Source organism: Perca fluviatilis, chromosome 17 (genome assembly GCF_010015445.1).
Source record: "Perca fluviatilis chromosome 17, GENO_Pfluv_1.0, whole genome shotgun sequence".
Taxonomy (NCBI): domain Eukaryota; kingdom Metazoa; phylum Chordata; class Actinopteri; order Perciformes; family Percidae; genus Perca; species Perca fluviatilis.
Window position 1 is genome coordinate 28,066,751 of NC_053128.1, and position 65,439 is coordinate 28,132,189.

Here is a 65,439-nt window from a genome sequence, read left to right on the forward strand (position 1 = left end):
CCTGGGTCGAACATTGGGAGCGTTAGCGTAGCGTAGCGTTATCAGCTGAATTGCTTAGCGCAGAGGCTAATGGATCCGAAGTGTCTCTTAACATTACCCAACTAATAATGCCCGAAATGATACCAAACGTCTACACTAGTACAAATAGGTTATGCACTCATAAAACGATGGATTGTAAAGTTTGTAAGTACACCAGAAGTTTATGAACACTTGCCTGCTCTCTTCTGCTCTCTGCTGCTGCTGTTACTACCGGGCAGTAAGAGTGCTTAGGGACATCTATAAATTACTACACCGAAAAGAGATGCAACAAAAATATTTATTAATTTAATGATTAAATAAGGTAATGTCTCCAAACTTACCTCAATTATTACTTGTCTCCTGCTAGTTATACTACAGCACTTACTTTAAAAAATAAGTTAAACTAAAAAATATTTTTGTTGCATCTCTTTGGTACGTATAATTTATAGACGCTCCCTAACGCACTCGTCTCACAACAGCAACAACAGAGAGCAGAAGCCAGCAGGCAAGTGTTATTTACATAAACTTCTGGTGTACTTACAAACTTTCCAATCCATCGTTTTATGAGTACATAACCTATATATACTAGTGTAGACCTTTGGTATCATTTTGGGCATTATTAGTGGGGTAATGTTAAGAGACACTTCGGATCCATTAGCCCCTGCGCTAAGCTATTCAGCGGCTAACGCTACTCTACGTTAACACTCCCAATGTTAGACCCAGGTGAAAAAAGCTTCTGGGGGGGTGTTTGGCTCGAGGTCATGGTGCAAAGGACCCTAGGGTGAAACTACTCCGAACCATCACTTTAAGCATGGCTTTTAATTTCACTTTATCATGTGGTTCAAATCCTCCAAAAACACCAAACAAAAAAAAAAGATAAAAGATAATTTTCTACATATGAGATGGCCACTACATCTTAAAAAAGGTTTGTCTGGACACACACACTCATACACAGACATACATACAGCAGTATCAAGAGATGGGAGACCATAAAAAGCAGGACAGAGCAGCAAAGGCTTCCAAGGTTTGGAAGGAGCGACAGACTCAATGGAGAGAGAGAGAGAGAGGCACGACATTTGAGAAAGGCCTTTGAGTTTTGGAGGGAGCAGCAGCAAGGCAGGAGGAGATAAACAGCAAAGGGGACAAGACTGGATGGGAGACACTATGAGGAAACCAAGACGGTGAGACAAAAAACCAAACAAGGAGAGGAGCAGATTATAACAGCAGATTATAAATTCTTCTTGACAAAATGGGCGTGCAACGGAGAGCAAAGCCCTTCGTAGTGAGCTCGGCGCCACGAGACGAACACGACACAGACACGAGAGAGGAAGAGAGGAAGCATTCAGACAAAAAAAGTTTCCAGTCTCAAAAGTCTCTTACTGTAAAAAGCAGAAAATGTAAACTTCTTTTCACGTTAGAAATGTAGCTGCTGAAGTTGCCGGTTTTGACTAAAACTACTATATCGTTATTGATTTTCTTTTTTACTTATGGCCTTGTCATTCTTGCAAATTGCAGCAAAAGGCTTGAACGTCGCCAACCATTAGTGAAATACTGATGACAGGTTTTAGAAACAGAGTAGGTCAAAAAGCACCTTCGATTTCTGGCCCTCAAATGTAAAAAGCACACCGGCGGAGCAATAAATAACGTACATAAATACATATGACATAAATACATATAGCATAGTCACATAAATGACCATCACAAAATGATTTGTACTTCAAGGAATAGTTTGACATTTTGTTAAACTTTACACACTTATTAGCTTTCTTGCTGAGAGTTGGATGAGAAGAGTTATACCACTCTCATGTCTGTACTGTATGTACCAGTTAGCATAGCATAGCATACAGACTGGAAGCAGAGGTAAAATAAGCTAGCCTGGCTCTGCACCAGACCAGGAAATAGTCGGGCTCCAAGGCCCCTCTAAAACCACATCTTGTTGTTTTTACATTTCTTTTTTTCTTTGTAAAGGCTTAAACTAACAATAGGAGCTTTAGAGGTGCTTGTAGGCAGTTTTGGACAGAGCCAGGCTAGCTGTTTGCTCCTGCGTTCAGTCTTTAAAGTTACAATCTCAAAGATCTCTGTGTCGTTCTCTTTGGTGGCAAAGGTTAATTGAGAGAGCGGGGGAAAAAAAACAGTACACCGCTTCACACACAAGTGAGTTGAAGAGCGAGTCTGTTGAGTTAGCTCCGCCTACCTTCTCTGGTAGACCAACCACCGCTAGGTGATAAAAATCAGTTACTAACTGTGCGCCGCTTGTGATTTTTCTCGGGAATGTTGCCACAGACATTGTATTAGCTCATTCGGCAAGAGATAGTGACTTAACATACTTTTATGTCGTCTTCCCGTCGACCATGCAACTTCTGAGTTAAAATTTATAATGAAAACTTTTTTTTCAACTTTTTCCACACTCTTGTCGCTTTCCCCGATGTTTTTGAAGCTTTTGCCAATGTTTTTGTCACTTTTTTCAACATTTTTGTCACTTTTTTCCAACATTTTTGAAGCTTTTTTCAACGCTCTTTTATCTTTTGTTTCTTTAAATGCTATAAAATTGAATAAAATACCCAAAAGTAGTGAACTGATAATTTATTTTATTTGTGAAGAGCGTTGTGTATGGAACCATCCACGTTATTTTTTGGCAGTTTTGGAAAACAAAAACAACTTTTTGATATAGAAACTTTTTGAAAATGGGTCAGATTTGACCCAAGAACAACAGGAGGGTAAAATTAAAATCGTTGAGGTTATTACTTTAAGCTAAGCAGCTGCTGGTGTTAGCTTTGAGTAAGCGTTGTTCCCAAAATGTCAAACTATTCCTTTAATCTGAGCCAGATTGAGCAGGATACATAAGGGGAAGGTTGTCGGGAGTCCAGGCCTTTTGCAGCTTTGACACGAGTATTTGTGGATCGCATGTGTGAAACAGCCAATGAGCTGCTGATATACAGAGTTTCATCTCCACTTGTTTCTGAACAGTAGCCTTTGAATTTCTGAAAGAATGCCCAGGGCTTTGGCAACCAGCCACTGACACTTGGTAAAAGTCTAACCTTTGCCTCTTTATATCTACAGCTCATTGTTAAGTCAAACTGCATTTCATTAGGCTTTGTTATTTACCAGGTATTCTACTCAGACATTACAGAATAACAATCACGTGCCTTTTACATGTTTGAGAACACAGTCAACATTATTCATCTAATAATAAATACAAGAAGGATGACAGCAATGCTCGGTTCAGTGTTAATCAAATAAATCCTGGTCCGTAAATGAATGGGTTATTTAGTAAACTGAGTGAAGACCTGGTAAACAGCACATTGTTCCGTGTCGAGGTTTACATGAGGACATTGGCCCGTGTGTCTGGCAGTCGGAGCCCCACCAGCCCGCCGCCAACCAACACAGTCGATGCCATCAGGATGGGGATGGCCTTGGTGATGCCAACCAGCGAGCCAAAGATCAGGTTGCCCAGCACCGCTGCCAGCTTACACATGGCGTTACAGAAGCCAAAGCCGGTGCCCCTGAAAACAAGGAGACAAGGAAGACACAGAGGAGAGAGTCAGGACCTGAACAAGTTACTATGCTGCAGTGTTGTGGTTGGGACCACCTAAACCGAGGCCAAGTCATCCCCAAGACCAGAGTGTATCGACACCGAGACTTTCAGGGTTTGAGACCAAGTCAAGACCAAGACCAGATTTGTGTTAGACAGCCAGTAGTCTATACCCACCACGGTCCACTTCCAGGATTTCTCCGGTGCCGCATGTCTTTTCGCCGATGTCCGTTGCCTTTCGCTTTCTTTGTGTTGGAATTTTAAACTCCAGTGAATTTATGAGGACTCTGCAGGGTAAATCCAGACAGCTAGCTAGACTATCTGTCCAATCTGAGTTTTCTCTTGCATGACTGAAAAACTTTTGAACGTACACGTTCCACCAAAACAAGTTCCTTCCCGAGGCTGTTTTGCAGTGGCTCCGTGCAGAGCTTGGAGCCACCCAAGACGATTGTGATTGGTTTAAAGAAATGGCAATAAACCAGAGCACGTTTTTCTCCCATCCTGGAATGCTATGTGGACTAGCCAAACCCTCCTCTGCAGCGCTGTGGAGGAAGGTCTGGCAAAGCGAGACTAGACAGCCAGGGCTTCTTCTCCTGTCTCCCTGCATTCATTGTCTCGGGAGTGTGTGTAAAGGAGGCAGGGAGAGGGAGGTTTACGGTAACACATTTAATTCCCTGCTTAGTTGTATTAATGATATTAAGTTGTGGCTTTCACAAAACTTTCTTAACTTGAACAAAGCTAAAACTGAGGGTATCATCTTTAGTACTTCATGCACGCCAAACGGTCCAGCTTTGAGTTTGGGATCTGGGAAGTGCTATATATCTACGTCTCACCTCCTGTCTGTTGGGTACAGCTCAGCGGTGACCACATCCAGCGAGTTCCAGGCGGAGATACTGAGGCCGTTGTACAGACAGAGCATGAAAATCATCATCGACTCGCTGGTGCCAAACCAGAGGAAGAAGCAGCTGATGCCTGACAGCACCATGGAGCCTCCTGCGGGACAAAACGAGACACATCTTTTACATCTCAGGTACAAAATAACCTAAGTGACTTCAGATACACTGGCCAACATCAGAAGCCATTTTACAGGAGAAAAGGCTGTTATTTGTAAAGAATCTTAGGTCATACCTAACATGCTAAGACGTCCTATTTTGTCCATGAGGAGGGCAGAGACGATGTTTCCTGGCAGCACAGCCAGCGTTCCCAGGAAGTTGACAAAATAGACCCAGTAGGCGCTGTAATCATCGTCAAATGTCATCTGACAGCCTGTCTTGTTGTGGTGGAAGGAGCTGTTGATCACTCTGGAATTTGTTAGTTTGGCGTCATCAATATCTGTAAATGTGAGAGACAAGCGTCCTGTTTTCACAATGTGTTTAAATAATGCATTAGGGTTTTTATCCGCCTGCCACCTCCTGCAGTCAGCGATTTAAAATGAGAAAACCAAAACTGGTCTCTCTGTGTGTGTTAAAATCATCGCTGGAGAAACTAAACTGCTCTGTCTTCTGCAGCCATTTTAAAATCTGGATGTGTTTATCTCATTTATAATTTTCTATTGGTGTTCAGTTTGGTTTTTTCATTCATTCATTCATTCATTCATTCATTCATTCATTCATTCATTCTATTGATGGTATTAGACTGCTGTTAGGTTATCTTTAGTCTCACTTTGCCAGACTCTCCTACACAGCGCTGCGGAGGAGGGTCTGGCTAGTCCACACAGCATTCCGGGATGGGAGAAAAACGTGCTCTGGTTTATTGGCATTTCTTTAAACCAATCACAATAATCATGGGCGCCGGACCATGATGGCTATTTTGCCTCTGCAAAATAGCCTCAGGAAGGAACTTGTTTTGGTGGAACATGTGTACGTTCAAAAGTTGTTTTAGACGTGCAACAGAAAACTCAGATTGGGCAGATAGTCTAGCTAGCTGTCTGGATTTACCCTGCAGAGATCTGAGGAGCAGTTACTGTAACCATAGTCCTCATAAATCCACCGGAGTTTAGAATTCCAACACAAAGAAAGAGGAAGGTAACGGACATCCGGCTGAAAAGAGTGAAATCCGGCGTAATTTCCGGCCTCAACAGACCAATCCCGGAAGGGGAACGTCGTGGATATAGACTAGGTTATCTTTGACGTGCAAAGCTGGATAACCAACTGCCCCGGGGGCCACTGAGTCCCAGAGGGCCCAAATGTCCCAGGTTTACTGCATGTCAAATGATTTTGGTAAACACTAAAGCCCAATATCAACAAAGCTAATTTCTGAATTATTAGTTGATCTTTTTGCCATGTTTTTCGGTGTCTAATATTTTGGCTTATGTTGTGCTCACACGGTGCACCACAAATTAATTGACACGCAGAAAACCTTCCGCCTAGTCAGAATTCCAGTTTTCCAGAAACACTACCGTCTAGGTGTCTATCGTCCCAAGCGTATTTTCACAAAATGTCAAACTGTTCCTTTAATCTCAATGAGGCATTCTAGGTATTTATAGCTTAAATAAAACCTTGCACTAGTATATTTGCATTTTTTTTTTATTTAATTAATAAACATAACCCTTCCCAACTGTATGCATAGGATATAATGTCTGTGGGCTTCTATCTCTAAATATAAAAGGTGTATTAATAAACTTCAGCAGCTGCAGCGAAGAGAAAACATTTCCTGCTCTGCCCTCTGCTCTCATGATGCACTCCTCCCTCCCTTCCTCATTCTGTCTCTCCTCGTTTCTCTTTATCCGCTGCTCTCTAGAGACACATTGCTGGGGGCAAAGAGACTTCATTTCCCATGGGGCATTACCAGCAACCTGACTCGCCCTCACTGTTTCCATATTCAGCGCTTTTCCTGAGTGCTTGAGGGAACTATTTTTCCACCCTGTGCTCCCACATGGTCTGATTCAGCTCCATGTTCTCTCATAACATTTGAAATGTCTGCCTTGCCTTTTTCCTTTTCTTCCTGCTTATGTTTTTGCCCGCCCGAAAATGATTGGATAACACTTTCAGAACACAGCCTGAATTTATTTAAGGTACAATTTGATGTTTTAAATGCCTTTTCTATTCTATTCTTTTTTCTGTTTTCTATTCACTTTAAAATAAAGTGAATAGAAAAAGCTCACATTTGGATTTTAAAATTCAGCTGCAGAGAGAATAATGTTGTGAGTTCCTTACTGTTTGAATTTTTGCAAGCATCTAAAGGATAAAATAGAAAGTATCCCTCCAGGAGTGTTTGTGTGGTTAGAAATTGCCATTTTCAGCGCTCTGCAGCCGAGCCCGGCTCAGTGTCTTTGTTAGCTACAGTCGCCGGAGTTCAGAAAGGCAATCTGTGCAGGGGCCGAGGGGTTAAGCAGTCATTTAGTGGCATAAAGCAAAGCCATTCATGCTCAAACCTATTCTTTCTTCCCCAGAAGCTTGGACATTAGACCCAAAATGAACAAAATGTCAGAAAGACACAGAGAGACTGAGTGAGACTTACAGTACAGGCCAAAAGTTTAGACACACCTTCTCATTCAATGTGTTTATTTATTTTCATAACTATTTACATTGTAGATTCTCACTGAAGGCATCAAAACTATGAATGAACACATATGGAATTATGTACTTAACAAAAAAGTGTGAAATAACTGAAAACATGTCTTATATTTTAGATTCTTCAAAGTAGCCACCCTTTGCTTTTTTTGATAACTCTGCAAACCCTTGGTGTTCTCTCAATGAGCTTCATGAGGTAGTCACCTGAAATGGTTTTCCCTTCACAGGTGTGCTTTGTCAGGGTTAATTAGTGGAATTATTTCCCTTATTAATAAAAAAGCAAAGGGTGGCTACTTTGAAGAATCTAAAATATAAGACATGTTTTCAGTTATTTCACAGTACATAATTCCATATGTGTTCATTCATAGTTTTGATGCCTTCAGTGAGAATCTACAATGTAAATAGTCATGAAAATAAAAAGGAAACGCATTGAATGAGAAGGTGTGTCCAAACTTTTGGCCTGTACTGTATGTGTGAGCCACCTACAGTATAATAGGATTTTTCTGGGCTGGAAGGAAATACCTCATTACAGAGAACTGTGAATGGGAGAAAGTTCTGAGACTCACCCGTGTTGTAAAAGAAGGAGTCTACAAAGGTACAGTTTTTGAAGAAGGATCCTACGGAGGAGACATCCTCAAAATAGCAGTTGATGAAAGATGAGTCGATGAATGTGACCGCCTTGAACTTCATACTGATGAACCTGGGAGGAGAAGGAGTGAAGAGATGGAAATTAAAACCATTAAAGCAGGATTAACAGGGATTGGAAACACAGCAAAAGTGTTGATATGGAATTGTTTCCCTTATTATTAAATGCTAAATGGACAGTTCAACACAAAAAAAGCTAAAAATCGATACAGCAGAAGCAGCAAAACTGTGGTTTTTAAATTTTGCAGCAGTTTGTCTTCAAAGCTGCACCGCTGCAGGACTCCAACATGGGGCGAACGTTCTAGAGGCTAGAGGCCGCCCCAACACTGTGTTTTTATCCATGCCTTCTTCGTCCTCGTCAAAACCTGGCGACAAATTTTCCCACAAAGCAACTCAACAGCCAACAGTTAGATCAAAGATTTGGTGTGTAATGCTAGCAGCGGCTAATGTAGCCTCCAGCTGCTAGCCTGCAGCAGAGATGAGCAGCAGGCTACAAAGGTCTGGTAAGCTCACTTTCGCCTAACTCCACAGACAAATTTATGTAATTTTCAAACTTGCAGTCTTGAGTCATAACAACGTTGCCTCAAGTGACATCACTTGAGGTTATGTACAAAAATGTAAAAACCATTCCCCAGTCTAGAATGGTATTTCATGTTTTTCTCCCCAACCATCTGGCGACCCCAAGAAATGATCTTGCGACCCCCTTGGTGGTCCCGACATGCTGAAACCACTGCTTCAGCATGTCCATCCTTTAGCATGTCGATAGCAATAGGGCTTACCAGTGTGTAATTGATCTATGTGATCAGCTGCATGCTGCTGTACACAGTATGGAGGTATCGGTCTTGATTTAATCTCTTAATAAACCGTTTCCACTGAGAATTGAAAAGGACAAAAACAGCATATCGATGTGTCTTCTCTCTGGCTTAACCAGGAGGAAAGATGGGAGTGTGTGTGTGTGGGTGAGAGAGAGAGAGAGCGAGAGAGAGAGAGCGAGAGAGAGAGAGAGAGAGCGAGAGAGAGAGAGAGAGAGATAAGGCTTTTTATTTCCTGGTGTCGGAGGAGATAAAGGAGGCAGGATTAATATTACTGGCAGCGGTGTGTTGTTCGTGGAATGACTAATAGCCCTGCTATCCCAGGACGGGACAAGAGGCTTTTAACCACAACACTGTGGTCAGGGAGGCTCACAGGTTGGGATCACAATTTGTTACATTGCAGCTGGTTTTAAACTGGTCTTAATCCTTAATACATGTGTCTGAGGAAGCTGGGGTCACTGGAAAACATTGACCCTTGTGTTGTCTTACCGTCGACCAGGGGTGATTCTAGGATCAGACATTTAGGGGGGCTCAGCCCTTAATGAGAATGTGACACAGATACAGTGCCTTGCAAAGTGTTAACACCCGTTATCAGAAATCAGTTATTTCACTGGATAACAATGAATATATTTATAACTATAACATAGGGTAAATGCAAGATATTGAACATGTGAAAAAACTAGGAAAGTCCCTTTATGGACTACCAGAATCAAAAGAAATTGTAAACAATAAATACATTTAGAAAAAAAAAAATTCCCTGACTGGGTTACAGGTGCATAGCGATAATTGGTTTTTATTCTTATAATTTTTAGGGGGGCTGAGATGAAATTTAGGGGGCCTATCGCCACTGCCTGTCGACCATGAACTTGTCCTTCCAGGTCAAAATTGAAAATGAACTTTTTCTTTGGCGCTTTTTTCGACGTTTTTGTCGCTTTTTTTCTATGGCATTATACCTAATTTTTTTTAATCACAGACTTACAAAGTTTAGTCAGGATAGTGTTTTAAAACCATTTAAACAAATGTTATGAAATTGAATAAAACAACCAAAATGCAATGGAAGTAATCATTCATTTGTACATGGCGAAGAACACTGTATGGGTTACTACAACATACATCCATGCATCAAAGTTATTTTGGGGCAATTTGGTTGAAAGAAACGGACATAAGAAAACTTTGAAAACGGGTCAGAATTTCCACGAGGACAACACAAGGGTTAGAATCCTAACAGAAGTGTCCACAAAAGGGCGCCCGGATAGCTCAGTTGGTAGAACGAGTGCCCATATATATATATATATATATAGAGGCGGGCCCTGGTTTGACTCTGCCCTGCGGCCCTTTGCTGCATGTCATTCCCCCTCTCTCTCTCCCCTTTCATTTCTTCAGCTGTCCTTTACATAAAGGCCTAAAAATGGCCAAAAACCAAGTGTCCACAAAAAGCCTTTTTAGTTTGTTTACCTGTCATTTAGAAAGACTCCGTTTCTGTGGATCTGGTTCTCCAGAGTGAAGTTGAAGGTGAAGTCTTCAATGTGTTCGCTGTTGTGGAGCTTGACTCTGGAGGCGTACTCGTCGGCCTGAAGGTGTTTGATGACGTCCGGGAACCACACAGAGAGCCCGTAGTACCTGGACACAGACAGAGCTTCCGTAGTAGTAGTAGTAGTAGTGTAGAGTGTGAGCACTGACATACAGTAAAGGCCACTCTAGATCAGCTGATCCTGGTACTATTCACCAGTGGTAGAAGAAGTATTCAGATCCTTCACTTATTAAAAGTACTGATTACCACACTGTAAAAATACTACAGTAAAAGTTCTGCATTGAAAATGTTACTTAAGTAAAAGTGTGTAAGTATTATCAGTAAAATGCACTTAAAGTATTAAAAGTAAAAGTACTCGATGCAGAAAAATCCTCCCATTTTAGAAACTGGAAACGATCCAAACAGTTGTGTCAATCAACTAAGTGTTTAATGGTCTAATCATTTCAGCTGGACTTGTAGGCCGTTATATTGCTGGGTAGTTTGATATATAATAAAACATTGTATTTTATCACCTACTGTAAATGTGTTTTCTGTGCAAAAATCTTAATTTGTAAAGTAACTAGTAACTAAAGCTGTCAGATGAATGTAGTGGAGTAAAAAGTACTATATTTCTCTCTGAAATGTAGCGGAGTAGAAGTAGAAGGTGGCAAGAAAAGACTCAAGTAAAGTACCTCAAATTTGTACTGAAGTACAGTACTGGAGTAAATGTACTTACTTACATTCCACCACTGCTATTCACTTTAAATTCTCTTTGATTTCTCGTGTGACGTGTTTCAATTTGTTGCTTTTTGATAAATTCAAGACATGATTTCTCCGTTTTCAAACCAAATATATATTTAAGATGTGCACATGTGTTTTGCTGGGACCAGACTGTGTGTTTTACACACACATGAAAATGTTGTTTACTCCGGATCATTACAACATAAAGTTTGTGGTGGAAAAAAAAGTCTCCAAAGGTCTGAAATTCTGTGGTGTTTCCTCCTCTGCATTCAACTCTTCATGGTTACAGTATCTGACATGCCTGAGGTGGTTTTGAGCAACATATTTATAAAAATAATAATAATTCATTTGAAAAGGTTGAAGTTTTTTTTTTATTGCAGCACCAACAAGCGACTTGGTGACTGTACTTTGCATCATTTTAATTAACTCTGGTAACAACGCAGCTAAATGTGTGTGTGTGTGTGTGTGTGCGTGCGTGCGTGCGTGCGTGCGTGCGTGCGTGCGTGGCTAGGCAAGGGGGTGTCACAGGTGCAACTAGTTTATTGGTAGTTGGGAGGTCAAATTAAAAAAAGAAAAGTAAAGAATTGACACCAAATTAAACCAGAATAGAACATAATACATTATTTTGCTTTTAGTATAACAGCTTACTTGTCTCTTTTTAGTTTTAAAAGCCTGTCGTTAGGGCTAAAACCTTCCGACATGTACGTACTGTATAGTTCATTACTGCAGCCAGCAGGAAAAAAAACCGAGTGACACCATCTCTCAAATGGCTTCTCTCTTTCCAGTCTAACCTGTCAACATTCATCAAGAGGAGATACGTGAGCGAACATCTGCCTCAGTGCTAAGTACTTCACTGAAACTCACTTGGCTGGAAAGGGCTCTAAGTATCACTGAGGGCAACGAATAGCTCATTAAACATGACGGAAGCTGCAATCATAAGAAGTGTAGAAGAAGTAGTGCTGGAGGTGTTAAAAATAAAAATAGCCGTGCGCATGAAATCTCTTACCCAAACGACAGGGTAAACCAGACGACAGCCAGCTTTATAGTGTTGTCTCTCACTGGGTAGTTAAAGCATTTCATAAATGTCAACCAGATCTGTTAGAAAAGGGAACATATTGGTATTTAACTTGAATCCAAACAACCATAAAAGATCCGTATGAAAAACAAACCGGGACAAAACGAAGAAAAAAGGATCCTACTCCTCTGAGCTCAGTCTTGATCTTGAAGAGGACCTTGAGTACGGGGTTGGCTGACTCATTCTGCATCTCCACCAGCTCGTCCAGCTGTTTGGGGATTTTGATCCGGTTCACCTGCAGGGGGAGACACTGGTCTGTCACCTGCTGACACGGCACTGCTGCAGCAGCAGGGAGCAGGATGCAAAGTGTGGAGGCCGGTGTGTGTACTCACAGTGAAGACTCTCTCGGGCTCTCCGCGGGCACGCATGTTGGTGTCGTGGATGTGTTTGAGCACCATCCAGGCCTCGTCGTGTTTACCTACCTAAGGGAAGATTGAGTAATGTTACGTCGTGTATGCATACGCATCAGGAGCTCCCCTTTTCATGCTGAAGTTGCTGGAGCCAGTTAACCATACTGGCTTTTATCCCGGGGGAGTCTCTTGGACTTTGACTTCTGTTGCTTCTATATTTCTAAGCAAATTAATGTTAACTCATTTATGTGCGATTTCTGAAGAAAGCAGAAGGGGGGGAATGTTCTTTGATCATGCACAACAAAACAAAACATTCACAAATTAAATCTTCTTCTTCTTCTTTAGATTTATTGGCGGGCTACAAACCAACGTTTAAGGTGCATGCCGCCACCTATTGTGGAGTGTGTAAAATCATGCCTTTAAACAGACATCAATAAATAAAAAAATATATTATACCCGTTTCATGAATTAAATCCCCCTTCCAATGCAATGGATTTAGTGCCACTCGGCCGCCCATGCCAAAACACTTATGCACTTCAATATCCAATGGAAAATAATCTCAAAACAAAATAGCACAACGTGGTGTCATCAACATAAAACAAAGCGCTTTAAAGCCGGAGAGCGGAGATCACTTCGCGGCAAAAACTAAATACTTTCACCCAGGGAACGCTCGTTCATTCCTCGGGAGTGTTTTAATCCAAACTACCATCTTTTTACTAAACTTAACTACTTGTTTTGGTGCCTAAAATTAACTGTCATTGCCGCATGACGCTCACTTTTTCTGGCTAAACTCAACTACCGTGGTCCCTGAAAGGAGCGGCATCTGGCGGTGCCTGCAGCCGGCTCACAGTCACCTATTGGCGGCTAATCAACTGCCGCAGGTGCCTCCATAGCCACTGTAGCTTTAACAGCTGAGCGTGTTGGTGGGTGGGTCTAATCAGCAGCCAAATTACAATCACTAACTTTCTCCACAGGCACCTTACCTCCCCTTAAACTCTCCCCCCATTCCTCACAGTTACAAAAATAAACACTCTGCATTGACGCAAAGATGCAACGTGTGATACAGAAACATTCATTTATTTTACTACATTTATTTTCTTACATAAAGACATTTTTTAAAAAGTCCTCTGGCATCAAAATGCTACTCCACAAAAGGTTTCTGATATTCTCCGATATCCATTTGAATGATTATCATTGTCATTAAGAGTAATAACGGTGCTGGCAGCATCACAACACATAGCGAGTTTCCTTCTCTCTTACCTCCAGGAAGAAGCGGGGGCTCTCAGGCATAAACGTGAGAGCCACTACTGCAGAGACACACGGCAGCGCACACACCACCACAAACACTCTCCAGCTGTGGAACTGGTAGGCTGAACCCATGCTGAAACTCCAGCCTGCACAAGGAAGCAGTCACACAGAAACAATAACACATTCAATTATAATTCATTTAAAAAAAGGAGAATCGCACAAAATATGGAAGTTCAGAAACATGTAAACATAAATGCATAAATATATATTATAAATGAAACTAAAAGCTTTTTTAAGTACTGTATAAGGGATAGTTAAAGCAAATACATCTGAAAACCAAAAGCTCTTTCCTTGGAGGTTTGATGTACTAGATTTTATGTGTCACTCATGTACAAACAGACGTGGTGTTTCTCTTCCACAAGCTAATGAAATGAATTAACCTGCAGGTCAACTACTTCCCCAGTGCCATGCACACTCTTTGGCATCTGCTGATGCATAGTCTTTTATCTCTCTCCTATTGTCTCTTTTAATTCAGCCCTGTCCCGTTCTCACCTGAAAAACCTTTTATTAATTTCATCAGAGATTAGAAAATTCCACATTTCTTCCAGCAAGTCAAGTACGCTTGGACCAGGTTATTACTGAGGTGTTGTTATATATTTGGGACAGCATATCACAGTTGCCAAGGTTTTGTTACTGTAAGTGAACACTAAAAAGGCTCCTAGGCTGTTGATAGATACTTTTTGTTTGTTTGTTTGGTGTCACCAGGTTGCTGCTAGGTGGTTGTTCTGTTATTTCTGGTTCCTGAGGGGATCAGTGAAGTTTGAATGTTTCACCACCTTGTGTTGTCCTCAGGTCAAATTTGACCCGTTCTCAAAACTTCTATATCAGAAATATGGGTTTCTTTTTTAACCAAATTACCCAAAACGTTAAGTACAATTCCAAGTACTTCATCACTACTTTCATTGAATTTTTGGGTATTCAATTTTATAGCATTTGAAAAAATTTAAATGGATTTAAAAGCTGACTAAACTTTGAGATACACATCTGTGATTATCCATCAACATAGGTTCCTCTAATATTAGTCAAAATAATTCATCATTTCAAAGTTAGGTATAATTTCCTTTAAAAGGAAATATATTGACCATGTATTCCACAAATAAGTGTAAAACTAGTGGTAATAAGTTGGTGTTAGTGAAAAATAGCATTGAAAATGTCGAAAAAAGTGACAAAAACATTGAAAAAAAGTGCTTTAAAGGGACAAAAACGTCAGAAAATGTGTTAAAAATATTTGTTTTTAAAAGTTTGAATTTTGACCCAGAAAGACAACAAGTGCATAGTCAACCGGAAGACAACACAAGGGTTAAGAGAGATAATACCCAAAAGATCTTGGGTTGGAACTTTTCAGCACCATGGAGAGAGACACACAGAGCAGGGCCACGTTCAGCCCACGACAAAACGTAGCAACACATGTTTTAAACTGAAACGATAGGGTTGCGTTGAACACATCGTTGTGTGCGCAAGCACGGAGGCTTTTTGTTGCCCGTTGCACACCATTTCACGCCGTTCCGAGGAAACGTGTCGTTCAACCAGGAAACCGTAGCAAAACAGTACACAACGCTTGGAGATTGAACCTGTCCCAGGTGTTGTTTTCAGGGTTTAGAGCCGGAGAAGTCGGCATAACAAAATGTTTCTAACGTAATAGAGCTGACATTGTTATGAGCTCTTGGGAGGCAAAAATCACAATTACAGTTTTGTAAAGACGCAAGCATCGAGTAACAACATGTGACGAAGCGCTTCAAGTGTGTTCGGAGGACACCCGGTCTAAATTTCAGACAAGACTGTATTAGAAAATCTGCATCAGGAATGTATAGTAGTAGGGACCCTGAACTGTGTGTGTGTGTGTGTGTGTGTGTGTGTGTGTGTGTGTGTGTGTGTGTGTGTGTGTGTGTGTGTGTGTGTGTGTTTGTACCAGTACAAACCTCATTAAGGGGGGGATTATAGCTTTAATGTACTGGAGGGGATGGCTGACTGATTCAGCTACTCAGCAAGATTTATGTTCCTATTCTACAGTAAGTGAGCGCGGCTAAGACACACATACAGACACGTACACACTGTCCTTGGCCATCATTTAATGCTGTGACACACATTTTGAAGCACACTGTAGATGTGTCAATGAAAAGAAAGGTCCACGGACAAATCCACCTTATATCTCACACTGCGACACACACACACACACACACACACACACACACACACACACATAAAACACAGGCTGCAAGATTATCTTTTTACCAGTTCTTTTAGTGTATCACATTCTTAACACCTTAAAAAGAAAATGACACACACACACACACATACACACACAGGCGTTTGTCCACCAATCAATGCAAAGAGCACTGCGGCGGAACCTATTGCCCACACACTGCTGCATCTTGGAGAAAAAAAGCGTGTTGAAAACACTGGCGTCTAATCAATTGGCCTCAATTATAAGCCTCAGCCGGCACTCTCACTCACATAAAAAAAGAAAAATACAGTTTGTGACAACAGACAGAGCTCTTTACAAGAGTAATTAAAATGCTGAGAAATTACAAATGCTTCATGTGTACAAACCCCATGCATTTCCTCAGCAATAACCTTTCAATGTATTTCCGTTCTATGGTTACCTCTCTATTAGGTCATTTTTATTGTTAGTGGCAGAGTCCACCATTCCTGTGCTGACTTCAAAGTGCCTTCAATGAATGGAGGCAGGATGGGATGTAGTGTTTCTGTTTGTAATTGTATGTCATTGATATCAGCCTCACCGTTTACTGCTTACTCTCCTGAACCACTCTGTTAGAGCTGTGTTAGGTTACTGTTAATGCAAACTGTTTCCTATTGTTGCTAGTTTACATTAACGATGTTCAACCGTCGAAACACTGCATGGCTTTTTATTGTGAAGTAATCAAAGTAAACGCTGCTTTTTGCCCTAGCCATTTAATGTTTTAATGTCTTTGTTCATCATCTGTGATATGTATAGGGCTGGGTTGAATTAATCGATTCTTCAATTAAAATCAATTTTTGTTTGAGTGATCCAATATCGATTAAAAAGAAAATCCATAAATCGATGTTTTAATATATGCCTTTTCACCATGGATGTATAAGTAAAAAGTACTTTAAACTAATTTTTTGGGGGGAGGGTCAATTCTTAATGTAAACATTAACCTGGTGCATTATAAAAAAAATACTTGAGAGTTGCTTCTTGCTTTTACAATTTACAGCACTAGTGCAGTGCCCGTTGAAAATGTGCCTGTTTGGAACGGGCGATTGCTTGACCTGTGGTATTGCTGCTTATAGAATTCTTCAAAACCAAATTGTACCCCAAAATGACTTACAGAAGGACCCCAAACCACTTAATATGCAACCCCACTGTATAGCCTACTACTGACTTACGCTACCCATCTGGCCCGTTATGAGAGCTAATCAGCACCTATCTGTGTTAATCAACCACCAGAAACGGACCGTGTGTGTGTGTGCGCTCACGTAGAGAAAGAGAGAGAGAGAGAGAGAGCGAGAGAGAGAGAGAGAGAGAGAGAGAGAGATACGTAGCGTGTCGTATGATCGTTAACTAATTTAACATTTCAGCAGAGGTGTTCATTTCCATACAGGTTTAGTGGCTTGATGGTTAACGGTGAAGTAGGGGATTTGTTTTGCGGGGGTATTTTGGCGACGGTAATGTTATTACTGTTGTAAGTTAGCAGTAGACTTAATTAACCAGAACCCAGGGCCAGTCTGATGAAAACTGATGTGTCTGCCCGGTTCAACTCTGAGATTTTCTCGCATTGCACAGCGCTGTGAAGGAATAATCTCCGAGATTACGTTATGTTCTGCCAGCTCACAGCAATTTAATACAATAGCAGGAAAAGAGTCGTCCCCCCCCCCCACCCCCCGCTGTTGTAAAGCGTTCTGCATGTGGCGTCTGCGTGAGATGTGCAGGTTACCTTCCCCCCAAACACGGACACACATGGGTTTCTGAAACGTCCTTAAATTCGGGAATTGTCGTTTGTCAAAGACAGTCCAAAGTAGTGCAACTTTGCACAATTTTGTGGGTCTGAGGTGTATGTCACATTTTAGCTGCCAAAGCTGCGCTGCTCTCTGTCTCTGGTCCTCAGTGTGAGAGGGGCAGTGGCCAGGGGCTAGAGCGGCAAAAGCCAATGTGTGCTTCTTTTACCTATATATTCAACGCTATCTTTTGCATTTCTAATCCATACAACGTCAAAACTGGCACTGTACTTACTCGTGCCCGTAGCAAGACACCTGTCAAGTTTGAAATCAGTCGGACTAACGGTTCGAGAGATAGGCATATAACACCCACACACCCACACACACACACACACACACACACACACACACACACACACACACACACACACACACACACACACACACACACACACACACACACACACACACACAGAAAGACGTTCCTGCAATTTATAGATATACGTTTTCTGAGAATCGCTTTTAATACTAGCTAAATTGGTATTGTAACAACAATTTCCCTAACTCATTAACTCATTGATATCAAATCGAAAAATTGTATCGAATCGGGACCTTGTGAATCGGAATCAAATCGATTCGGGAAATCATTGCCCATACCCAGCCCTAGATGTGAAGACAACATTTTTCAACACAGTCAAGGAAATCAGTGTAGTTCAGTTATAAAAATCCTAGAGCACCGCAGGCTGCTTACAGCGCTGTCAGCTGAAGAGTCATCACTCACACTGGACAGCAGCAGGTTGCACCAGCGTCCGTTTCAAAATGAGTTTTGATGACTTTGCTCACATTCGCCTCGGTAGCAGACAGCGTCAGGGCAGCGAACACAAAGAAATCATGCTGTCGTCTGTTTCCATCACAGTTTGTCTAAAAGTCTACAGCCTACCATGCTCTTATTCTGCACTGCTCTGTGTGCAATGACACAGCAAAAAAAAAAAAATATATATATATTTGCCAGTTGATTTGGGGCTTCAAGATTCACATTTTTGAAGTTAAGGGGGCAATCCTAGTTACAGTTACTGCTCATGGCAACATGATGGAAATGGACTCATTATTTACCGACATCTTTATGAAAAAAACGCAAGTTTGTTTGGCTGCACTGTATGAATGTAAGCTGTCCAAGGAGTGTTTGCTGCCAACAGAATTCTGGGACGTGTAGTATTTATCCACACGTTTCTGTCACCATGGGTGTCACCAACACAAGCAGGACAGAAATCTTAAAGGTCCCATAGCATGAAAAGTTTACTTAATGAGGTTTTTTAACATTAATATGAGTTCCCCCAGCCTGCCTATGATCCCCCAGTGGCTAGAAATTGTGATAGGTGTAAAGCATTGACATATATATAATGGACCAACAGAGCCCTTGCTCTGGACGGAGACCAGTGAAGGCTATTAGAAGCACTTTTCCGGTGATGGCCAGCTTTACTGCGCAGCCTCCAACTGAGAGAGACAGCGTAGATGTGACGTGAGCAACGTGTCTGTAAGTCTTCTGGTAGCTGTGCCAAGAGAAATCTCAATCATTCCCAACTTACAGAGACGGAGAGTGTAGGTATATGTAAGGAGATAACATAAACACAGGCTAATTATTGCTAACTAACATGCTAATTAACATTAGTAATTAAACCTAAACGGCTAATGTAAGTCGAAACTGCCTGCGAGCTTCTCTTGTACTATAAGGTAATTCCTCTACTGTGCGACAGTAAGTCACTTGGTTATGACACAATCGTTAGCCTATTTTTACAAAAACGTCTGCTACGGAGCCATAACGTGAGATACAAGGTAATGGAGCGTTTTATACGTTGTCGTGTTTCTTTAGAACTAAACAATGGACAAATCGAGTCTTTAAACGCTTCAGATGTAAAGTTATTCTCAGTCAAGTGACATAAAAAATAAATGGCGGTCAGCGGAATGCTAACAGGAGGTGATGGCCAGTTAGCAACAAAATGGCGCCATGATGGCTCGAGTTCTGAAGCGAAGCTTACCCCCTTGGTGTAAAACCCTGGGTATCCTGCTCTGCCTTTGAGAAAATGAAAGCTCAGATGGGCCAATCAGGAATCTTCTCCTTATGAGGTCATAAGGAGCAAGGTTAACTCCCCTTTCTCTGCTTTGCCCGCCCAGGGAATTTGGCCCACCCATGAGAGAGAGACATCATGGCTTTCAAACGAGCAAAGTGGCAGTTGGTCAAGGCCACACCCCCACCCTCCACCTTGCCCCCCCTCTCTCCTCCTCAATAGCTACAGACACAGAAATGGCACATCCTAAGGAAAGCTAATTGTGGGACTGGCTCCAGAGGCTGCACCAAGGCTGAATTTCGGGAAAGAGACTTCAGATACAGTAGTAGGGGACCACTAAGGTCTATATAAAAGAGACTTCAGATACAGTATTATGGGACCACTAAGGTCTATATAAAAGAGACTTCAGATACAGTATTAGGGGACCACTACGGTCTATATAAAAAGAGACTTCAGATACAGTATTATGGGACCACTAAGGTCTATAGAAAAGAGACTTCAGATACAGTATTAGGGGACCACTAAGGTCTATATAAAAGAGACTTCAGATACAGTATTAGGGGACCACTAAGGTCTATATAAAAGAGACTTCAGATACAGTATTAGGGGACCACTAAGGTCTATATAAAAGAGACTTCAGATACAGTAGTAGGGGACCACTAAGGTCTATATAAAAGAGACTTCAGATACAGTATTAGGGGACCACTAAGGTCTATATAAAAGAGACTTCTGATACAGTATTAGGGGACCACTAAGGTCTATATAAAAGCATCCAAAGAGCACCATGTCATGGGACCTTTAAGGATTATATTTTTAAAAAGATGGAGTTGGACTCAGACTTGGCCATTGGACTCGTCAAATATATTCCCGTTGGTCTTGACCGAGTCCAGCACTGCATGCTTTATTTACTAAAGTAACTTCCTCCCTCAAAACTGAATCATTGATGAAGCACACTTGTTCAGATAACAGGTATTGGTTTAATTCAAAATCCATCTAGAACTGGCCTGGTATGTGCTCTTGAAGAGGATTCTTTTTTTTTCGGTCTTAACTGTCTCTCATTTGGACTTGGCCTTGACTCAAATCTATTTGGACTCGGTCTTGACTTGGTCTTGACTAGTCCTGGTCTTGGACTTGACAAAGGTGGACTTGACTACAGCCCTGAGTGTCTGATGGCCAGGGTCTAAGCGCAAACTTCCTCATCTTTGATCAACACGGCCCTGAAAATGGCCCTGAAAATAGCCCTATCGGAGAAACGTTTCCTCCTCCTTCATCCTTTCCTTTGATACTTTGTCACTCAGTCCGCTTTGTTTTCTCTCGCCGCCTCCCTCTAGCCCTCTGCTGTATCCCTTCACCTTTCGATTATCTCTGACACAGGCCGCATAAATCAAGCACGCTCTCCACCTCTCCTCCGCGCTTGTCCTAATCTCTTTCTCTGCTCCTCTTTCGTCGCCCGTGCCCCTCCCTACACACCAGATTGATTTCATTTTGCTCGTTTTGTTCTTATCCTCTGACACACACCTTGTCCCTTCTCTGATATCCTCCAGCTCTCCCGCGCTATATTTTATGAGATTTTTTACATCAGCTAACCTTTCTATTCTTTCCTCCTCGTACATTTAGTTTTACCTCCAACACTGTCACATAAAATTCACAGAAATAAACACAAAAAAAAACACAACAAAGTTGTGGCTGAATCTTTCTTTGCAGTGTTAGCTGACAGCTTGCCTGCCACACCCCTGTTTGTCTTAGTACACCGGTACTGAGAGGAGATTTTAAAAGCCTTCATGCGGATATTTACTGTGTAGGCTGAAATATGCTGTGTCACTTTTTCTGCTGCTGCGATTGTCAGAGCCTCCACCTACACTGCCACCTGCTTTGTGTTTGTGCATACACCCCGGAGGGCCTTTCTAAATTAAGCCCCATGATTCTGGAAGTATTTGCAATGCAACCTGCATGTTATCCATTGTGTTGCGGTGTACTGTACGCGTCACTCCGGCAGGGAGCATCATCAACAGAGGAAACATAGCGTCGACTCAAACTTTATTGCCGTCTCTGTATTTGCGGTAATGTTTAAACTAGTGATGCGAGTGATGGCTGACAGTGGGAAACCTCTGCAGTGTGGAGCCTGGGTCGCGTGAGCTCAAAGTAGATGTACATTGAGTCATTTTGCCTTGTCACAAAGGCTGTATTCAGACGGACAACATTCTCAACCTTTTTCCGCAGCGAGGCACTGCCGTGGCCAACCAAATACATGCAGGAGCACTTTCCTGGAAGATGAGCTTGTAACGTTAACACCGCATTCCGTGTGTTTTGTGTGTATTATACATTGTGGTGCAGAGTTTTGGCATTTGTTAAAGGCAACTACGAGGACAATTTCATTTTGTGTTGATTTTGACAGTGCCTATGGACAAAAGCATTAAGTTTTTTTTTTTTTTTTATTATTCTTTTCTTTTTCTCTTTGCTGATCCTGCCCCAGTATCCTGCCCCATCCATCCACCTTTTTTTCAACGTTTTTGTCGTTTTTTTCAGTGATGGCTATGGAACTTTTTTGCCGACTTTCTGGGGGCTTTATGAGGCCCAAACTGTTGGTAAGAAGGCTATATGAGATGTGCAATAATTCAGTCAAAATATTTGAGTTTTTCTCTTAAATAAAAGCATGTCAATAAACTATACATGTCTGGCCCTTGATGTGAATCTCATTTTCCAGTCTGGCTCTTTGTTTGACACCCCTGCTTTAAACGCATTCATGTGTTGCTCCAGTTGGACCTCCTGGAGCAGATTTCATGTCTCATGTCGGTACCTGAAACAACACAGCCCTGCATTGTTTTTAACTCTGAACTTCGGTTCCTCAGTATGGTCTTTTAGATACAAACTCAGAACTCATTTTTGAAATAATAATGCCATACACTCTGTTGTTAGAATACACATTACACACAGGTCTGAAATAAACACACATGCTCAGTACCTAAGCTGTCAGAGTGAGGGGGCTGCAGCTGTTGATGGACAGGCATCACGAGCAGATGGGTTTTGGTGTCTTACTCAAGGCAGTGGCCAGGAAGTGAACTGGCACCTCTCCAGCTACCAGTCCACCACCATACTTTGGTCCGTATGGGGACTTGAACCAGCAATTTTCTGTTTCCCAAACCAACTCCCTACAGGCTGAGCTACCACCAACCCAACCCATTCAAATCTTCAACCGATTGTAATTGCTTCAACTTTCTAATTTTAGCGGTTACAATTTGAAATTTATTTACTTTTTGAAATGTTTTTTTTTATTATTATTATTATTATTCTGTTACTGTTTCATCCTTGTTTAAAGATAGGAAAGGTATGTCTGAGTGACAGAAATTTGTCTTTGACAGGGCAGGCTCAAACGACATAAATGTACATATAAGAACATAAAGATATGTATAGAAACTGTGTAAAAACACTGACCGTACAAACATGGGCAAAATGCAAAAACAGTGCAAGAACAAGTCTGAATGGAGCGGTTTGATGCTGTCTATGTATGACTGTTAAGTGTGGTGATGGCAGTGGGGATGAAGGTTTTTTTTATGTTTTTCCTTCAAAATGTGACTCTGTACTGTCGACCTGATGGCAGTAACTGAAAGGATTGGTGGAGAGGGTGTGGATCCTGCAATTATTGTTGCTTTCCTGAGGACTGACCGAGTGTTGAGTTACTGTAAAGACTGTTTTTTTTTTAAAAGTGATACATAAATAAAGATATTATTATTGACAGCATTATCTCCAAGCCTCCAAACGTTAGGAGCATCTAATTAGATAAGAAGAATATCACAGTAATAAAAAAAAGGTGCTGTTTGGCACTCACATCAGCGTGGCGTTATGTTGTGTTTTGATGCTTGCATGGCTTGTTATACTGAATGGGGATACTGTTGATGTGTAACTGTGCTAATGTCTTGCTGCTTCCTGTAGCTCTGCATGGCTTACTGAGAAAGCTTATTTGTTGCTCTAGCTGTCTGTATGGTGTCTTGTTGACTTCTGTCTGTATAGTTTAACCTGTACTAATGTCTTGCTGTTTCCTGTTGCTCTGGTCTAAAATCATCTGGCCAAGGACTACAGTTGAACATTTGCCAGCTGGCTAACACTGGCACATTTACAGAAATGTTAATTAATGTGTGTTGTCTTTAATAAAATAAAGAATAAGAATACGAAATTATGACCGTTGCATTAGGTCGGAGGGGTCACTCACCATAGTGTGGGATGATGGCCCAGGCCATGGCTGAGGCGTAAATTCCTCCGATCATCCAGAACATGCACAGCCAGCTCAGATGCTCGCCTCTCTTCTCCCGAGCCAACACCTCCGCAAAGTACGAGAATACGATGGGTACTGCTCCACCAATCCTGCAAATACGGTGCGCTGTAATTAGTTATGTGTGCTTCAGGCGCCAACCGTTATTGTAATTATATTACAGTAATGTGTGTGATGGCAAACATTTATGAACATGAAAAACAGATGTATGATTACAGAAAATCATTTGAATTCGCTGTTCTTCATTTGTCACTTTGGAAAAATGAGCACATGAACTGTGAAAGTGAAAACTAATTCACACAACTCACCAGCCCATTTGACCAAGTACCATACATAACGAAGGCAGACAACGTATGACTATGAAATTAGCCTTTCAACATCTTAGATTTCAACTCTTTTTGATAATCAAGGGTGCCAGCGTGTCTCTGCATTGAACTTTATTTTATATTTGTTAGAATGTTGAAAATGAGAATGGCACAGACAGCAGGCGGTCATGTGTAAACTCGAAATGATTCCTAAATGAATCACATTATTTTGGTTTATTTTTGAAATCATTTCATCAGGTAGCAGCTACAGTGTTCACTTCAGCTTGAAGGCATTGTTCTGATGTTTTAAAGTGTGGTTGTATGTAGGCCTGTAACAGTAATTACATAATTGTCTAATCACAATTTCTTTACATAATGGCCATAATGGTTTCTTTGTTTAACCGCAATCATTAGTTGTTGTTTTTTTTAAACCTTTATTTATACAGGTAAGTCGATTGACAACACATTCTCATTTACAACGACGACCTGTCACATTCACACAGTTACACATTCATACCTGGAAGCTGCCCAGTACAACCACAGTCTGATCTGCTGGCCACTTAGCAGCTCCACTGGAGCGATTGGGGGCCTTGCTCATGGGCACCTCAGTGGTGGTGATGAGGGAGGGAGGGACAGGCACTGCTCTTTTACTCTCCCCACCCAGATTTTATCCTGTCGGTCTGGGGATTGAACCGGCGACCTCCCGGTCACAAGCTCGCTTCTTTAACCATTAGGCAACCACTGCCCGGTTAAGGTCCTATGTTTTATTATAATAAAGAGGCGTGGTTTACTTCATAGGCTGTGTACCTGTGTTACTACATTATCTGGGATTCATTTAAAACTTTATTTGTTTCCAATAGACTGTCGATGATCTGTAACAGATTTAAATGTTTCAACATGAAGAAACCTTCTAACCAGACAAATATTAATCAGAAAAATGAAATGTTTAAATGAAACGTCAATTGTCTCAAAATGTTCAATATGTTTGTATTTCTCAAAATATGAAACTTTTGCAATTATTGCTAACGTTAGCCAAGATCCTAAGAGGTACGTTGATTGTAATTGTCAATGTTATGTTCATTTAAGAAAAAAATACGATGTTTTAATGATAATAAAGAGGCGTGTTTTACTTGTGTTTTACATTGTCTGGGTCGCATGGCAGTGATATAACCAAAAGATATTCATAGGATTCATTCAAAACTTGAATTTTTTTTGCAAAAGTAGATAGAAGTAAAATATCTTTAAATTTGACTGAAAGAGACGATTATATTGTTAATCGCAATATTTTCTGAGACAATTAATTGTACGGTAAAATCTGGGATTGTTACAGCTCTAGTTGTATGAGCTACTTCTCCATAGTCAGTGTCTTAGCTACAGAAGATGGCGGTCGGCACGCCCCCAATGCCGGATCATATTTTTCCCAGACTGAGGTTGTAAAAAAAGACAATATGCCTCTGCATACAGATTGAGAATTAAGTGATGAAATAAAAGCTAAAGCTGCTAATTAAAAACTCAACGCAAAGCCATTTAGATAGACGCTGTTTTTTTTTTTGACTCTGATAGATAGCCGGCGTAATGGTAAATAAACACGAGTGAGCCGAGTGCAAATCAGGTAACTCTCCCTGTGTATGCTGGCAACAGACTGGGCCTGTGCGTTGTGATGGAAGAGATGGAGATATTTATATCTCCATTATATCACACACTCAAATAGATTTTAGGATTCTCTGGAAGGCAGTCTGAAAATAATATGTTCTTATTACATCTTGTTTTTGAAACAATCATAAGCATGGACGTATTATTATAACGATGGGCACAGACATGTATAAGAGCCCCCACCCTGTCTCCATAGGAACAAAACACAGAAAAAAAGAGTCTGGTTGTGGTCACTTTGCGTCTTTTTGTGGTGGTTTTGCATCTATTTTTTGTTGTTCTGCATGAATGCTTCGAAGCTTTGATCGTTGCCATGGTAATCACGTCCTTGCAGCCATTTCGCATTTGTTTTTAGTAGTTTTACTTTTTCTATGTTGTAATTTTTGCGTTTACTTGAAGTCATTTTGCTTTTCTATGTGGTCGTTTTGTGGCTCTGTAGTCATTTTGGGTCGTTGTAGTTTGTTTTAGGTAATTTTTTGTCGGCTCAGGGTGAGGGCCCCTAACCCTACAGGCTCATTATTGACCTACCAGATCATCACCATTGGTCCAACTAAAATGTAATGGCACAAACTGTGTCCCATAATTACGCTTGTTTCATATTATTTGGCTTGCTCAGTAGCTTGACATTTGATATGGAGGTGACCTTTATAAGTCATATATGACCGGCGACGTCAGATCACTGTGATGGGAAGGTGTGTCGTTTATCAGAGCAGACCACCGCAACACTGAAACGCACAGATGTTCATTTACTGTGCTCGGCTCATTTCTGCAAACGTTTTAGTTTTGCTTTGTTCCACACACACACACACACACACACACACACAGGGGATGAAGATGGGCCAGTGCCAGGCTGCTAGAACAACCTCTTGTCGTGTGCTTTGACTTTGGAGGAACAGAGAGATCAGGCAGGAGAGGGAGAAGCCCTCAGAGAGGCTTCAGTCTCTCGCACACACATTGAGGACGACTGGTCGTAAAAGTGGGAAAAATATTCAAGGGAAGAGAAGAGTGAACTCACCCAAAGCCAGACACCATGCGGCAGACGAGGAACATGCTGTAGCCCTGGACAAAGGAGGAGAGGAAGGCGAAGAAGCCATTGACAGACATGGATATCAGCAGGCACTGTTTACGGCCCAGCTTGTCTGACAGGCCGCCCCAGAAGAAGGCCCCAAACATCATCCCCAGATACACAATGCTACCTGGAATCAGGGAGAGACAGAGTGGAACTGTTAAGTGAATAAAACACTTATTACACGTTAGAAAAGGGGAGACAGTTTGCACACATGCATTCCCCTGACACACATCGTGTAGCATTCAAATTAAAACAAATGTCAAACAAACAAATCCTTTTTTTTTTTTGCGGCAAGTACATATAACAATATTTTACATTAGCGGGACATTTGACAGTTTGCAGTGCTCTCTGGTGGACAAATTATCTAATCATGCCACTGTTTCTAAAAATGTTATGACCAATATGATTTATCTTTGATTAGCTACAATCGATGTGCGAGGCCGATATATTGGTCTGGATCTACCGTATATACTGTATGTAGCCTACTTACTTAGTGTAAGTAAAACAAGTAGTTGAAAGAAAAGACGCTAAAACGCTGCGAAGAGATGAAGGGAACTGCAGAGTTGGGCGACAATAATCCGTGGGTTCGTCACCACAAGCTACGGTAAGTTTTAGCTTTACCTTTCATTTCATCATCATTCTATTGTTTCGATGCTGATGCTGAGGATCGTTTTCAAAGTGCCAGTTTCCGCCAAACGTCTACATTTCTATAGCCTGGCTCCGCCCTCCTACGTACTTCTGCTCAATTTTCATTTTCCTTCAGTACACCGTCCGGGTTTGCGGTATATTCTTGGGTTTTCTCCAGCCAAATCTTTGGCGGTCCAATCAGGGAACAGAGGGAGTGGCTGAGAACGATGAAAAATGTGAGTAAAGCCATTCGTTCCGTTGTGGCAACGCTGCAGAATATCAAGTGCAAGTTAAAGCCCGAGCAAGAACAATCTTTTCTGAGTTTTGTTGTGGCCCTCCTCCCCACAGGGTTCAGGAAAAGTTAGATTTTCCAGCTCGCTCCATTAGTGGTGAAGGAGTCGAATGCTAGGGATGCTAAGCCGACGTCGCGACCAAACGTTGGCTCTGGGCAGATCCAATAGTTTTAAACTTCAACAGAGTACCCGCCTTCAAGGAAGTTAACACTTGTCAATGGAGAGTGGCCAGACTCTCTGTACAAATGAAATGTACCAGAGTCTGGTAGGACCAGGCTAACATTTCTACACAATAAAGCTTATGTAGCATAGCTGTAGCAATTTAAGCAGGGGTATAAAACACTACATGTCCATTACACCTTAATGCAAGGCATGCTAAATTGGTCTGACACCTGGTGACATTAGTGGTCTAGGATTGCTTTATTCTTGGACACACACACGCATGCATGTGCACACACACACACACACACACACACACACACACACACACACACAAGCATATAGAGTGGCACACAAATACACACACAGCTGCTAAACATCAGCTGAAGCATTAAGGGCATCAGTACCAGAGATCACACGGAAATTGGTTCTGTTATTTCCCAGCCATCGACAATACACAGAGGTCACATGAAGCTGGGATCGATCTGTTGATCTCAACAACACTGTAGATCAAGGCCGCCCAATTTGGGGCCCGCGGGCCAAGTTTGGCTCGTGCTCTCTTTGTTTTGGCCCACCTTGGATTTGACATGCTCATGCTTATTCTCCTCTTATTTTAAAAATAATGACTACAAAACGTACTATTTGTGCAGTTAAAAACTACGTAATCTGAGTTTAACGGCAATGTAAAGCACAGTGCTGGTAAACTTCCCATTTAAATTACATACGTGCATTTTATCTACGGAGAATGGCAAGAATTACGGTATTCTTCAACATCGACATTTATTTTTGGCCCGTGGCCTTCCATCCAGATACATTTTGGCCCTTCATATGAAAGAATTTGGGCACCTCTGCTGTAGATCAACTCTATACTCCGTGTTTTGACAGGCCTGAAGGTAAAGTTTTCCATTTTCTAACAGCAAGCATTGCGAAACCACATTTTATGATCAAACCACAGTGTAAGAGGATTAAGTTATAACAGCTGCTCAATGTGCACGGGCAATAACAGGATTCATTTTGCATGGGAGGTGTGTTTGCATTTCATTTGTCTATTGACTAGTATCTCATATGGAAATTCAATATGTTTTTAGTAACCGCTGTCTGTAAAACAAGCACTGCTCGCATTATAATGAAGATTTGACTCCCTGAAAGTGACTGTGGGGGAAACAGAGCAGTAGTTGACCTCGAAGCCGCTGCTTTTTTTCCGCAGGAAGTCGGGGTTGTTTCTCTTCCTGTTCCCGGTAAAATGCAACATAAAGGACGGGGCTGGTGGAGAAGGGTAGGGGTTGTCAGGCCAGTAAATAATCCACTTTACTCTCTACGTGCTAATAAAAATGCTAATGTGTTTGGAGGAGGAGATGGGATTGTTTGACGAGGCAGCACCAAAAAGAACGCAGACAGAGGCTTCCTTTCCTTTCTTTTTCTTCCTGCGTGTTTGTGGTGATGGGACAGATACGCTGAAAGTAGGTCTTATCAAGCTGCGCAGACATGATGCTGAGAGCTAGTGATTCATTACAGGTGACAGCCACTGGGTCTATCTATGCACAGCTGCTGCAGAGAAGGCTCTCCTACAGGCGGCGGGATATAAAGAGCAAGCTACACTAGCGCTAGCTTAGAAATATCAAAGTGAATATCAAAACGGCTGCATTCTGCACAAGCTGGTGACATCTTTTGACTGGTGTAGAGACTCGCAAACAATGCATCTGAACGCATGTACTGGAGAAGATGTTATCTGCTAAAACCTGCTCATTTGTTTTATGGCTCCCCTAACCCTGGGTTTGTATGTGTAATAAAGGGGGAGGGTGATGGGGCATCTGAGACGCATTGTGAATCTTTCTGTGATTGGATTTGTGATTTTCCACCGGGTTCAAACTCAGGTCAGACCTTAAAGCCTCCACAGGCCTCTAGATTGCAGGTCTTTTATGTAAATGAGAGAGGGTCCGTTAAAAGCAGTGGAGCACAGGGACAATTGCTGTGTTTAACTGTCTGACCCTGTGCAGGTTACACACTAACAACTGAATATCTTATGTCCCATCACTAGAACTAAAAACACAGGGTTTGATCCTGAAAGAAGACACTTGCATCTTTATTTAAAAAGCTCCAACAGAGGGACGTCCCTCACACCATGTCTCCATCAGTGTCTACACAGGATGCGTTCAGCCACAGTACTTTGTTGTCACCCACATTTTAAAAGCTCTCAGAGCCCAACACACAATCACTGCATTTATGTGTGTAAGACAAAATAAAATAGACTTTATTAAGCCTAAAAGAGTCTTGGCAATGTACGTGCGGTAAAGCGCAAGTGGAAAGTGAGTCAGGAAAAGTAGGGGAACCAACAAAGTTACAAGAATATATCCTCTGGGAGCCATGAATATCATGCATAATAATGTTGTGCCAATCCATCTGGTATTTGTTGAGATATTTCACAGGATAAGTGAAAACTTTGACCTGCTCGGGGCATTAGAATAGATGACTCAGAGGGTCAAAGTCAGTAGGATAAATCTTCTGGAGACCATGAATGTCTGCACAAAATGTCTGCATTGTACTTGTTGATTTATTTCAATCTGGAGTGGAGACACTGTCATCCCTGATTAAAAGAAAAACACATTCCCACTTAGCCCTGGTGGTATCTGGCATGCTGAATGTTAAATTTGGTTAGGTTTTAGGATCTCTGCTGCAGACTATTTTTTTCAGTAAAAAGTAGTTCAAAAGAAAGCTGTTATATGTCCAGAGTGACGAGCACACTGTTTCTGCAAAGACACACCATAAGGGGCTGTACTCCACATAACAAACATTAATATAGCGACAAACTACGACAATATTTTCTATGTAAAGAGTGGAGTAATGGCGTCCTGAGCTGAGAATGAAGTCACACTCCTTCTGTGTGTGTTGAACTCAAGCTTCTCTGTTCTTTGTTTAGATAGCCCGCGCTACGTTGGTGCATGTGGCTGTGAAAAAAACATGGTATTTCACGTATTGGGGAATGGTTGGGAGAGCCATACAAGTACAGCCCCAGTTAAATGCTTGCGAGCATTACAAATTAAATTCCTTTCACAGTCATTGTATTGCAATTGCTGCAGAAATCTCTGGGCAAATAATACCACAACCATCTCTATATACTGTACATCTCGAGGTTAGTATGAAAATAAGAAAGTTTTTAGCAAAAACACTGTGGTTTGATGCGAGGACATACGTAAGAACTCAGTAAAGTTGAAGTAAACCGCAGTGCTAATCTTTTTCTTTTGAAGCAAGAGCTTGCAGCAGACGGTGTCTATGCTCTTTTTAACGGTACACTGTGCAGCTTCTCACTGCATCCACAAGGATTACTTCAGCTAACTCTCAAGTTGTCTCCAGCTCTCTCCACACATGCAACTGTAGTAATTAGCTCTTATGTGCAAGGGTAATTCTCTCTTGACACCTCTCGGCTCTGTTTTTTTCTTCTTCTTTTTCTCCACACCGCCGTGCAGTGTCCAGGCATGGATGAGAGGAGACAGACAGTAGTCGGGAGAATCAAGCGCTCATTTCCTCAGTGGGGTACGTTTAGGACATTATGTAAAGAGCTTCGAGATTTCAACAGACGAGGGGATTCCCAGAGGGCCGAGTGTGAGTGACAGGTTGGTTACAGCGGGGAATGAGAGCAGAAAAGGGGGAGGCAGTGGGGGTGGGAGAGTAGACCCCCGAGGGCACAGCACATTCCTTGGGTTTTAATTACACACAACACCTGCTGATTTGTTTTCGTAAAGGTGGACTTCACTCAAAATACTTCTGTCTCATTTAAGTTCATCTACTACTGTATGTGTTTACAGTATGCATATAACATCTGCACCTGATCCACAGTCACACACATTTGGACCACACAGAGCTCCAGCCAGGCTAAATGCACTATCCACTATCATAGAGGCAAAATGGTTCATTGTTCATGCCAATCAGTGGCTCAGGATGGGTTCAGGATCAGTTAGGAAATGTGTGTTCAGCCGCAGAATGAAGACTGGTGGAGATTATTTTTAGCATTTTATTTTTGTTGTAAATGTCAAATCAATAGTGGCTGACAAAGCCTAAATTATTTAAACTCTTTGAAGTGGGAGGGATTTTTAAAAGGTCCTATGACATGCTGCTTTGGTCCCCTAATACTGTATCTGAAGTATCTTTTATATAGGCCTTAGTGGTCCCCTAATACTGTATCTGAAGTCTCTTTTATATAGACCTTAGTGGTCCCCTAATACTGTATCTGAAGTCTCTTTTATATAGACCTTAGTGGTCCCCTAATACTGTATCTGAAGTCTCTTTTATATAGACCTTAGGGGTCCCCTAATACTGTATCTGAAGTCTCTTTTATATAGGCCTTAGTGGTCCCCTTATACTGTATCTGAAGTCTCTTTTATATAGGCCTTAGTGGTCCCCTAATACTGTATCTTAAGTCTCTTTTATATAGGCCTTAGTGGTCCCCTAATACTGTATCTGAAGTCTCTTTTATATAGACCTTAGTGGTCCCCTAATACTGTATCTGAAGTCTCTTTTATATAGACCTTAGTGGTCCCCTAATACTGTATCTGAAGTCTCTTTTATATAGACCTTAGTGGTCCCCTAATACTGTATCTGAAGTCTCTTTTATATAGACCTTAGTGGTCCCCTAATACTGTATCTGAAGTCTCTTTTATATAGGCCTTAGTGGTCCCCTAATACTGTATCTGAAGTCTCTTTTATATAGACCTTAGTGGTCCCCTAATACTGTATCTGAAGTCTTTCCCGAAATTCAGCCTTGGTGCAGGATTACAGCCACTAGAGCCAGTCCCACAATGAGCTTTACTTAGGATGTGCCATTTCTGTGTCCGTAGCTTTAAATGTGTATGATGTAATGCACACGTGTCAAACTCAAGGGCCACAGGCCAAATTCGGCCCCTCGCAGATTTTGATCCGGCCGGCATATCAATTTTGGTTTACAATACATTTTGGCCCACCTAGTTTTTGTCGCTTCATTTTTGTCACTTTTTGGGCACTTTCTTCTTTGATGGCGAAGAACATTTGTGCTGACTTTTTTAAGACTTCATGTCGACCAAACTGTGAGTGAGAACACTATATGAGACATGCAATAATACAGTCAAAGATATTTAACTTTTGGATTAAAAAAAGCATGTCAATAAACCCTACATGTCTGGCCCTTAATGTGATTCTCATTTTCCAGTGTGGCCCTTAGTGAAATTGACCACTAATGTAATGTTTTAGAGTGGCTCTCTTGTTTCAATTGAGCAACCTGAGTCTGCCATGCCCTGTTTAAAACATTTGTTAGAAAAAAGTAATCAAAAAGTAATCATTATCAAAATGTACAGTGATAAGTTCCATTACTTTGATGAAGTAATTCAAATAGTTACATTACTTATAGCCTTTTCAACGGGGTAGCTAATCTATAACATATTAGATTTTAAAAGTAACCTTTCAAACACTGTCAGCATACTGACTGAGCCGTTGCAGGATTCATTCTGCTCCTTTGTTAAAGTCGCATGCAGACACTATTCGCTACTCCACACTACAAGAAACACACAACAACTCAATCACGTTGTACGGTAACTCCATAGTGAATTGTTCCTTTGCCCGGTGGACACTGAATGAATAGATCCTCTGGTGCTGCTTTGTTGTGAAGAGAGAAAGAGGTCAGGGACTGAAAATTAGTTGACCTCAGACTCCAGCAGTCTATTTATTACAACTTCCCCTGGCAATGGTGTTTTGTGATTGCACATGTAAAGTGACTGAAACACACACACACAGCAAAAAAAAGATTGCTATCAATTACACAAAGCTCCTAAAAAGTAGCCCATCATGCAGATTTACTCCTCAAAGTCTTCACTCGGTGCTACACCTGCAGCACGGCTTCATCCTTTCAAACGCTAACTGTGGTGCAGGAAAACGCCAGCAGACAATTGAAAAGCTACATGTGGTGGAAGGTAGAAGAGATGGGCATTGATAGGAAGTGTACGAAAGCAGCGCTCTCCCTCTCTTTCTCTGGGGAGGTACGTGAGCCAGTCTACCATGGCTAAACTGCAGCGAAGCACAATGCTGCAGAGATTAACTCCAGCCCATATCTTCAGATCGCCGGCACGGCTATGAGACGGAGAGCGTGTAAGAGAGGGATTACAGCAGGAGGGTGACAGAGAGGACAGACGAGAGCAGGGAGAGAGAAAAACCTGGAACATCCCACATCTGGATAGCATCTCCCCTTTTGTATTATATCAAAAGGGAACGCCATTTTCAACAAAAGGCACCGTATTTGGAGTAGATTATAGGAAGAAATGTTACCGATACATGCTAATGAAGGAATGAATGAGTTATTTAGGGGAGGGGGGGGGGACATGGAGAAAAATGATGTACAGTAAAATATAAAGGTATCATATTGCAGCATTTTAGTTCCTTGCTTAAAAGGTTGAGTAGGGAACTCTGGAGGATATGTCCTTTTTATTTTGTTTTATTTGTGACACTTTATGTTAAAGCAATCCTAAATTAAGCATTGAATCATGTGTGGTAGTAATAGGTATAGAGAATATGCTGCTTAAAAAAAGGTGATTAGTTACCCCCAAATAAATAACACTAGATTTTGATAGTTCAATCTTAGTAATATGGTCATAAAAAACATAAAATCTACAAAGTCTAATACTGGTGATTATGAGAGATGTTCAGGATGGCATTTGGAATATTAGATTAATCTAGACAAAACTGTTTGCTGTGCTTATTATTATTTATATTTCCCATTTGCATTTATTTTTGGAAATGATGTTTGTTGTTGATGCATTATAAAATATCCTCTTATGTTTGTCGAAAATAATTTCAGATTTAAGAGGTCAGTATGTGTCAAACAACTCCCCGGCTGTCGTCCTGACGTAACACTGGTTCACCGGCACACTGCTGGAAAAACAACTTTGTGCCAAATCGATATCCATTTTTGTGTAAGTTGTTGATGCAACACACAGAATATGACCCAGCCAAAATAAACCTCATCAACCATCAGTGTGCTACTGCAGCTGGTTGGGTTCCTATGCACATATACTGCACTTTGATTATTTGCAATAAGGAACCATTTAATGTGAATGAATTATAAATGTAATGGAAGCTTAATGCTCAAGCATTAGATCATGCCGTGTAATTTGAGCTAAAGATTGTGCTGTAACCAGATTTGCCTGTGCTGGATGATATGTGTATAATTTTCTCTATTTTATTATTTCTCCCATGATTCTTTTACCAGCCAGAGAGAAACTGTGCTAAAAACACCAATCAATTATATGTTGTAAGGTTTATTCATCACAAGTGAGCATATACACACACATCTTTTATTTATGTGGTGGGTGGGTGGGTGTGTGTGTGTGTGTGTGTGTGTGTGTGTGTGTGTGTGTGTGTGTGTGTGTGTGTGTGTGTGTGTGTGTGTGTGTGTGTGTGTGTGTGTGTAAAATGACTCATTCTTTCTCTCCTCTCCACCCTGTCTCCCACTGAGAGATGAGTCACAATAGGGGTGAAATCTGGGTGAATAATAAACCATTCTTCTCCAAAAAAAAACAACAACAAGGTAGGCATTCTCTTTTGGGTTACAAAACCATACAATCATACTGTGAAAAGACAAAAACAAATATCTTTTCTTTTTATCTTTATATAGGAAAGATAAGTGACTTGAAAATGCTTTGATTTAACACGAAGCCCGGACACAAAAATATATAAAGAAAGCTGGCCGGTGCTGTGCAGACACATTTCTGATATTAGTGAGACAAATAATGTAGCCAAATCGCATACAGACACATTAGTGGCACACAAACACAACTTTTCCCGAGTGTGGGAGCTCTACAGTAGCATTACACACCTCCTACTCATACCACAAATACCTGGTGCCATGACAACCTGCTGGCAAGCTCCTAAAGCAACGAGATTAGAGTTGCAAGTGTCACCCACTGCTACTCTCCATGCACAGCCCTGCAGGTCATAAACAGCACACATCATTAGCAGGTTGCTAACAGGAAAACTGATTTCATCAACGCCCAAATATTCCTACCGATCCGGAACTTCATGTCATTTACTTTCATCCGACTGCATCACAATCCATCACCATGCCTGCAAAGTTGACTTTCAGCTGGCTTCTGGCAGAGCCAGATGAACTTCAGATGGCTCACTATACATCAAATTTAGGATTTCTTTCTGTCACTCACCAATAACATCAACAGTCAGGATGTTGACTATGTCTAACAGTCACACTGTTATTGGCACCGAATCTAAATCTCACACAGTTCATTTACAGATTTAGCTTTAAGCTTTCACTCAGTAAATATCAATATACATACTGACCAGCTTCCTTTTTCCATCAATGTTTCCATTCATTCAATCACTGATTTCGATCACGTTGTGTTTTGGTTGCCACTTTAAAGCAACACTAAAGCACTTTTCCCACTTTGGTCCGCCTACAGGTTGGAAGCAGAATTGTCATTATGTTATTATATTATATTACATTATGCAAGTTTGCCAGATCGGGTAGCGGATCTGTAGTTCGAATGAGACATAATGAGACATTACGACAACGGCAATGTACAATTCCGCTTCCAACCTGTAGGGGGACCGAAGCAGGAAAAGTGCTTTAGTGTTGCTTTAAGTATTCTGTTATCCATTTAAGAGGCATCTTTCACTGTGAATTTGAGGCTTTCAGGTCAGATGCCCCTGAAAACTTGATTTAAAGGTATTTCTCAACAACATTAAATATGTATGACTAAATAAGTAACAATCAAAGATTCTTAAGACTTTTTTTTTTTATTCTGCTGATCTTCTTTATCAGACTGGAAAGGTGTGGTTTGATCAGATTTTATTGACACGGCTGACAATAAGCAAACAGCCCCACAGCTGTCATCTAGTTAGCTTCATCTGCTCTTTGTTATGTGTTAACTAGCTAATGTTAGCATGCTAACATGCTAAATTAAGGTTGTGAACCCTAACCTGCTTAACATCATAATGTTGTTATTGTGAACATTTTAGCATGCAGATTTAGCTTAAAGTAGGCTCTTCATCTTGTTAATTCAAATGATGGTCAAACTGTGATTGGTGCAGGGAAATATGACACCACCTTTTTTCAACTGAGCCTCTCCCCCCTCAAACCAGTGAGAAAAGCAAGGACAAAAGCACAATCAGAAATTTATCATGTGGAATAACCAAAAAAGTTTTCTCGGACCACGGCACCCACATTAACAAGCTGTTTGAGCTTTTAAAGAGTAAAAAGATTGAGAAGAAAGTTGGTTGATTACTCCCAGCATCACTGATGGGTGTGGTCACAAGTGGGGTGGTCTATATCCTCGACGTTTCACTTCCGGGATTGCCCCGTTGCTGCCGGAAATTCCACCCGATGTCCCTCATTCGGCCGGATTTCCGTCACCTTCCGCTTTCTTTGTGTTGTCGTTCTAAACTCCGGTGGATTTCTGAGGACTATGGTTAACTGCTCCTCAGATCTCTGCAGGGTAAATCCAGACAGCTAGCTAGACTATCTGTCCAATCTGAGTATTCTGTTGCACGACTAAAACAACTTTTAAACTAACACGTGTTCCACCAAAACAAGTTTCTTCCCGAGGCTATTTTGCAGAGGCACCGTTGCTCCATCTGCCGCTAGCACCGCCCAATACGATTGTGATTGGTTTAAAGAAATACCAATAAACCAGAGCATGTTTTTCTCCCATCCCGGGAATGCTGTGTGGACTAGCCAGACCCTTCTTCGCAGTGCTGTGGAGGAAGGTCAGGCAATGCGAGACAAGTGGTGACACCTTAAACCCCACCCAACAGTGATGTCAAGGTGCACTGGCACACCCTGGAGTACACTTCTACATCACTGCAGCCTTGATAGAGGTTAGCAAATCAAGATTTTCAAAAGGTGTTAAGTTTCTCTTTAGGCTGTAATTCCCTGTCTGATGGTTGAGCGGGTACCTACCAACAGGTGAGACGTGTAATGTATCTGTGTACGAATGTAAACAACTCAGAAAAGTGTGGAATGCAAATGCTTACCAAGCCACCCGGCACCAGAGTTGGGGACACACATGTCTGTCTCGGCACTGGGTAGGACGAAGCCCACTACGAACACCTCCACGCCGTCTGACATGAGCGCCAGCCCGAGTACGAAGAACAGCTGCCACTGGAATCTCCCGTGGCCACACTCCTGCATGATCAGCTCGTACTGCTGGGCGAGCTCCTCCTCGTCGGCCTGTCTCTCGTTTTCCAGCTCCTTGCGGCTCTTTAGGCTGTCAGAAACCGGCTGGCCCAGAGCCACCTGCCCGTCCCGGTGCTTCCCATCGCTGTGGGCAGGCACGCCTTGGTACTCCCCCTCGTAGATCTCGTCTTCGTCGTCGTGGCCCTCCGTGGCGTCACTGGAGGCCTCGTCCTCGTCGTTGCCTGCGTTGTCGGCGTAGTGACCGTCTCGCTGATCGTAAGTATTGTAGTTGTTGTCTTCTTCGTCCTCATTCTGGAAGCGGTTATAGCTGCGACGAGTGGAGTATTCATCTGAGGCACGATCAACAGCTTTGCTTACATTTTTGGCAGTTTGCCTCTTGGCTTCTTTAGCGATGTCCTTGGCACCTTTAGCCAAGGAAGTCCTGCCGTTTTGCGTTTCATCCATAGTGGCACAAAGAAATTTGGCACTAAAAGTATTTTAGTTCAAATCTAGTTAGCCTGAGATTTATTCCACCAGATGCTACGAATGTAAGGTGACTATTCTTTCTTTCTTTCTTTCCTTTCTTCCTTCCTTCCTTCCTTCTATTCCCAGACAGAGCAGGACTTAAGGCAGTTTATTAGTGCTGAAAAAGCCAGTCAGCTGCCAGGACACTAATGATTAAGTAATGATGTCTAATTCCTTTGGATGGGAGAAGCCAGACACTGCCGAAATGGAGAAAGTTGATCTCAAATTGGAAAGATCCTCGGCCCTGTCAGAGCTCAGCAGAAGAGACCACCAGCCTGTGGGGACAGAAAGAGAAAAGCAAGTTTAGCACGATTAAAAGCTGTCCGTCACAAATACTTGACTGCAGTATTTCTTGGCGCACTGAAAAGAACTTCAAAAGAGCATTTTACACTGAGACAGCCAAACTGAAGCTGATGCATAGTGCAATCTACTAACGAAGTGGAAATGCATTAGTAAGAGGAGAATAGGGAAATAGAATGATTCATTGGTATATAATTCTATTTTAATTGTATTGTGAAAAGAAAATTCTGTTTCCTATGAGAACCAAAACTGTTTGCATCATATCCAACGAAAGGTAACTTCCCTATTTCTGCTCAGTTTTGACGCAAACCCATCAACAAAAACAAGTGCAGATAAAATATTACAGACAGCTGAATGAATTGTCAACAAAAACAGCGCGTCTGTGGCTCCTCTCTCACCCATACACAACATTCACTGTCAAACAAGTTGTGACAGCAGGAAGCTCGCAACATCATCAGCGACCCTCACTGTTCCTGGTCCTTAATTCAGGAACAATTTTTTACAATCAGACCACATGCCGAACAAGACTCCCACACACTTTCTGTTATACAAAAGTCCACCACAGTATTTTATGAATGTTTTAGAGATGGTCCGATCGGCTCCGATACTGCCCAAAACGCTGGTATCGGTATCGGGAAGTACTGGAGTTTATGGACCGATCCGATACCACGTAATAAAGCCCTAAAGAAAATCTACGTTAAAGTAGTTTATTGATGTTATTTTTACTGTTATAACTGACTGTCAAACTGGATGATAAAAGAAAGTTCTATGGCATTTGTATTTGTTCATGTTTTACAAAGAGTTTAACCTGAACCAGACAGACAACAAAGATAGAAATCATATCACATCCATACAGGGATAGTAGTATACAGTATACATAATAAAATATATGACACACTGGTATCGGATTGGTACTCGGTATTGGCCGATACGCAAGTTCAGGTATCGGAATCGGTAAAGGGAAGCAAAAAATGGTATCGGGCCATATCTAGATTGTTTTTTTTTTCTTTGAATTAGAGATTACAAAATTCTAAAAGGAATAGTGTGGGGAAATACGCTCATTGGCTTCCTTGCAAAGAGTCAGTTGAGAGAATTGCTACTCTCATGTGTGTGTTAAATCTGCTATAATCAATATTTGTATATAACCAATGGTTCGCAAAACTCTTTATATGTGAAAGGGTCGCTCGTAATGACAGAGCCACAGATATCGCCCGACTGCAGTTCCCGTCAGCTCCGATGCAGCTTTTGAATGATACAGAGAGGCTTGTATTGTATGTGGTATGATACCAGGATTTTTTTTTTTTATTATTCAGTGCACATTTGGGTTAAGTCCAAGAACTGAATTAAGTTGAATTAGATCAAAATCATTCATACCCATTATCTTTTATTCATTTGTTTTAAGCATTCAGAAATGTTACGTTCATGGAAATGTGGCTTTTGAGACCATGTTTTCTGTCAGAGCTTATTAATCTCTGTGTTTCTAAACTGGGACTACATGTCAGCCTGTGTGACTGACTCCCCTTAGGGCTCTCTCCACTGTGGCATGGCCTCTCAGAAGACCTGACAACACATCAGGACAGAAACGTCTGTCTGCCACACTGCAGCCCGCGGCCACCAGGCCAAACGGCTGCTGCAGGAGAAACACCAGCAAGCTTTGGACGCTCACATTACACTCCAAAGCCCTCCAGCAACACTGTTGTTGACAGGGCAATTACAGAGTACAGAGATATACACTGCACATGCAACAGGCATGTGAAGTAGCATTTTCATGGCCATTTGACTGATCTAATACACTCTGCATCTTCTGTTATTTAAGGGATAGTTTGGATATTTGATGAAAAGACGACGACATTTATCCCGCGAGGGGAAATTCACTGTTGCATTCTCTGTTGGTACAGTTGCAGTTACACACGTGGCTCGAAATACACACACATGCACAAACAGGACATATACATGCACTAATGGAGAGATGTCAGAGAGAGGGGGCTACACATGGATGAGCACCCCGAGTAGTTGGGGGTTCCGTGTCTTGCTCAAGGGCACCTTGGCAGTGAATCTCTCCAGCTACCAGTCCACACTCCATACTTGAACCGGCCGTACTTGAACCGGGATCCCAACCCAAAACCCCACGGACTGAGCTACCACCACCCCCAAGTGACGTTGTAGGAGGTCCTTCTCAATAGTCAGTGTGACAATAAAAATGGAAACCACACTTCGGCTTTATCAACTTTCTGTCATTTCAAATCTCTCAGCCGTCTGCTGAACACAATTTGGGGAATATTTAAATGTACTTTTTTATGTAACTTCTACTGAGAAATTTGAAAGCATAGCTTTAAAACCACGTTCCTATTTGAGGCCTTGTACTGTATGAATGATGCATAAAAGCACAAGTAAACGTGTACACACCTTTATAGTAGGTATTTGTGCATGGGTTATTGAATGTTTACTGTAGTTGATTGCATTTTGTATGAGACTATTGTATGTTTATTGTGTGTTTGTGCGCGATGTGTCGCCGTTTTTTGTTATCTCGATTGCCCAAGACAAATTTCTCCTATAGGAGACAAGGTGTATCTTATCTTATCTAAAACAGAAATGATATCATCTGTGAAATTATTCATTTACAGATGGTTTGCATGTTCAGCCCATTGTTCTGGTTTCAGTTATCCAAGGAGGAAATATCTCTACATCAGTATTCTAGTAGCATTCAATAGCAGAGTGTCTCAATGTCAATAGTGGTAAGATGATACAATGCAGCCAGATATGATTGTTTCCATCATTAAATAGAAAGAAAAAGATCGTTTAGCCTTAACATGCTGCACTCTTTGTACCTGCAGTCCCTGGAGTGGAAAGCATACACTGAGGTGTTGCGACTGGGTTACTGTAAGTGCCCAAACAGACCGTGGCAGGTTGATGTATGGTGTTTCTGCTCACCTTTGCTCTGCGGGATTAGATAAAACATCAGTTGGGATCTGTCATTTGAACAAAAGCGGCAGGGCTCCACAGCGACACAAAGCAGCCCGAGAGAGTTTGGTGCAATGCAGCAATGAAATAAAGTAGGAAATGGGTTACTAACTAACTTTGTGCACGGCCAGATGATGAGACACTGATTCCCCCTGGCCACGGATGCAGCTAAACTCAAGGCCAACGAGAAAAATCTTCCCATCCTATGGCTTCAGGACAATAAAGAAAAAGGTTCTTCCGCTGTCGGAACTTACACTGCATCAACTCCCACAGCAGTTTAGTTTAAGCATGGAGGCAAAAGGGAGGAGTTTTTCCAGTCGGAATTTCAGTGTTAGGATGTTTATATCCAACTTGGTTTCATCACCTCTCAGCTTTCATGTTCTAATATTCAAATACAGTAAGTGTACTGAAAGGGCAGTCTTTTTCAGCCTACATTAAGCACGGCCCTTTTTGCAAACTTCCCCAAACTCATTCCCAGCGACGCAGCTCCTCCAGAAGGTCGAACTCTGTGATAAACCTCATGATATGCTCGGAGAGTTTCTGCACCAAATGGCCAAGAAGAAAATGGCCAATCAACTCGCTGCACTGCAACACTGAGAGCACTTTTTTTTATAATGGAGGGGTAATGAATAATGGTGCAACACAGGCAGCCAGGACTGTGTACAATCCCTGGTCTCAATTCACCTCCTCCATGCTGATCGGTGATTCCCATCTCTCTTCACTTTCTCTTTCTTTCTTTCTTTCTTTCTTTCTTTCTTTCTTTCTTCCTGTTCTCAGTCTCTCCATCCTTCCGTCTCTCTCATCCGAGTGCACCAAGAATTCCAAAGTCATCTTCTTGATGGCAATGCAGAATATGAAAGATACTCCTCTTCCGTTGACATTTCATTATTCACGATAAGCTAAGCGTTCTCCTCCTTATGCAAATGGTCATTAATGCTGACATTTAGATGTCTTTTCATGCACTTTGAGCTACAGAGATAATTCTTTAAAGTCCAAATGTCCAGTCCTCTTTTGAAGCAACCTACAGCCTACTGCTGATGCAGGAGATACATTATGTTCATACAAGAAGCTACCACATTTTAACCAAACAATCTTGGCCTCCCCCACGAACAGGCTAGCTAACATCATATATGACCACTTTCATTTTTAATTTTTGATGGCCACTCTCCTCGCCATCTGCTGTGATGCTGTGATTGGGGTTATTATAACAGCACCCTTATGATGTGATTTTAGCAATCAGCTAAAAATTCCTGTGAGCTCTGAATCAGCAGTCCACGGAGAGAGGAGAAATGATTTCCTCGCAGTCGTGCTGTCATGGCCCGCTGACGCCATCCAGCTATGTTCATTAATCACTCACACAAACGCAGATGCACACACACACACACACACACACACACACACACACACACTGCAGGTTCATTCTCTGGGACACTGGGAGACATACTCACACTGTGCAGGAGGAAATGGAGAATTTTGTTTTCTGCAGGACATTGTTGTATTCCCAAAAAAATTGTGTTTTTTGAAGCGGGGAATATTAAGTTACACAGAGAAGATCCTGTATCTGCATGCAACACACTGATCGACGGTATGTAAATGCAAGCGGTGTGTGCAGAGCCCTACAGGCGTTCTGCGGTGCCCACAGAAGGCTGCAGTGGGCAGTCGCTAATGCACATTGTGTAAATAAAACTACATGCCAAGCTCAGCAGATGCTGCACAAGTCAGGTTTTGACAGAAGAAATAAACGCAGGACTTCAAAAACCATCATACAGTTATATGCAATATCCTAAATTCCTAAGAATTGTGATCAGCTTTTGGGCTGCTAAAACTTGTATTAATCATCTTTTTCTTTTTTTAAACTAGGAATAAGAATTTATTTCTTCAATGCTGACCGGAGTTTTTATTTGATTTATAGAAATTTGCTTGGAAATAGGGTCAAATACCAGCAACAGCTGCAGCAGATCAACTTCTCCCTGTATTTCATTGATGTTTACTTACTTCCCTTGTTTTACAACTTCCCTGGTATTTGAGAGCTCTAAAAAGTACACACTTTTTTGTTATGCAGATAAGGTATGGCTACTGTAGCTCAGCAAATACCCATGTTCATAATTTACGTATTACATCCTCTCACCAGTACCTGACAGCCCCTTGTATTTTTTTTTAATGCAGAGCATTTTTCTGTCTAAACGCCTACTTACACCCACACACATACACACACACACACACACACACACACACACACACACACACACACACACACACACACACAAAATTGCTTGTATATAATGATGGCTGCTGGAGTTTGGCCAGTTGCTGTGGGGGTCCCTGTGTGGATGCCCAAACCGTGAATTGATGAAAAGTGTATCTGTCTGTCAAATCTTTTCTTTGATATTCACTTTACTAAAACAAATACACTTGCATTTTTTTGGGGGGGGGCAGAATTAAAGGAATAGTTACATATTTGGGGAAATACACTTATTTGCTTTCTTGCCAATTAGTCAAGCGAGAAGATCATTCTCTATGTACAGTAAATATGAAACTGCAGTCAGCAGCCGTTAGCTTAGCATGAAGACTGTAAACAGGGAGAAACAGCTAGCAAAAATCTGAGTCTAACAACCTACCAGCTCCTCTAAGGGTGCGTTCAGAACGAAAGCATAGCAAACTGTCATCCTAAATCAGCGGTCATCAATGTTTTTTAAACCAAGGACCCCTTAACTGAAAGTCAGATGGAGCAGGGACTCCCACGACATGCATTGTATAAAATGAAGTTGCATATTAAACTGGCCTACAATAATGTGTAGGGCGGCCTAAAGCCTTTATGCATACCTTTGTAGTGCATAAAATACTAAGCTATTAAAATAATAATTGTTAAACATCAAATCCTTAGGATTAACTTCATATATCTGTGGATGGCTACCTTAGTGACTGTGGTGGGCCAGTAAGCCTATCATTAATGGCGATTTATATTTGCTAATAATATGTTGGATTCATGTTAAGACATTTTTATTTTTGAAGAAAACTTTCAAAAATGAACAATAATTTGGAGGCCCCCTAGGGGCCCCGGAGCCCCTGTTGAAATCTCTATCTTAAATCATTCATGAAAATTGGCAGACTGATCTCATGAAGTGGCGTATAGATAACGCGCCACTTGGCTTTAGGAAAGTGGCGTGTATGTTTAGGCGAAGTCACGATATGACGTTGAAATTGGACTGCTGGACTGTTTGTGTTTATTCGCCCCAAAAAAAGCCTATGTACAAACTGTATGATTTTGTATTTTGACTAAACTTAGGACTCATTTTTGTACTGAACATCTTTACCTTTGCTGGCATGTATAAACTGAATCATAGTTGGCAGCTTGGGATTCATAAAGTGCAACATACAGACTATGTATCATCTACAACAGTGAGATTTTTGAGGGACACTCCACTGTGTTTCCATTAAGAATCCATATGTGCTTTTCGGTTGTCTTCTGTAACCATCTTTTTCAGTGTGGTTGCACATTTAAATTGCTCGACAATGTTCTTCTCTCTCCTCTTTCCAGGCTACTGATGACTGGCTGACAGATTTCATCCTGGCTTTCTGCCTTGGCCCTCATCATGACATGTGGTGCAGACCCATGCAAGCCAAACCTCCTTTTGTGTTTAGATGAAGCTGAGATAACAACCAATAATAACTGTTGAATAGATGCCTGCATTGTCATCTGCTGAGCTAACGCAAACACTGAGGCAATCAGGAGGCAAACATTCATTTACTGACTCGGGTGTTTGACAAATATCCATTCAAACTGAACCTTTATCCAGTCGGAGAACTGCCCTGCAGCAAACACCTGTTAGAGTTCGTTCTAATCTAACTTTCCATTCAGCCTGTTGTGGGCAGGGGCTAGAAGGGGGGCACGAGGGGGCACGAGGGGGCACCCCCCCCCTCAAAAATATGATTGCCCCCCCCAATCCATTGGGCTAGAATGCAGTGAATCTGACAATTATGATTTCCATTGGATCAGAGTACTGTCACTTGGCTGCCTGTATTACCAATTTTCCCAGCCCTTGTCACATGACCAATTAATGTTTCCATGACGACTATCCAAAATTCTGATAGCATCGTTTTTTTTAAAGTGGCTGAATGAGCCTATAGAAAATGTGTATTGTATTAGGATTCACAATTTGTTTAAAATGAAAACAAGGGTAACTAATAATGATGTTGATGTTTTATTTAGAAGAATTGCATTGTGTTGTTCTATCCTATCCAGGGCCGGCCCTTGACTTTTGGGGGCCGTAAGCAGGATTTGGTTTGGGGACTCTCCACATTGTAACATGTTGTCACTGCACTTGGCACTAAACCAACTTGTGTATAGTAAATATTAGTTTAAGCACTCATAATGTACAAAATACGCATGTAAAGACTAATGTGAGACCTATTAGCAGAAACACTATCTTTAAATAGGCCGGCACACACATTTCAAGCGCTCTTGGGGGCCCTCTGGTAGCCACGGGGCCCCAAGCAGCAGCTTAGTTCGCTTATGGGTCGGGCCGGCTCTGATCCTATCCAATATTTCTTATATTTCTAAGAAGATTTGCTATGCTGTATTCTGATACAATGCCCCCCACCCGGGACACCCCTGACTGATTATTGGTCCCCCACCCCTGTGCTGCCCCACTTAAATAAAATCCTGGAATCGCCCCTGCCGGGTGGAACAGCTTTATGCAAAACTCATCTGTCACTTTCCTCCTCTTTGTTCCACTTGCACCGTGTAGCTTTAACTGCAGCCGACACAGCGTCTCCAGCGGCTGAGCACGGCCCACAGACCACTGTACAGGAAGGGGCATCAATCACCGCGGAGTCTTTTGACGCAAGTCGCGTCCCATAATTAGATTTCGGGCTGTCCTGCTGCCTGGAAATCAATCCTCCCTCCCTGCGAGGCGGCGGCACAGTGCGCTGTACAGTTAGAAGACTGTCCCCACACACACTGCGCTCTCTCTCTCTCTCTCTCTCTCTCTCTCTCTCTCTCTCTCTCTCTCTCTCTCTCTCTCTCTCTCTCTCTCTCTCTCTCTCTGCAGCTCTGCAGATTCACTCTGCATGCATGTGCGCGCTCCGCCGACGGGAAAGCTCGGGGATTGCCTCCGCCGTGCCGTGCGTGTGTACCAACCTTTCCACGACCACTGAGCACGTCAGGATGGTAACACCCCTGGCACCATCACTACTACGACCACCACACACACACACACACACACACACACACGTAACATCTGGAAAGTCGCTAAACTGCAGGTTAAATTGTGCGCAACATCCCTTTTTTGCTGCGTTTCATAAAACAAACTGAATAAGAACATGTCGGGTGTTTTAGAATACCCTCTGAATAAAAATGCACAGGCTATTCTGATTTAATGTGATGCGATTTCTTTAAATAATGCTTTAGCTGGACTAACTCTCAGAAAGTTCCCTAACTTTCCCGTCAATAATGCGCACGGGGGCTTTATTCAATAAATGTATTGCCATTATTCAACGAGAGCATTTTAATCACCAGATGCATGCAACATCTCCTCTTTCCATTTTGCATATTAAATGATCCCCAAAAAAGGCGGATAAAGATGCCATCTATGCTCTACTATATACAACGGAGTGCAGTTGGAGATGAAGTTATAGTTTGGCACGTTTTTAAAAGAAAAGAAATACTCACCGCCTGCAGAGGACCAGGTGCATCGTACCGAGCTCGATAAGTCGCCCGTTCCCTGTTTCCCCCGTCCCTACACAGTCACAGAGACAGAGATGGAGATAGAAAACATCGCGCCGAGATTTCTTGGTTCTTGTCTTCTCCGATGCAGCAGCGGTTTCTCTGCTGCAGTCCAAGGAAGACGAGAGGAGAGAGGAGAGAGGAGAGAGGAGAGAGGCTGGGGAGGTGGGAAGCGTGAGTGAGATGGGGGGGAGGAGGAGAGGATGAGAAGTAAATCAGAAAAGGTTTTATTGCCACAATAGGTATAGCCTATGTGGAATTTGCCTTGGTGAAAGGTGCATAAATGAACAAACATTAAACATTAAAACAATATGAAATAAAAAAAAAAAATGAAAAAATGAAATAAAAAAATAAAATATATATATATACAAAATAAATATAAAAAAAAGAGGCTGAATGGGTTGAGTGCAGAATTTGCAAAGAATATATATAGTATGTGCAATGGGCGATGTAAAGTCTAGGATGAAGGTTAGCGCAAAGTGCGTTGACTAGGGACAGGGAGGGGGGCGGGGGGAAGGGGGTGAGTTTAGTGGGGGTCCGTGGGGCCGGGGCTCGTAAATGAGGCTGACTGCAAGAGGGGAAGAAACTGTGTTTTTATGGCGGTAGGTTTTGGTCCTGATGGACCGCAGCCTTCAAACCGTTTGTATCCGTGGTGAGAGGCAGACTGAAATCAATAGGAGGCAATCCTACGGATAATAATGAGTATTTTCCGTATAATAGTCTACAGTGGGCTATATGTAGCGAAGGCTCAGTGATGCTGGATGGCTGGCGCCGTCGCAGAGTTTAAACGGAGGAGGAGAAGAGAAGGAGTCAGGGCTGATATGTGGCTCCTGGGAAGAAGTTTACTGAGGGTTGACGGACTGTTGCTGGATCTGCAACGTCAACTTAAAACCAATGGAGTACTACACTGCCAAAAGTCCAATTTAATGAAATTAAATAATCTGCTATCAATTTAATTAGCTAATATATGTGTGTGTGTGTGTGTGTGTGTGTGTGTGTGTGTGTGTGTGTGTGTGTGTGTGTGTGTGTGTGTGTGTGTGTGTGTGTTTTCCTTTCTTTTTTTTTTTGCAAGTCTGCACCCAGCGTCTTTGTATGTGCACCTTCTGAAGGATGCCAGTCGGCGCCAAAAGTTTGAGGCTTTAAAGAGTTCAATGAGGACGTCTGGGCACAGAGAGTAAGCAATCCCCAAAAAAGCCATCCTATTCTGCAAGGCTAGAGAAGGGTCATTATGACCGCCAGTGAATGAGCACTCCTCTCCTCCGCTCTGCAGAAATAACCATTACAGGAGGAGAAATCTCAAGGAGCGAGGAAGGAAGCCGGGGAGGACGTCCCTCATACTCAGTCAAATCAAAACGCAGATACATTTGCATTTCTATCCAGCAGCTGTTGTTTAATTTGAGGGTTGAAATGAATAAAACCAAACACACACGCTTATTTTATTCATATGAAGACATGCGCGCTCGCACACACACACACACACACACACACAGGTTTGTGGCACTATCTTTGTGGGGACCAGTCATTGACATAATGCATTCCCCAGCCCCTTACCCTAACCTTAACCATCACAACTAAATGCCTAACCCTAACCCTCACCCTAACCATAACCTAATTCTAGCCCTAATCCTGAAAACCAAGTCTTAACCATCAAACAGCCCTTTAAACTTGTGGGGTCCAGCATTTTGGCCCCACAAAGCTGTCAGGACCCCACAAATATAGTTAAACAAGCCAACACACACACACACACACACACACACACACACACGCACACACACGCACACACACACACGCACACACACACACTAATTTGCTCTTGCATTAACATGAGCTCATGTTCTTGATGACTGAAAGTATCATCTGGGCATGAAAACTGATACATTTTCACATACTCATCTCTGTCTTTTATCTTCTCTTTTTCTTCTTTTCATGGACCTTCATTCAATGTCTTCGATCAAACAAAGCATATGCTCCTATGATTTAATAGGCTGTGAAACCCACAATTAACAAGATCCCAACAACGTGGGCGTGTAACGAGTACAGACTGCCTAAAAGACAATTTAATCACCAGACAAGAATGTTTTAAATTTCAGTTTTTGTTGATATTTTTTTCCTTTCCAAAACATCTGCACATGGCTTCCACAGCATGGTTACACAGCAAAATCACCAGAGTTAAATTAACTCTGAGAGTGTTAAATATGCGTCCACTCTTTTCAGTGTTTAAATTAACACTTTTAAAAGTGTCAATATTTTTACACTCACCTGGAACGAGTTGAAAATCAACACTGAATATTACTCTACACTAGTGTCAGTGTTACAAATTCTACCAGACTACACTGGACTCCAATTTAGTAACACTCATGTCAAATGTTGTGGACCCCCCCACACACACACACACATACACACACACACACACCTAACCACATAAAAAAATAAAAGACTACAAATTTCACAAAACATAGTGTATTTAAAAAGCCACGTACATCACAAAAACAATACATAACCTTTAACAGTTCAGCATGGAGTCACTAAATTACAGTATGGGATAATATACATTTGGTCGTCAGTGTCATTTGAAAATCATACGGTCTGTAGTATATCATGTCATCTACACAGATCAGTGTGAAGACATTGGTTTTCTCCTCAATACTGAATGCATTTAAGTGATCATCAAAATACATCGCTGACACTTTACAAGTTAGAAGATAAACATCATCTTTAACAATTACACTGACAATCCTGTTGAACAAAGGCATCTCATTTTCACAACCAGAGCATACATACATCCCGGGCTGATACTCTGTGCCATAGCTTTTGACCGACAAATCAAAAGTTTCATTCAGCTGCTAACCAAGACTTCAGTAATGGGGCCAAATTGAAATATTTTAAAATAAAAGTTCTTAAAATGAAAAGCCAACTGATTCTGATGTCTCTTTGCTAGTGTTTTTGTGATGTTTTTAAAGTTTAAAGACGTTTTGAAAAAGTTGTGCTTGCCTTCAGACCTCATGTCTTAAAATCATCGTATTAGGGCTGTATCTGCAGAGCATTTTCTTGTCGTGGTTCCTAAAGAAGGAGCCATCATTTACATATCTGTAAAAACCTTCCTGGTGTGGTTTAGCTTTTTGGAAACCGTTACAAAGTTCCCGGTTCCTAAACATAGATGAAAGAGACCCCATGATGGGTACATACATGAACTTATCATTGACAGGAACTTGCCTGTTTGTTCCTGTTGTTTTATCTCTGCGCGTATCAAAACGCACACCAAGAATCTTGGCGCGTTCATGCCACCTCGGAATAACAGGGACCGCCCCCGTGGTTACGTTGTTTTTCCGACTGCCAGCATTCACATGGTCGGGATGCGTGTTCTTCTTCTTCTGTTATATTGGCGTTTGGCATAACAACTTTTTGCATGACTGCCACCAACAGTTGGCTGTAACCTAGAGCATCAGGTGTGTGAAAACATGGAGGCCACAATAACAAAAGATTTGCTGCTGTTTTCTTCCAAACAGCACATCGCCAGGTGTTTGTTTGTGTTATCTGCAGGACAACTAACGGGAAAAGACACGGATAATGTGTTGTTTTTTATACATGGGCCTATTTATGAATCATTTTAAACATATTATGTCTGTGTATGTTTCTTGGGAGAGGCATTTGTCCACAATAAACAGTTTATTGTCATTGAAATATGTTCAGTGAACCAAAGTCGCCTCCATCAAATGTCAGTTGTCAACAACGCGTCACCAACTGGGAAACTCTGTTAGCAAAATCTGGCCCGAGTTTCCCACCTCTGATTCCCACAGGAAGGTACGTGAATGGTGACGTTTTCACTCGCAAAAACGTTTTTCCGATGTCCATGAACGCACGCTATGCTCTACAGGTTCCACTATTTTCCATTTTCCCCCAAAATGCCTCATCCGTTTAGATTCTGTGTTAAGAAAATGGATTTCCAAGCTGATGAAAACAATCCTCAACTTTTTCCAAGATTTGTCTAGATGCATCCGATGACAAACATTCAAGAACAGCTACTTTTGCTTGAGCATGTATGTCATTAACCAGTTCCTCCATTGAACTAGCTAAATATTGCACAGTACTTTCAGGAACTCCTGAGGCCTGCACTAAATATTGCACAGTACTTTCAGGAACTCCTGAGGCCTGCACTGCCATCCACATTAACTGGTTGTGAAACAGAAGCTCCAACATTAGCTGCAGGCTCAAACTCAACATTGCTGAGGAAACCTGAATCAACACAGTCATCGTGTGTGCTCGAGATAAGTGCCGCTTGTAACCAGAGTATGCGCGAAAAACAAATGAACATCCAGCCTCTCCACAGTGCAAACGCAAAGACCTTCCTAGGTACAATCCATGCTGAAACTTCAAATGTCTAAACGGTGAACAATTTCTGTGGTGTACCTTGCAAATGTAACAAGTAAACATTTGAAGTCAGAAATTAGTTCCTCTTCAAACTGAACTGCGAAGAAGTCTTGCTCTAATTTCCTTCCTCTAATGTTTGCAGTGTGAAGGACTCTCCTTCACACTGCAAACATCAATGCCATACACGGTCGTCTGAATGAATGTGTAGAAGTTGCACAGCGCCTCATCATAGGACACAGCAAAAGGGCGGTTAGCCGGTTAGCCCCCTCGTTTCGGCTAGTGACGTAGAAAGCCCTGCAGATTTTGACCAGCTCACCCAGAGACTGAAGGCAGGATACATTCAGAAACCCGTATCTCAAAACAGCATGGATGTTGTTGTTTCAAGTTTGTATGCGTGTGGAAGCACCAGAGACACAAAATAACACCCCCAATCCCAGAAAAAGTGTTTTTTTCATAATATGGGCACTTTAAGATTGCTGATTTAAAATGTATTGGCAATTTTTAGGCAGAGTGCGAAATTCTGCATAAGGAGGAAGGCTGGGGTGGTGGATTGGTCACTCAAACACAAGACTTTCACCCAGGAGACTGTAGTTTGTGTGCCCTTTTATTAAATTTAGCACAAAAAGTAAGGAAATTTGTGTTTGGTAGATTATTTCTCTGTGGTAACAATGCTTTTTGGCAATACATCTTATACCGTTGCAAAGCCTGTTTAGTTCCCTTTCAAATGGTGCCCCATTTGTAAGGGGTTGAGGTCCTGACCTCAACGCCATTGAACACTTTTGGGATCAGCTTGGGCGTGCGGTTCGTGCCAGAGTGACCAACACAACCACGTTGGCTGACTTGCGACAAATGCTGGTTGAAGAATGGGATGCCATCCCACAGCAGTGTGTGACCAGGCTGGTGACCAGCATGAGGAGGAGGTGCCAGGCTGTCGTGGCTGTGTAGGGTTCTTCCACACGCTACTGAGGCTCCTGTTTGTGAAATGAATAAATTATTAAATTGCCAATATGTCTTGTTTCTTCAAACTTCAATCATCAAGTCCACCAAACACCAAACGAGTCAATGGGAGAATAAGCTGTTTGGCATTGGCAGAGAAGATTTGGCGAGAGAAATAATCTACCAAACACAAATTTCCTTACTTTTTGTGCTAAGTTTAAATAAAAGTAAACAGCGGGATTCTTTTTACCTTACGGAACTAACAGGACTACATCACGATCTGTACCAGATGCCTATCTGGAAGGGAAGTAACGTAACAGATGTACTGATTTAAACCAAAACCACAATCTTTTTATAAACTTAACTAAGTAGTTTTGGTGCCTAAACCTGTGACCGCACATATTTAGGGTCGTATTTCCTGCCTTATCTTTTTTTTTTTTTTGGCCTAGCCGGCCCATAAAGAACTGACAGTGGCCCATTGGTTAATTGTCTTTATTGGCACTGGCTAGTGATTGCATTTTTTTTATGGTAATTCAAAAACATATTGACTCTCTGCCATCTGCAAACCAGTGGTGGAATATAACAAAGTAGATTTACTCAAGAACTGTACTTAAGTACAAATTTAAGGGAACTTGAACTTTATTTGAGTCTTTTCTTTTCTTGACACTTTCTACTTCTACTCCACTACATTTTGCAGGGAAATATTGTGCTTTTTACTCATTGTACATTTTTGCACACAGAGCGCATGTAGTTTATAAAATAGTTTTATTATAAATTAAACTACCCAACAATATACAGTCCTACAAGTACAGGCCTCACATCCTTTTCAATACAATTTAGTTGAATGTGTGATATGGAGTTTAATTGATTTCTAATTATACGCCCTGGTGGGCGCATAATTTCATGCGGGGGAAAAAACAAAGTGGGTTGTTGGCAAGGTCTGCTTTAGGATGCATCAGGATGCACGGCTTTGTTTTCCCCTGTAATTACACACTCTGCTCATCTTCCTGTTCATAATTCTAAAACACACACACCTTTGGAAAAATGTATTTTGAGATGTGGGTAATTACTAGTTGTTGCTGTTACTTACAAACCACTGAGTAAGTACTTTGAAACAAGACGTTTGTATGTGAGTCATACAAACTAATGGACAATCTATATTCTAGGTATTAACATTGTGGTGGAATTTCCAGAAACATGTTGTGGTATGATGACTAAGGGAAAGCTTAGACAACATCAGGTCATTCAAAGGTAATAGGTCAGGGGACAAGAATATTCGGCTAGTCTCTAATAACCAATCCTGTTCATGTATAATTATGTTTGTCTCTGTTGCAACACATTCTCACTCCCATCGCGTAAAACACGGACGCTTGGTCAAGTGCCTTTGCCGTTGTTATTGACGCTAAAAGTCTCCTTTAGCGTCTTATCTAAAAACGCGCTTGGTCGGGACTATTGGCGTACACTTTTGAGGCAGTTAAGTTAAGGAAAAGATCGTGGGTGGGCTTATCAAAAGTACGTTTCCATGACACGAGGGACAAGAACGGGACAGTTGGGTTTAGGAAAAGAAGAAAGCGACAGTTAAAGACAGGTAAAAGTCCTGTGTTGTTTGACCCATCCACCAAACCCTGACAACCCTCCCTATGCGGAATTTCGGGCTTTAATACTCGCTACCATTGTCGCTCAATACTACGTCATCTTCAAGTGCCGCGTAGCTGCTGCCCTGCCCGGTGCGTTCTACACACACGCTGAAGGTTGCTTTTTGCGTCGTATCTGACGCTAACAGCCATTGCCTAAGCATCCGTATTTTACAAGAACGGAGTGAGGTTGTCTCTCTACAGATTAGGGAAGGGAATAAGGGATAAGGGAATGTTTCGTCTCACGACCGTCTCCTTTCGAAGGTCGGAGGGCCAGCCAATCTACAGCATACTTCCCAGAGAGAGAGATATGCTGAACTAGGCTTTAGCATCTGTGTTTAGGCGCCTGCAATAGCTTTGTTTTACTTAAAGGTTCAGCTAAATGTAACGCCTTCAGCATGATTTTAAATACTCCTTCAGGAGGACAGAAACTTCAGATAGGCCTAGTTGGGACGGCACTGCACAATAGCACATTGTGGTTAAACTTTACTGCCTACTTAATTGTCTCCTCAATTCTGTGTAAGTCATCAAAATCTCCAGAACATTCCTCACATATGTGAAATGAGTTGTGCTGCCCCTGAGTTTTTCCTTAACAACATTCCCGAAATCATTCCCAACACTCACAAAACACTACGGGGTGGGGAAAAAAATATTTTCCACGATTTTTTAAATCAATTATTTTCACTAGCATCAATATTTTTTAAATTTTGTTATTTTACCAATGATTCACCTAAATATTTTCTGTTTATGCGATACTGCCGACGGCGACTTCATCATAATGCAGAAAATCCATGTTATGTACATCTTTCCAAATCAAATAAATGTCAGCCAGGCTGACTGACATGTGATGTGCATTCTTTTTAGGCAACAACTAGTTTTTAGAAATGTCTCATGATATATATTGTCTCTACAAGTGTATTATTTAACTTTTCTTTTTGGTTAAGGGAAGAAAAAAAAAAATCGCAATACTCAATACTATCGAATCGCAATGCTTCTAGAATCACGATAAAGGAAAATTGCATTACAAATCAAAATCGGCGCCCGTGTATCGTGAAAGAATCGAAACGGGACGAAAGCATATGGTCCCAGCCCTACAAAACACTAATTTTAACCCCTCGCACGCATTAAAAAAAGATGCAGAATGTAAGTGCTCACTCAGCCTGACACACTACAGTGGACTCATCTCTGGCTTCTGTGTCCACCCTCTCACGAAGCTACATAAAGGAGCTGGTGAGGGTTGAGATACTGTTGAGTGGTGTAGAGTAACGAGAGAAAAGGCCTCCGGAAGAGCCCATCGATAAAGGTTAATTACATTTCCTAACACACCGGGTTGAAGGGTTGCAGAAGAAGAGGACATTGCAGGAGGATGAGAGGAAGGGGATCAGCGCTGGCAATATTTAAAGACAGAAAGGAGGAGGCAAAATTCTAATTATTTTTTCATATTGTTGGAAACCACCAGGATTTATTTAGTGTGTGAAAAGTAATTTTCAGCCTTGTGCTAATAAAAGCAGTCCTCCGTGGCTATACTTGTCTTGATGTATCAGTCGTGTCACTGTGATCTTTATAATAGCAGCTTCAATGTGGTTCTGTATAACACCTTTTAAATTAGGAGCGCATCTGGGGGTGGGGGGGCAAGGGTGTTCCCTCGTAATATTAAGCATCGACCCCACTCCGGCCCCCCTAACTGTGGCAAATATTTTCATACATTTTGAACCCCACCTTTATCCCCAAAAAGGGAACATTATTCCTATGCAGTGATATATAAACTGTAGGTTACCACTTACTGAGGATTCTTGTGTTTATTGTAATATCGTTAGTCTTTTGTAGAACCAAATCTATGGAGGGTTGGTGGATTGTAACACTTGTGCTCTAGGGTGTAATATCTACTGGGGACAGGGGGGACATGCCCCCCCCCCCACACACACACACACACACACAGACACACACACACACACTTTTCAAAATTGCGTTTGTGTCCACCCCACTTTCAAATTGTGAACTTTTGACTATTTAAAATTATTCTCTTAAGTCTTGGATATCGGCCAACAATAAAGAAAGTAAGACATCTTTTTCTCATACATAGTTTAGTACTATACTTTCGGGCAGATTTTATCATTATGATAATTATGATTATGATATAATTACTTAATTATTTCCTGGATTTTGTATCATCATAGTCCCTAAATATGCAGAAATGCATGAAATGGGATTCAAATCGAAAATAAAAATTCGGGCAGAGGACCACAGTTACACCCCTTGCTTGTGCTTAATATATTTGGTTCCCCTAAAATCGCATGTGCCACTGCTTAAAATTACAAAGATTCTGTGTGCGAACAAAATGCCATAATGTATGCTTTCATTCAGCGCTCACACCTGAGCTGCACCGATCATAATGGGGAATTAAAAAAAAAATACAGTCAATGTGCCAGTGGAAATGCTATTTTTGACGTCTATTTGTTGTTTCTAACCTGGAAAGTTCCATGACAACAGCCTGATGTGCCGTCGCCCTGTGATCTTTTACGCGCCACGTCTCCAAACCCCATGGAGAGCAGATACTTTTGTCTACAAACCCGCAAATGCCAAAGTGTCAAGTCATTCAACGGTTATTTAAAAGGTGCCAGAGTTTTGAGATTTGGTTCTTCTGCTTCTTAAGTAACAGTCAGATTTTAAACCAACTATTTTACTCTTTGGATCTGTTTAATACCTGAAGCTTTTGTGCAAAACCTTTTAAGCTACATCACAATATTTATGGATTATGACTCAGGGCTGTTTAACTATTTGGGTTTGATTGCATAGATAACAAAGCAATCAGACAAACATTGTGTGAGTATAAGATAATCTTTTTATTGCACTGCTCACCATAATCATACTATATGTCTTCTTATTAGTATTCTTCTCAGAAATCGTCTCTGTTCAGGTCCAAATACAGAAAGAAACTGCCTATTTTCTGAGCATTAAAAGGACCAAACTACCCGGTATGAAACTCATGATGATGGGAAATGCTTGAGGGCTATAACCTTCCTGTGTTCTTTCACTTTCTTTTCCCATCACAGGAACAAATGGAATTAACAAAGAGGGAAACTGCCATTTTTGAAGCTCTCTCTTACGTAACAAAGTAATTACAAGCACTGCCAATGACATACGTGGGACATCTGTGTGTTTCTCTTAAAGGGATAGCACAGCTTTTTTTGTGTGGGGGTTGTGTAAGGTACTTCTCTATCGAACCCCTGAACTTTGGTGATTTTCAGGGTTAGTTCAGATTTACTTAAATCGCACAATAACACAAACAAACTAGTCTTTATCCACGACGTTCCACTTCTGCGATTGCTCCGGTGCCGCCAGAAATTCCGCAGGATGTCCTTCTTTTCAGCCGGATGTCCGTTACCTTCCCCTTTCTTTGTGTTGTAATTTTAAACTCCGGTGGACTTATGAGGACTATGGTTAACTGCTCCTCAGATCTCTGCAGGGTAAATCCAGACAGCTAGCTAGACTATCAGTCCAATCTGAGTTTTCTGTTGCACGACTAAAACTACTTTTGAACGTACACACGTTCCACCAAAACAAGTTCCTTCCCGAGGCTATTTTGCAGAGGCAACGTGGCTCTGCTCGGCGCTTAGCACCGCCCAAGATGACTGTGATTGGTTTAAAGAAATGCCAATAAACCAGAGCATGTTTTTCTCCCATCCCAGAATGCTCTGTGGACTAGCCAGACCCTCCTCCTCAGCTCTGTGGAGGAAGGTCTGGCAATGCAAGACTACAAACAAACTAACCGATCGAGGCAGCAGTAGACCATCAACTCCTGTGTTCTGCGAGGTAAGATGACAGTTTTTGTCAAAGGAGTCTGGAGGCTTTGAAGAGAGCAGAGATGGATAAAAACGGCTTCAGTAGTTCCCATGTTATAAAGGGCTGCCTAAAAGCAAGGTAAAGTAGTGAAAATATTCTAAATATAGCGTAATTTCTTTAAAGTGTATTAAATCAGTTTATCTGCTGACCCCGTCCACAGCAGTACATGGCTTAGCTTCCGTGCCGGTACTCCTGTCTGCCTCTCCATACTGGGGGCGTGCCGACCGCCATCTACTGTTTGTCAGCATCAGGAAAGTATGGTAGCATGGACGCAGAACAGTGTGTGTGTGTGTGTGTGGGGGTGTATAGATGCTGTCAAGGCCGTGTGTGAGTAAGGGTTGTCATGTGAAACTTAATGCAATGAGGCAAGTGTGGGCGGCAATGTAGCCAGGGCACATCCGTCAGAGCAACATGTAATCACACTCAGGTTATTGAGTTGACCTATGGACTAGTATGTGTGAGAACAAACAAGAGCTAAATTGACATACAAACAGTCATATAGGCGTAGATTTCGGGGGGTGCAGGGGATTTGTCCCCCCCGATATTTAGAAGAGGTAGATTTGTCCCCCTCAAAAAAAAATATGAAAGGCAACCCACTCCCCAAAAGAGGTTAAAATGTTCACGGGGCTCAAAACATGTATGGGAAACAAGAATTGTGTCTACTTTGCAACATTGGAGGGTTAAAGAACATCGACAGCAATGAAAACTAAAGATAGATATTAATAGATTTAAATTTTGGAGCCTATGGCTTTAGCAAGGTCTCATTCTCTAACAGATTCATTGTTGAGATGTTCATGATTCCGAAAAAAACATCCCGAAAACGTGTGATGTTTTGTATATGCAGAAAGCTTTCAACAATGCAGGAGAATAATGATTTCCTTTACATAAAAAAAGACATTTGCACCATAAATTGTTGCAAAGTAAAATTCACCAGAATTCAGGAAATTAAGTGTTTGACGCCCACATTTCATTTTATTTTAACCACCCGCCGTTATTATGTGTCCCATCCCAATGTTGAAACAAAACCTACGCCAACGTGCAAACGGTAATCAATATAAGTTGGGGGAAAGGAGTGCTTGTGCAACATCAGCTGGAATAAAAAATCCACACTAAATGTGGAACCAAAGACATTCTGTGTATATTAAATAAGGAGAAAGAGGCGGAGAGAGTAGAGCAGTCAGGGGGGAGGAGGGGGTGGAGGCCTGGAGGTCGATGGTCCCTAAGATGAGAAAAAACATGTTTGGTCCGCACCAAGAACCACAGTGTGCCTAAGGTAAAGTAGACCTTTCTATTAGAAGAGAAATGAAAATAAACATTGACTCAGTTTATCCCTCAGGTACTAAACCATCCACTCGTATATCAGTATATGAGGAGATAAATAACCCGATGGTGGTGACCAGAAACTGCTACTTGGTGAGGGGGGGGTTCAGCAGGACTGCAGCTTCCATAGGAAGTGACTGAGTGAGTAAGATTTTGAAAAGGAATGGTTTAGCTTTCTTTTTTGAAATACGCTTATTCGCTTTCTTGCAGAGAGTGACATGAGAAGATCGACACTTTAATGTATTGTGCATGGAAGCTAGAGCCAGGAGTCTATTCTCTTAGCTTAGCTCAGCTTGACATAGAGACTGGAAGCTAGGGGTGGGGGAAAAAAATCGATACAGCATAGTATCGCAATATTTTCTGTGGCAATACGGTATCTATACACAGACACCAAGTATCGATCTATTATTGTATATGTGTGTTGGCAAAGCCGGTCTACGGAAAGCCGTTCCACTCCCTATTCAGCCCCATTGTACCGAATTTGGTTGCAGTTCCACCAGAGTTCCACTGGGGGTGATCGCGGTCCAGTGCAAAGTGAATGGGACTCTATGGAGCTAGACGGCTAAATTTGTCTCTTTCACCTGATTGTCATTGAGAAATCTCAGATTTGATTGCAGTTTTTGCAAGTTCAACATGGGTTATAGGTCGAAAGTTGAATGAACGAGTACTTATGACCTTTTGATTTCTTACAGGGTGAGTCGTTGTTGCCCGTAACACGCTAGCATTCTGCTAATGAATGCTGATTGGTCAGTGAAGGACTGATTACAATCGGAGATCCAGCTTGACGGCATCCGAAGCAGAGCCTGAATGTCAGAGTGAATATTTCAGCGTGATCTTTAAAACATTAGCAAACCTCTTTCTGGCACATGTATTAACAGGGAGAGCCTTACCTGTCAGCTGTGTTGTCGATGCCTCGAGAGAACAAAGGAAGCGACTCAGAGCTTGCTGAAGCAGTATCTCTGGCCGTATATGTGTATGACATCATTGACATTTTAAAAGGCTTTTTAGAACAAAAAAAATCTTACACCCAGCAGTGTGTATTTTCTTTGCCTCCCCTTTCGAATGCAACGTTCAAATTACTAGACAAAAAATTATATCCTGAGAAAAGTGGATTTTGGGGGTATAGCTCCATAGAGTCCCATTCATTCTGCACAGGCCTGTGAGCGCCCCCTATATGGAACTCTGGTGGAACTGCAACCAGTTCAGAAGCCGGAAGTAACAAGAGAGTGGAACTTCTTCCTATATTAGAAATTCTTTGGTGTTTGTATTTCAGTTTGTCTGCTTGACAATCCCATTTTGCAGCAAGAAAATTGAAGTGAGATGAAAAAAGAAATGGATCTTTTTAGACAAAACAGATGTTGACAAAGTTTCCTTTTGGGGACATCATTTGAAATTGGGACAGATTTGAAGTTGGAAAATAGGTTATTCAATTCAATTTCAATTCAATTGTATTTATAGTATCAAATCATAACACGAGTTATCTCGAGACACTTTACAGATAGAGTAGGTCTAGACCACACTCTATAATTTATAAAGCCCCAACAATTGCAGTAATTCCCTCAAGAGCAAGCAGTGCGACCAGTGCGACAGTGGCGAGGAAAAACTCCCTCTTGGGAAGAAAGCTCGGACAGATCCAGGCTCTTGGTAGGCGGTGTCTGACGGTGCCGGTTGGGGATGCGATGAACAGAGGCAATAATAGTCACTTTAATAATGGAACAGTGACTTCAAATGGTAGTCGTAGTAGTTCGTGTCATATCAGGGCGCTGCAGGGCATTACAGGATGTAGCATGGCCCAGCAGAGCATGGATGGACGTAGCAGGATTATAAATTAATTAAATAGCAGGGTTATAAATTGGCAAAGTAGAAATTGGTGAGTATGTTAATAATGGATATAAAATAAGTATGATGAGGACACATGGAATGGAGTATGTCATACTTTTTACACTAAGAAATGTGTAGCCTACCTGGTGTGGGGGAGAAAATGTTGACTGAATGACGGAGGGAAATAGGGCTGGGCACCAAATTCAATACTTTTTAGGCACCGACCGAATTGCCTCTAAACATTACATTACATGTCATTTAGCTGACGCTTTTATCCAAAGCGACTTCCAATTAAGTGCTCTCAACCTTTAAAGCTTTAAATAAGCAAAACTACAAAGAGTCATATGAAAGTGCAGGTTCAAGAAATTACAATAATCACACAATTATCAGGTCATGTTAGGACTAGTCTTGCATTACCAGACCTTCCTCCACAGCACAGTGGAAGGTCTGGCTAGTCCACTGAGCATTCTGGGATGGGAGAAAAACGTGCTTTATTGGCATTTCTTTAAACCAATCACAATCGTCTCGGGCGGTGCTAAGCGTCAAGTGGAGCCACGGTGCCGCTACAAATACCCCTTTTCCACCAACAAGAACCAGGTTCTAGTTCAGAGCTAGAGCTAGTGTCAGTTCGGAGTTGGTTCGACTGACGAGCCTCCAAAGAACCGGTTTGCTTTTCCACAGGCTAAAGAGCCAGCACAGAGCCAGGTCTTACGTCACTGTATACGTCTCACCTTTCCCAGCAACGTTAGCGCGGTGGCGCCAAACACAAACACACCATCAACAATGGCGGATGTTGCTTTGCTATTGATGTTCATGGCTTTGCGGACCTACATCGGCATCCAAACTCGGCGGATCCAACGTGTTCGCGCGGCTCGCCTTTATAGTGCAAGAAAGCAGCTTGTTTCCTCCTCTGACCACTGCTGTTGTTTAATGGCGTCCATCGCGTTTATCTGCTAATTCAAAAATGGCGGTCACAAGTTTCTGTTTGTCTTGTTGGTCACGGTAACCCCGCCCCCAGCCGCTGACGTAAGTGGTTCTTACTTCTGGCCTAGCAATAATTTGGTGCTACTTAAGAACCACTTTTACTGGTTCGGAGCTGGTGCTTTGGTGGTCGAAAAACAAAGAACCGATTTGAAACTACGTGGAACGTCGTGGATATAGACTAGTTTTGTTTGTGTTATTGTTTGATTTAATCTGAACTAACCCTTTAAAACACCAAAGTTCAGGGGTTCGATGGAGAAGTACCCACAAAGAAAGCGGAAGGTAACGGGACATCCGAAAACGGACATCCGAAAAGAGTGACGTCCAGCGAAATTTCTGGCAGAACGAGAGCAATCCCAGAAGTGGAACGCCGTGGCTATAGACTAGGACTGTTATTGTGAGCACATTAGCATGCCAACATTAAAGCCACTAGTGTTGCTGTAGACTCCTCCTTCTGATAGATTAATCTGTCCCTGAGATTTCACAGAGGTGAATGGTGTTTCGCTTGTGGTACTCACAGCTTTTGAAACCTCAAACTCTTTCCAGAAACAATATCTCTGTAGTTTAGGATAATCTTCTGGGTAAACCAAACCTTTAAATAGGGTGTATTATCAGTGATTATGGCTGAAATGGTTGAAAATATAACAGCAGCAAAGGATGTACTGAAGCTCTCATGAAGACCTCACAGTATACATCACTCCAGCTGTCATTTATGACATTTATTCCCCGTCAAGCTCATGTCCAAGGTAATTGTAAGCCACTGTAAAGGATTCTGATGACATTTTATGTCACGTGAAGTGAAAGCTGATGTTGTTTTCTATCCCTTAGGATTCCTTTTCGTAACAACAGCGACAAAAAGTGTACAAGCCTAGTTTCTGAGTAATAGAATCACTTTCAGGGTGAATGAAGGAAACTACTTTACCCAAATATCTCTCTCTCTCTCTCTCTCTCTCTCCCCAACACCTCACACACACGTGAGGGTGTAGGAAGTGGGCCACAGCATCCCATCTTGCACTCCATAATTTGTCATCTTCCATTAGGATGGAGGATAATAGATGGATAGTGACAGTGATGTTAATTGCTTTCCCCCTCTTTGTCAGCCAGAGGTTGGGCGAAGAGACAGCAGAAGAGGTAGAAGGAAGGAAAAAAGAAAGAAAGAAAGAACTTCCATACACTCACAGTCTTACAGTACTTAACATTTTCCACGTATTTTGTCCAAGATTACGTTTGTTTGGACGTATTGCAAATGCAATTCTAATCAGTCATCATCATCAATCATCAAAAAGTCTGCATTCCAAGTCTGGTAGATGGATGGATCAAGGAGACCGCTGTCAGTGTCCCGTGTAACCAAAAATCAACATTGACTTATATATGTAAGGTACTTACGTAACATACTTAATTTATATCATGTAGTTTACGTAACATAGGGGAGACCGGGGATAGTACATTTTTGAGATTTCTGTCTGTATCTTGAAGCTCTTTTAAGCCAGTGCATTCAAAATGTGATACAAACTAGTTCCATGTGTCTGCACTTAAAGCTTTAGTGCGTAACTTTTTGATATTAAAGGAACACGCCGACTTATTGGGAATTTTGCTTATTCACCATAACCCCCAGAGTTAGACAAGTCGATACATACGCTTCTCATCTGTGCGTACTGTAACGCTGTCTGACGGCTCCAGCATTAGCTTAGCCCAGCACAGATCCTGCAGGTAACTGGTTCTAATTCAGCCTATTGCCCTGACCAGACAAAGTGACAAAATAACACCAACATGTTCCTGTTTACATGTTGTGATTTGTAGAGTCACAGTGTGTACAGAAAACAACGTAACATGAGACACAGCCATCTTCTATCCGTAAACAAACTGGGAACTATATTCTCAGACAGGCTTGCTGCGAGCATATCACTCCACCCAAGTACTATATTCTTCCGCCTGAGAATATAGTTCCCAGTTTGTTTACGGTTAGAAGATGGCTGTGTCTCATGTTACGTTGTTTTTTGTACACGCTGTGACTCTACAAATCACAACATGTAAACAGGAACATGTTGGCGTTTGTCACTTATTCGGAGCAGTAGGATTACTGGAACCATTCACCTGCCTGTTCTGTTATGGACTGATGCCGCTGGAGCCGTCAGACAGCTTTACAGTACGCAAGGAGATGAGAAGGGTATGTATTGACTTGTCTAACTCTGGGGGTTACGGTGAATAAGCTAAATTCCCAATAAGTCGGCGTGTTCCTTTAATGAACATCTGTTACATTCAAGCCATCACCAAATGAGTTGCTACAAAGCTGATTAAGACTATCAGCTCCACACAACTCTCTCTGCATTTCTCAGCGTTACTATGTTCAGAAGATTGTGTCGTCCGGCGACTTTCGCAGACAGAAACTCAAGTAAAGATAATTACCTCTTGTGAAGAGTCCATGTCCTCCTTGGCTACTAGCAACTGTGTGGGGGAGTGCTGGGGGCTGCGCGCGATCACGGAAGGCTTGTATCATGTGGACATGCTGACGGTGTTATTGTCATTACTTAGAATTCCTCATGGGGGCGACAGAATCTACACACTATAGACTATGAAATTAGGATTATTATTTTAAAAAATACTTTCCTACCTTAAAATTAGTTTTTTTACAGTCTGTTACAGGGTGCTGCTTCTTAACATGTGTAATAACGACTAAACAGAGCATGTTTAGAGTGGATCATGTGATTCGAAACTTTGGAGAATATGGACGTGTTACAACTGACCCGTTTAACAACTATCCCCGGTCTACCCTACTTAACTTACATACGTGAAGTACTTATTCGAACCCAAACCATGATGTTTTTCTAAACCTAACCAAGTAGTTAACACGTTAACCGTGTGTTTTAAACTGCGACCGTTTCATAACGCGCACCTGCACGAGGACGTGATGAAAAAAATAGCCTAACCCATGGAAAAAAAACAAACATTTCCCTCGAAACATTTTTGAGAATTACGAATGTTTGTATGGGAACCTAATTCTCTAGGGTTGTTTTTCCCCAC

At 41.8% G+C, this 65,439-nt stretch overlaps 1 protein-coding gene across 1 annotated transcript; it reads right to left on the bottom strand.

Annotated features, from left to right (window-relative positions):
- Window positions 1-2,625: 2,625 nt before the first annotated feature.
- LOC120544893 (synaptic vesicle glycoprotein 2C-like) lies at window positions 2,626-47,632 on the bottom strand. The gene is made up of 13 exons (XM_039778752.1): window positions 47,462-47,632; window positions 37,863-38,804; window positions 26,725-26,905; window positions 23,695-23,846; window positions 13,456-13,589; window positions 12,178-12,267; window positions 11,970-12,080; window positions 11,777-11,865; window positions 9,975-10,139; window positions 7,629-7,762; window positions 4,679-4,882; window positions 4,384-4,543; window positions 2,626-3,521 (listed from the first exon to the last, which is right to left on the bottom strand). Exons 2-13 carry the CDS (start codon window positions 38,467-38,469, stop codon window positions 3,338-3,340), a joined length of 2,211 nt encoding a protein of 736 aa, XP_039634686.1. The 5' UTR covers window positions 38,470-38,804; window positions 47,462-47,632; the 3' UTR covers window positions 2,626-3,337.
- Between the last annotated feature and the right edge of the window lie 17,807 nt (window positions 47,633-65,439).

Coding starts and splice junctions, on each gene's coding strand:
- LOC120544893 (XM_039778752.1), bottom strand. CDS start 38,469: ATGGATGAAACGCAAAACGGCAGGACTTCCTTGGCTAAAGGTGCCAAG. Junction 26,906..37,862: donor CTCTGGTGCCGGGTGGCTTG/GTAAGCATTTGC, acceptor CCCTGATTCCAG/GTAGCATTGTGTATCTGGGG. Junction 11,866..11,969: donor TCAAGACTGAGCTCAGAGGA/GTAGGATCCTTT, acceptor CTTTTCTAACAG/ATCTGGTTGACATTTATGAA.